We start from the raw sequence: 70,221 nt of genomic DNA, 5'->3' as shown, positions 1-70,221 counted from the left end.
CAACAGTTTGTATATGTGCCTCCCACTTTTTAAGGGACCAAAAGTAATGGGACAGATTAACAATCATAAATCAAACTTTCACTTTTTAATACTTGGTTGCAAATCCTTTGCATTTAATTACAGCCTGAAGTCTGGAACGCATAGACATCACCAGACGCTGGGTTTCATCCCTGGTGATGCTCTGCCAGGCCTCTACTGCAACCGTCTTCAGTTCCTGCTTGTTCTTGAGGCATTTTCCCTTCAGTTTTGTCTTCAGCAAGTGAAATGCATGCTCAATCAGATTCAGGTCAGGTGATTGACTTGGCCATTGCATAACATTCCACTTCTTTCCCTAAAAAACTCTTTGGTTGCTTTGCAGTATGCTTCGGGTCATTGTCCATCTGCACTGTGAGCGCCGTCAATGAGTTCTGAAGCATTTGGCTGAATATGAGCAGATAATATTGCCCAAAACACTTCAGAATTCATCCTGCTGCTTTTGTCAGCAGTCACATCATCAATAAATACAAGAGAACCAGTTCCATTGGCAGCCATACATGCTCACGCCATGACACTACCACCACCATACTTCACTGATGAGGTGGTATGCTTTGGATCATGAGCAGTTCCTTTCCTTTCTCCATACTCTTCTCTTCCCATCACTCTGGTACAAGTTGATCTTTGTCTCATCTGTCCATAGGATGTTGTTCCAGAAATGTGAAGGCTTTTTTAGATGTTGTTTGGCAAACTCTAATCTGGCCTTCCTGTTTTTGAGGCTCACCAATGGTTCACATCTTGTAGTGAACCCTCTGTATTCACTCTGGTGAAGTCTTCTCTTGATTGTTGACTTTGACACACATACACCTACCTCCTGGAGAGTGTTCTTGATCTGGCCAACTGTTGTGAAGGGTGTTTTTCTTCACCAGGGAAAAGTATTCTTCGGTCATCCACCACAGTTGTTTTCCGTGGTCTTCCGGGTCTTTTGGTGTTGCTGAGCTCACCGGTGCGTTCTTTCTTTTTAAGAATGTTCCAAACAGTTGATTTGGCCACAACTAATGTTTTTGCTATCTCTCTGATGGGTTTGTTTAGATTTTTCAGCCTAATGATGGCTTGCTTCACTGATAGTGACAGCTCTTTGGATCTCATATTGAGAGTTGACAGCAACATATTCCAAATGCAAATAGCACACTTGAAATGAACTTTGGACCTTTTATCTGCTCCTTGTAAATGGGATAATGACGGAATAACACACACCTGGCCATGGAACAGCTGAGCAGCCAATTGTCCCATTACTTTTGGTCCCTTAGAAAGTGGGAGGCACATATACAAACTGTTGTAATTCCTACACCGTTCACCTGATTTGGATGTAAATACCCTCAAATTAAAGCTGAAAGTCTGCAGTTAAAGCACATCTTGTTCATTTCATTTCAACTCCATTGTGGTGGTGTATAGAGCCAAAAAGATTAGAATTGTGTCGATGTCCCAATAGTTATGGACCTGACTGTAAAACTAGCGATTGAGACCATAAAATCAAAGGGATCCAGCAGTGGCTTCTTCAAATTGTATCAGGTTGCAAGTCCTTACCATAGACCCATCCAATACAGACAGACTCAAGAACAGCAAAGAGCAGGAGTGTCATCCCACTGCAGGCGTAGTAGTCAAACAGCTGGAAGATATAAAGGCCTCCCTGCAAAGGAGAAGAAACTGACTCCTTCAGTGAAAATGCATCATCCACACTCTTGTGGAAGGCCAGTATGTTATTGTACAAGTATTTACCATATTCAGCAGAAAATATATTCAGATTAAAATATACTGTATATGGAGGCTTAGTTGATTAAAGAAATCAATATCATTATTATTACTCACCTCCATAACCATCATAAGGCCAGCAAAGAAACTTCCAACAGAAATGGCAAGAAGAAGGAGTTTACGGCGACAATTGCTTTGAAAGAAGTCTGGATACATGTCCGAGATGGTTGTGACCAATGCCTCTTGTAATACAAACTATGGTGATAAAAGAAATTATTTTGTATTAAAGTGCTTATATTATGCTCATTTTCAGGTTCATAATTGTATTTAGAGGTTGTAGCAGAATAGGTTTACATGGTTTAATTTTCTAAATGCACCATATTTTTGTTGTACTGCACATTGCTGCAGCTCCTCTTTTCAGGAGTGTGTGTTGAGCTCTCCGTTTTAGCTACAGAGTGAGGCATCACACTTCTGTTCCATCTTTGTTCGGAGTTGCACATTCTCAGTACCTAGGTAAGAACTAGCTAATCAGAAGTATGAGGTCGTGCCACGCTAGCAGCTAGGCGAGCATTATAACGTGTGTTACAAAGTGACGCACGTTTGTCACAAAAGTAAAGGCTGGACTACATTAGAGCTGTTTGGAGCAGTTTGTGAACAGTTTTCTGTTGGAGATGGTAAGTCCTTTTGGGGTGGACTTTGGGCTTTTTCACTTTGTAAACCTATAACGTGCACAAAAAAAGATATACAGTATAACACAATGAAGGAAAGGGAAAAAGCCAAAAAGCATAATATGAGCACTTTAATGCATTTGTGTCTGAATCTAGTTATTACTTTCCAAACAGACTTGTAGTCCTACCTCACTATCTAATCCTAAGAAGAGGATCATAATGAAGAAGAAAATAGCCCAAAGCTGGGGAAGTGGCATCAGTGCCACAGCACGAGGATAAGCAATGAATGCCAAACCTGGACCTGAAAATGTACATGAAAGGAATTGTCATTTTTTCTTAAAACATTCAAACAGTATCACTCTGGGTCATACATTACAAACCTTCCATACCTGATTCAGCCACCATTGATATATCCACACCTTGCTCCTTTGCCATAAAACCGAGCACAGAAAAGATGGCGAAGCCAGCTACAAAGCTGGTTAAACTGTTTAACAGGCACAGGTAAACACAGTCTCTGTATGGGGATATATAGAAACATTTGTAAACTTGGGCTCTAATCCAAACTACAGTAAGAACTATTTTACATTATGAATTGAGTACAGTTAGTGTGGATGAAAGAAATACAAACCTGTAGCAGTTGTTGCTGTACTTGTTGTAACTTCCTAATGATGTCAGAACACCTGTGCAAACTCCATAGGAGTAGAAAATTTGGCTGCCAGCATCCATCCATACCTGAGGGATTTGAATAAGTTTATGTTCAGTTTGTAGAGATGCATGTGTTTGCCAAGTCGCAAAATGTTCATACTGAGAGTATTTGCATAATGTTTATTTGTAGTTTAGGTAGTAGTGTTTGTCTGTGTGTTACCCCTTTGTTTCAAAAATGGTCTTATCCACCTTTAGACTATGTTCCCCTTTGTGTTCAGTTTACATTAAATAGGCATAGCCTGATTTAAGTTCTGTACAGTTGACATCTTTTATGGGCCCAGAACTGTGTTTTGCATATTTTGAAAATTCATTTTTGGGTTAATAAAACAACAACATATTTTTGAAAATCCACCTGGGACTCCTCATCCCTGCCAGCATGCTAACATTCCAAACTAAGACACTGAACATGGAACACATACTTTCTAAACGTGAGCATGTAAGCATTGACACTATGAGCATGTTAGCATGCTGTTATTAGCGTTCAGCTTGAAGCACGCTGTGCTAATGTACAGCCTCACAGAGCTGCTAGCCTATAGCTGCAGACCCTTGTCTATGGTTATATTCAGGCACTCAAAGCACTTGGTTAGGGTTAGGGAAAAGTCATACCTCCGGATCAGTGAGACGGGATGGGTCTGGGTAGAGGTAGAACATGATTCCGTCTTTGGCCCCTGGTAATGTAAGACCACGAACAAGGAGCACCACCAGCATAACATACGGAAACGTGGCAGTGAAGTAGACCACCTAAGACAGAACCAACAGCTTTTGTGTTACTTTTTGAGCTCAACTATTTTAAGAACAGGCTTTACAGGAAATACAAATTAACATTAAGATTGCACTCTAGGCTACCTTTCCTGTGGACTTTACTCCATTCCAGACACAGAAGTAACACAACATCCAGGCAAGAAGAAGACAAAGGGCCAGGTCCCAACGCACACTGCCAATTTTCTCAATGCCACCTGACAGGCCCAAGATTCTCCTCCTGTAAACATGTTTAATGAGGAACATATAGAACCAAAAAACACTGCGGCTCTCATATGATGCTTTTATTAATGTTACTTACTCCCAAAATTCTACAACCGAAGACGTGCCATTTCCATACAGGTGCAGAGAAGATGTTTGATTGTGACCATGCTCAAAGCAGCCATCTTACATGAAAGAATAAAAAAGGTTGTGAAAACTGATTAACAAAGTGAACACATCACATAGTTGTAGCCTATGTGTCATAGTTGAAAAATAAAGTCTTGGAACCTGTGTTCCAGCTGTTGTTACAGCTGGCCCATGGAAGCTCAGACCTGAAGGATGAAAACAGGTAGAGAAACGTCCAAGCCAGTATAATGATGTAATACACCCCAGTGTACAAAACAACCACTTGGCTTCCATAACCTAAGCCTGTAGAGAGATAGAGATGTCAAATTGTAATACCATGAAAATCAATATTGTTGCTGTTGGCAAAGATTCCATAATAATCTTTTAGCATATTGTAATTCAAGTGGACTGAGAGAAAGGGTTGGGGTTAGGGTTAGATTTCTGCAAATCTAGCTCGTAACAGGAGACTTTGGCCAATCACAGGTCATTTCAGCGTTCCTTTTAGCTGTTCTGTGCAGATGCAATGCACCAAGCCAAAGGCTCAGGGCTGCAGCTAATTTAAGGCTAATCTATTAGATAAGAGACTTTATTGGGATCAATCTATATGCTGTACGATGAGTGAAATTGTGATAAAATGTAGTCCAGTTTATTGTCCAGGGAGCAGACATTTGTTGCGAAAACAGTCTGCTGTGGTTAGCCTTTAGCCTAGCACAAACTTTTGGCTCCTTTGCCTTGATTATTTTTCTCACACAGCCTCCAGCGTCTCTTTGTTTGGATGGCAGCAGCCTTCTACGAGGTCCAGCGGCTAAAAAAGCAGTGTAAGAGGTAACATAAACGTGGAAGACCAGCCAGTAGTTTGGCCTTTTGCTAAGCGTAGCTCACGGCTGCAGCTAATTCAAGTTTATGTAGCTAGCTAGAGCCTTGAATCACAGTATGTCATCTCACAGGGCTTTGCAAGGAAATCGGGACAGTAATTATCATAGAATCGTCACTATATAAAGGGATCTGGATAAAATGAATGACTAGTACTCGTAAAGGTAACTGCATGAAGTTGGTGTGTGCATATACCCGTGCTAGTGTGATACAATGTTGCCAACTCTTTTCCAATAAAAGTAGCTAGCACTAGCTCCAAAAGTTGCTAAAAGTCGCCAGATGCGTCAATATGCTCATTTGCATAAAGCTTAGCGGCTGTGTTGGCTGCCTGCTGCTCACGGCGCAAGAGGAAAAGGAGAGAGAGCCCCATGTGCTGTTGGCACAAGACTCTGAGCAACATGCATGGGAATGAATTACAATAGCCTATAATATATCTGATCCCCTGATGGTCTGTTCATTAATGCTTTTATTAGTGCATTACTGCGCTTATATGAAACAACATTTATTAGCGGTTACACAGAATTTTCTTATTTATAAAAAAACTGGCACTATGAAGACTCACCTTCAAAAAGAGGGCAGATTTTCTTCCAACATGTTATTCCACCCTGACTGGTGTACTGGCCCAAAGATGTCTCCAGGAAGAAGAGTGGGATACCACAGGTAAACAAAAACACAACATAAGGTATGAAGAAAACCCCTTTAAAATAAAAAAGAAATATCTTGTTAAAATATTGATAAAATGGCATAAATTTGTGAACACTCAATAATGACTTGTAAAAAACTATATAGGCGGCGAGAAGAAACAGGTGTATCATAGTACAATCATAGTCACTTTATAACAATACTGACAGAGTTTTAGGATGTCTTTCATCGCAGCATTTGCAAAATGTTGTCCTACCAGCTAATTATTAACTAAACACATTATTAATACCTGCCAAGGCAGGCTACCACACAATATTTTGTACATGATGTACACCTGGCCACAACAACAAAGATGTACCTCCTCCATTTTTGTAGCAAAGGAATGGAAACCTCCAGACATTTCCCAGACCAACAATGTGTCCGGCCACTGCCAGGATGAACTCAATCTTATTGCCCCACTGGTCCCTCTCCTGACGTTTGGGTTGAGTATGTGCTGGTCTGGTCCCAAGGGCCATCACATTCAGTTTCACCTGTGAGTTTTGTCTTTGGTCCATTTCAACCTTTAGTAAGAATTGAATTAGTGTATGTCAGTGTGCCATGCAGTAGATGACATGAAGCTGTTGTAAGGCCATTTCAAGTACTGTACACAGAGATACTTTTCAGTACTCTCTGGTGGCAGTAGAGGAAAAGCCAGGATATCACGAAAGTTAGTAGGATTGGCTATTTCGATTATAGAGCCACATAAAAAAAATTGTGATCTGGACATGTCAAAACCACGTTTCTAACAAGTGTTTATTACCCCACCAGGTTTAGATTTTAGATTTTTCAACTCTTTTATTTATATTTAGTTGTTTGTTTTTTTGGGGTTTTTTTTCCAGGGACAATGCACATTGATCAAATGTGCCATTGTTAGCCAAAAGTCTAATTTTCAACTGTTGTCCCTTGGCCGGATGTTAAATTAGTAATTAAAACAACAATAAAACGCATGTAAACTTGTAAAATTAGAAACGGAGAAAGCAAAATACGAATAGCTGAACAGGATAAAGAGCTTAGAGTAAGGCAAGCATTGTGCAAAGTAGGACATGTAAAATGCAGGCAATTAATACAAAAAAATGTCAATCAGACAATCAGGACTCACAGTTGGAACATAATATTCTATTAACAATGCTATCAAACTTATGTCTTGTCGGGAAATATCACATATATAAGACTAGAGTGCTTTAGATCACACCTAATTTCCGTATTTTCTATGTTAAACTACAATGTCGCTTTGACTCTAGATAGTAACCAACAAGACAGCCATTAAGACCAAGTTTTAAGATTATATACAAAGGAATGGTAAGAGTCGCTATGTGGTATTTTTAACTGATTCAAAGATTCCCATTAATACCTTAAATAACAGCAAAACATTAGCTAAACTTTAATATAATAAAATCAAATCTAATATAAAATGAGTCAAATAAATTTAAACCTGAGAGATGCACACTTTGCCTTGAGCAGTTGAAGTGTTTCCTCCTCTGACAGTACTGTTGTTTTCTGAAATACAACACCAGCCCGTCTTCATTCTTGAATGAAATGGGTTTCAGTGAGGAGTGGCCACTGAGACTAACTTAACCAGTCTTTTCTTTAGAAACCAATGGAGCAGGGCACACACACACACACATGCACACAAGCACGCACGTGCACATAATAGCTAACATCATAACTGTATCGCCAGCATCAGAGGAGCTACAGCAGGTGGCGTCCCCTTGTTGTTCTCTCTCTCTCTCCCTCTGTCTACCTCCACCTTCCCATGTTGATCTGTCTTTTCTGGTCTACTGATGAAAAAAAAACTTTAGCTTAAAAGCAAACTGAAAAGTTTACTTCAGTAAACTATTACATATGTGCAATTTAAACTCACACAGGTGATTTCGGAGCATAGACGATCATCACTATGGCTGTTTTTGCTGCACCTCTGTCTTTGCCTATTGTAACTTGTTACCTATTGTACCCTTTGTTTTGTTGGATGTTGCTGTCTTATATAACCTCTTTTGGCTGTTTATGTGTGCCTGTACTTGTTTTAATTTGTTCTGTTATCACTTCATTACACAATAAAATTAATAAATAAATAAAGTGTCCCACTTAATGGAACGAATCAATAGTAATATTTCTAATATTTGTTTTCTTTTTTGGCTCAGTTGCTACAACGCTGCATTGTGCAGCAGTGCCGCTTCATTTCACATAAATATATTTTCACAAAGTTCTATTTTAAGCTACACTTTCAACTGAGACATAGCAAGGTTTTTAAAGGCTTAGACGGGTTTTCCCTCTCTTCATTCGTGTCACTTTGCATAACAAGGGGAACAAAAGCAGCTAAGCAGAGGATCAGATTTCCCACCTTCTCAGTCTCTTTACTCTCCGAGAAAATAAACAAGTAATTTTTATTTGGTATCTGGTGGTCTTGTGGAGTCTAGTGGTAAAATAAAAGGCTATTTCAGATGGAGATATCTTCCTTCTTTTATAGTGATGCTGCTGGGTGCTTCATAATACTGTTTGAGTTTCATGAAGAAGTTACTGTAATGATGATGCTAATGTACTGGTTAGCACTAACCAGTCACAATCACAATAAGATGTTTTAGACCTTTAATGTGTATACAGGCTTTGCAAATGAGGTGGGTTTTCTCTCCAAATTGTCCATAGAGAATGTGTTCTGGGATATGCTCCAGGTTTGTTTGATCTTTGACTAAGCAGACAGAGACAAGTTGTATGGGGTGTTCTACTGTCACTGCTAAGAATAACAATAATATATATGTTATATATGCTATATATGTATATAGCACTTTTGTGAACAAGATTGTAAAACACAATTTAAAAAAAACATACATATATGTACACAAATATACTGTCTGATGGGTTCAATGAAGGAATTAATTACTCTTCCTTTGCATTATGCAATATTTTAAAAGAGATCAGAAACATATGGATCAGACTAAACTCCAGTCTAAGACCCAGAACTAAATCATTCAGGTTATACTGTATGTTCTGTGTCAGCAAGTTATCTTATTTTTACAGCCCAAATTGTTAATGTGTTTTTTCAAGTAATATTTAAACTGCCCATAGCACAATGGCCCTGATGTATAGTGGATGTTTGATGGAACTGTTGCAGGTGAGTCAATCATTATTTTAATAGAGAAACTGAAATTACCATGGGTGTGCCATGGCCTCTTAGTCAAGGAAGCTAAATCTGTGTTGTTGCAATTAAAGACTGGAAGGTGCTTGTGTGTGTCTGTGTTTATTTCTATACCATCTGGGGAAAAAACTTCCATTAAAATATACAAAAATGCTTCAGCAGATTCAGGTTAAGGCCCTATTAGGGAGAGTTCATGTTAAATACATTTTCTCTCTTTCTCCCAAAAAATATTTTTACGTTAAAGTAGTTTATTTATGTTCTTTTTCCGTTATAACTGACTGTCAAACTGTAGAATAAAAGAATGTTCTGTGGCATTCATGTTTCACAAAGAGTTTAACCTGAGCCAGACCGACAAAGATAGAAATAATATCACATCCATACAGGGATAGTAGTATACAGTTCTTAAAACATAATAAAATATATGACACACTGGTATCGGATCGGTACTCGGTATCGGCCGATACGCAAGTTCAGGTATCGGAATCGTTATCGGGAAGCAAAAAATGGACCATCTCTAATCTAAATATAATGATTATGACAAACACACACACACACACACACACACAGAATAGAACACACAAAAACAGCAGATAATGTGCCATGTTCTGGTTCTATGTGACATCACTAACTGTGACATTCCATAGAGCATGTTCATACACAAATGTAGAACCCGGCACCTGTCAGTCACACACATACTGAAAGAAAGTATTCACAGTTGTTTCTACTTGTGGAGAATTTAGTTGTGGTGTTTTTTGGAAGTGATGGAGAATCGAGAATCGTCAAAAATCTTCCGTCAATTTAGGAAGTGGACACAGAGGAACGGCAATGATGGTGATGTAAGCAACCAATTCTTCCATCTCTCTTCATACATTCTTACAAGTATTTTATAGATGCATACAGAGCAGTTGATTACTTCTTCTCTGGCATCTTAGAAAAGTATTCTCATCTTTTCAAGAACTGAATCAAACCAACTCAATTGTATTTTGTTGTACTTTATTTCCACAGCAAACTGGGAGCCAGTGTAGACAGGAGAACCGTGATGGCTTTACCAGTGAGTCCAGGATCCTGGACATACAGAGGGCTGAGAGGGCAGCGTTAACTCGAAGCGCAGAAAGGCTGTGCACTGCAGAGAAAGCCCGAAATGATGCTGTTCTGGAGAGACTGGGACTAATCGTTCATGACGTCACCCTGCCTTCACCTCGACCAGCTTTTCCCAGAGGAAGCACAAAATCTTCTCGCCAAGGAAGGAAAATCAGCTCCATTTTAGATGTACCCCGTTTCAACGTGGAGAACATCGACAGAAACCAGAAGAGTCCTGAAAGTTTGGATGAGGAGGACTCCTTCTCGGACAAGGTGCTTCTTGGCAGTCAGATGCCTGCACTTGCATGTAAGGCAGACAGAGACGGGAGCCCAACTGCTTCCAGCAGTTCTGTAAACAGCCTCAGCCCTGTAGATACTCACACACCCAGTGAGCTGAGCGTCATTTGTCTGATTGAGGATACATTCAGACCAACTCCTCCTCCTCAAACAGTTCCACTGTCCAGGAAAAGAGTGTCTCGTCTGCCTGTCTTTACTGCCAAACTCAGTGGAGCAGGTCAGTTCCTCTAAATACATACTGTTGAATGGGGACGTCTGTCTTTTGTGGGAACCCCTGCTGTTTCTTCTAGGTTTTTTAGATGTCTAAAGAAGTCACACAACATGGGAATTGTTTTGCTCGAACATTTGGATACAACACCTGCATTTAAATTTCACCTTGAGTAAAAGTACAGAAATTTAAGTGACGCCTATTTTGCCATTAATCTCAACAGACAAGGAAGTAGCCGATGGATGTCGGCTCCAATCGGTTAAAAATAAAGTCAAGGATTTTGTGGAAAAACTGGAGCGCTTCAAGCTCCACTCTGCCCCTTCACCTCGACCTCCAGCGGCTCCCATGAAGAGGACCCCTGCAGCGGTTTCCAAGAGGACCCCTGTGGTGACAACTTTGGCCCCAACCCCTCCAACAGTTCCCCACATCAAGAAAAGGGGAACTCGATCTGGGATGTTTCTGCACCCCGCCAAAGCTGTCAGTGGAGCAGGTAAGTTAATCTATACACATCCTGAATAATTGTAGTGAAAGTTGTCACCTTTATACATGGACTTGTTATAGTTCTTTGTAAAGAATTATAATGGCAATACAATGCTTTCAATGAGTATGTTGCTGTTTACCAGGCAAGACGGCAACCACTGACTGCAGGCTTCAGACTGCAAATGTTCAAATGGTTGAGCTGCAGCCATTGACCAACCCTGTGGAGAGCCTGTCTGTCTGCTTCAAGCTGCTCTCCTCAGACGACTGGTAAGACACTAGAGAGCGATTACTTGATCTTAAGTCCAGGGCCTTACGTTGCGACTAGTTAGTTTGATATTAAACCTGTCAATTTGACTTTAATACACTGCCAAAAGCTATTTTATTAAACTTTAGTTAGGAGCCAGTAAATGTTGTAAGCTGTAACTTTTATCAGTTGGTTCAACATCTTCATATAGCGTTAAATTGTACCTAATTATACTTTATAATTAAAGTTGCAGTGGAAGTTTGAACTGGAAGTGTGTTAGGGAAAGTTTATTTTGTTTCAAATAAACCAATGCAGAGGTGTGTGTGTGTGTGTGTGTGTGTGTGTGGGAATTTTCTTTGGAAATGGATCTTTGGGGGAATTAATTCCCTGCACCACAAAGGAGACAAAGCAAGTGGTGTGCGTGTTGCTTTCTACTCATCCAGTGCTGTTACCATAATTCTTGTTGTGTAAACTTACAGGATGAAGAAAATCGTTGGCTTGAAAACAATTCAAGCTCTGGCACAGCACCACTCAGAAACTCTGAAGACCAAACTCCATGAAGTGTGTCTGGTTGTTATTGAGGAGGTATTGAACACACTTTTCTCTTTGTATCTATCTTTGTGTCTCACACAGTTAATTTTTGCCAACATGTGCCTACAGTCTAGACTGATAATGTTAATTTTTACTATAAAGGTGAATAGCCGACGCTCAGCAGTGGCCTGTGCAGCTATTAAGACCTTAGCTGAGCTTTATGTTGACCTCCAAAAGGCCATGGACCCCGAGATAGAAAGAACAGGCCGAGCTGTGCTGCTGAAACTGGCATGGACTACAAATGCCTTTATTCAACAGGAGGCCAATCTTGCACTAGATGCCATGGTGGAAAACTGCAGCCATGGAAGGATCATGAACACTCTGTTGAACACAGGGCTGAGGTAAGAGGCAGCATACATTTTATCAGCAGAAGCATTGAAATGAAACAGTCACTTGATTTGTTTGTCTCGTATTCCCCTGTCTTTGTCCCTCCTCAGCCACCGTTGTGCTGCAGTAAGAGGGAGCATGGCACAACACCTGCACCAGCTGGCTGACAGCCTTGGAGCGGCTCGCATCTTGACAGCAGGAAGGAGCTTCACCAAGCGCTTCCTTACTGCTGTCTCTAAAATGTGTGTGGATGCTGCACCAGAAGTGAGGTAGGATAGTGTAAATGTTTTGCACATTTTATTCATCTGAACATTGTGCTAAATGAGAAACATATTCCTCCACAGGCACCATGGACATACAATCCTCCAGGAACTGGCTCTCAACAAGGACTTTCTGAACTCGTGGACAAAAATTGTTCCAGAAAAAGAAAGACAATTAATGGACAAGTTCTTAAAGGTGGCCACGCATTGACAGATCTGCAATCCTAAATATATATTGCTATTCAAATTGTTATTGTTGCTAATGTTTCATGAACAAATTCACTGTCTTTTCAAAAGGTCTTGGAAAAATGCTTTTTGAGTTGGCTTAAAAATAAAATGCAGTACTGAGAATACAATACACACACACACACACACACACACACACACACACACACACACACACACACACACACAAATGGACGATTACTAAATACTAAAAATAGTGATTGGCCTAAGTAAAGTGGGATATGATGCAAATATAACATGGATCCATGTGAACGTTGAAAATAAATGTGAAAGTTCCTGATGAACCTGCTATGGCTTCTTTGTGGTGCAGATATTATACACAAAGTAATGCAATGAAATGATGGTAGAAAAAGTCAGAATCAGGCAGATAATGACTTTTTTTCATTCAGAAGACAATCCTAAGGTCAAACTCATAGCATAAAGGCTAAGACACTGCTGCAAATGCTGCAAAATAATGACTGCCAAACATAATAATTCAACAGAATCATTGTTAACAGTTAAGGAAGTCAAGGAGAAAAACAAATTTTGGACAGCAAAAAACAGGAATTTAATGTAATTACATAAAAAGCATGTTATTCTGAAGGCATAAATACACCAAGTGTGAAGAACATCTGCTAATTACAGAAAATGCAGATGATACCAAAATTTTGGTGATTAAAGCTGGGGTAAGCAGTTTTCTGGACAAGGCATAAAAATGCCTGAATTTGAAAAGACAGCCCTCCTCCTACAACTCTCCCCTCTCTGCTCTCTGTCCTAAGAGAAAAAATAAGACATTTTATTTATTCGTCACATACAATCATACAGTACATGTGCTGCACTTAACCAATCCTAAGCATTAGGAGCAGTGGACATCCACATAGCGTCGAGGGAGCAACTTGAGGTTCAGTGTATTGCTGAAGGACACATGCGGACAGTAGGCCTCAGGGAGCAAGACTGAGCCACAGCCCCTCTCACCACACAAGCAAAGGCATATGTACACACTTCATAGAGTAACCTGTACGAGTCGAGTACAAGTCATTTGTTTCAATCATCCCAATTGTGATTGTGATCTCAATGCCATTATAAATGTCAAATTGACAATTACCGTCCTGTTTTACTTGCACATGTGTGGGTTTGTAAAGTCCTTTGAGATGATATATTGTAGCCCTTTCCAAATTCCGAGTTTGTGCATCCCCGATTCCTCTCCTCGTTTCCTCTCCTTGCGTCTTAGTCCCACCCACAGGCGATTCGAGCCGAGGAGTCAAGGAAGAGACTTGAGGAGAGAGGAGTAGGCATTTAACAAACGTGAGACATCTTTGCCTCAGAGCCGTCATTAAAAGAGATGTCAAGTAATTATGATGGACGTGCAGCAGCTGCATTAGCTGTTCATTGTTTGTCATACGCTACATTTTATGATCTCTGTCAGAGGAGCAGCAGTGCTCAAGGCAACTTTTATATTTACTTTGAATTCAATTCAAAACGTGGCAAAATGTGATAAGAATGTACATGGGTCATACATTTTTATTTGTTGTATTAAACTCACATAGGCCTATTTTTAATAGCCTATAGCCTACATAAAGTATGGCTATAGCCTTTATAGGCTATTTTAGTATAAAATACTACAAAAGTTTGTATGAAAAGAACTATACAAATATATAGGCTAGAGTATATTATATACACACAAAAACACTATTATTAAAGTCTCCTGTCACAGGCTAGATTTTCTAAAACCTGAAAACAGAGCCAAGAGGAAGTGCAGAAGTCTTCTATCACACCACTTGAATTACAATATGCTGAAAGATTATAGAATTTTTGCCCAATGACACCAAAAAAACTGCCTACCTAAAGAAAATGTGTCTGCACTGGAAAAAAACAAAAACATTATGTACTGCTAGCAAAACTTCCCTGTTAAATTTCACTCATTAATATTCATAAATATTGTAACAATGCTTTTGACTAAAATGGTAGGAGGCAATGTTAATTATTTCTAATACCAAATATTGATACTGTGAAGTATGATACGATGTAAATGTATAGACTGGAATACCAAAGAGGCAATTCCCTCCATTCCTATTCCAAAATCTAATGCCACGTCTGTAGGCCTAGACACTAGAGGGAGCCAATGGTCTTCGCTCTCTGAGACTCTTGTCCAATCACAAACATACATACACACACGATATTAGGTCATTTTCTAATTTGCATCTATCTCATTCTTTTAATTTCATCTTTTTAATCAACATTTATCAAAACCACACCCACATAAATGCTTTGATTTGACAGGTGATGTTTAATTGCCAAAATATTAAATAGTGCATTCTAGCTTCATAGTGCATAAAAAGCCTATTATACGGTTGTGCATTTCCCAAATATGTACCTCCTCGACTCCCCGATCTTCTGGCTTGTGAACCAGCCGGAAATCGTGTAGTTAGATTTTTCACTTTCAGCAAATTTTTTTGCACGTCAGGCTACGGCGTAGCTTCCAGAGTTGTAGGGTACATGCCTCCAAGTAGCAATGGCGTAGATATAAGCCAGAAGCATAAATCAATCTTAAGGCCCTGACACACCCACCCAATAATCGTCCGTCGGACAGTCTGGCGAGGTCAGTGACTCGAGTCTGTTCGGCCTGTTCCGTGCCGTCGTCCGTCGGAGGGTCTGCCTTCATTTTGGCTGATTTGACATGTTGAATCGAGGGCGGGCAGTCGGACTCAATGACCAATCTGATTGGTAGAGTGCTAACCCGGAAATGACGAGCGGATGAGCGGGACGAACGCCTCTCAAAATCTGACGAAAATCTTTTAAACTGACTTTGTCGATCTGAAATGGTCTATTTCTTAAAAGTGTTTGCTTAAAATGTTTTCAGAAACACGTTTCAGTGAACTATTTTAAGTAAAATACGAGATCGTATCGTACCATTATGGCGGCTGGAGAAGCCAGACCCACGTGACGCGTTTTCGGTCATTTCGGTTTTCATTTTAGCGCGCCTGCTGTTATGGAGACATATTACGTCTCGCGCAGCGCACAGAAACGTACGCTCAAGTCGGCGTCTCTTCGATGTGTTCGAGGCACTTTTTGGACCTCGGGAGCCGACTGATCAGTCGCTTTTCTGCCGACGGTCGGCCATCGGGTTGGTGTGTGAGAGCCTTTAAGTGCGTCTGAGAGACACTGGAGAAACAGCAGCTTAACTTCATTAGGATTATTCCAAAAGTAAAAAGGGTCTATTTCTGTTTCCTCTGTCAAGTTTATAACTACAGTTAGTTTTGCTGCTTTTTCCAAAGATATCAGCTGCAGTGACATTACAGAGCGCACTGGAAATGCTTACAAAGAGCCTCTCTAATTATTAAAGTAAATCATTCTAAAAAAAACACGCATACATCATCCTTTAAAAAAGCAACGGAGCCTGCAGAGACTGCCGAGGGCCAGTTAAATGTCCATGCGGGTCTATAAATCTGAGAAAATAATTAATTCAGGTGATTGCAGAGTGGATGATTTTTAGCTTAGGTCTACAGATTGATTTGGATGAAGAGCTGATCCACGCATTAATAATAGTGTGTTTACAAAACACATTCAGAGAACCTTTATAGATCCTTCAGGGAACGTTCCCTGAAGAGAGAGAGAGAGAGAGAGAGAGAGAGAGAGAGAGAATTCAAATCCAAAAAAGATCACATAGGCCAACTATGTGTACACATACAAGGAATTTGACTCTGTGGACAATGAAGCTGAACAAAAGTAAACATTTAGCTTTTATGTACATACAAGTAGATGAGGGAAGATAAATATATATAGAACAATGAACAAAATCATGTCTATGAGTCAGACTGTTTCTGTAATTTATAATCAGTAATACAGTAGTGCAAATATGCTGGGATAAATATTGAGTGAATAATACAACGGGTGACTTTTTATACATGAGTAGGTGGTGGTACAGTATATATACAGTATATACAGTGGCTAAGGTTTATATTTGACAGTGATATTGACAAAAACGTGTGTATTTACTTTAAACTGCCCCCTCCCCTCTCCCCTCCCCCCCCATAAAGTTTGTGATTGATTGGTAAAAAACCACAACTTTCTAATAAAAACAGTTATTAAAAGGTTAAAATACAAATAACACCGTAAAAGCCTCCATTTAAAGATTAAAAGAATGTGTAACACAGTTTGATGAAGAAGTAAGACGCGTTGTTACATTAGGTGGCAGCTGTGTTTCTTTAAACTGGAGTACCCCTGTTCCGTCCCACTTCAACAGAGGTTGCCAAAGATAATTCATTAACAACCAGTACAATGATTTGTCCAACATCTTGTACTTCATACGCCCTGCACACTTGTTGCAAGCTCCTCCAGTCAGAGATACAGAGACATTAGTACTAAACTGAAGACGAGTATTTTGAGATGGAAAAACCTGAAACAAAGTCAGGACACCCACAAGGATATCAATCTGCTTCAGATAACAAATGGTGAGTATACATACATCAGATTCCCCCTTTTATTGGTAAGTAATTTTACTGTTTTGGTTCAATGTCCCCTCTCTCTTCAGCCTCTAAATAACCCACTGTACCTGCATCGAACAGCAGACAGACAACACTAGCTGGTGACACAGTAGAGGATTTAGCAACTAACGAGTAAATACTTACACCAGGAGTTGGTGGAGACAAAAACAAAGCTAAAAGAGAGTAAATATTGGACTACTACTAAAAAACTACTCCAAGTGGTTGATGTAGCTCCGTAACTGTGGGATGTGTAAATGAGTGTTTGCTAAAACAAGGAAAGCAAATGTTCGTAAACAAATCATTATAACTATAGAAAGAAACAGATATTATCAACATATGAATAAATGCAAGACAAACAAATTATATTAACTAAATGCACTCAAAAGAGCATCACACACGTGAGTTTGTGTGTGCTTAACATACTGCACACATTTGTGGTATTTTACACAACGCGTGCTGAATGTATTATAACATTGATGTGGAGGGCTGGGGATGTCGGACCTCAGGGTGCCTGTGGGACAGAGACTGACACAGAGGGAGGGAGAGCAAGGATCATCTTGGGTCACCAGCTGCGCTATTGTGTCAGTAAAAACTATTTAGTAAAAAAGCAAAGTAAAGCATTATAAAGGAATATCTTGCTCTGTTCTCAGCTGGCTCTTTAACCGGGCCAAATCTTCACTTCCACAGCTGTCAACTGTGTGCAGTCAGTGCAGGCCTCTGGTTAAATAGCATCGCCGCTGGCATTCGTTTTAAATTAAAGCCGTTATTTGTAGGATTTGAACATTTGTCTTTGCTGACTCTCAGTCGTAGTAAAAAACAATGTTGCTCCAGGCAGATATTAGCAGCTATACCCTGCACGGCCACCACCTCCTCACCCACCATCAGAAAAAAGTAAAAAGCATGTTCCCTTAAGAAGTAATAATAGAGACAAACATGATGCAAACAAAAATGCTGACAGGACACTTCAAACTACAAACAGGGTCATTTATTAATCCTTGCACTATGACTTTTTGGCTGGAAGTTGGGCCAGCCCTATAAGCGCAAAAGTCTGTTACTGACTTACGGAGTGAGTGACAGTTATTAATTATGTCCTCAGGCAGCTTTAACAGCAATTCCACTCATTCCAAAGTATAGCATTCACAGTGCAGACATATACTGGGGCTGTGGTCAAAAAGTCAAAAAAGTTACCTCCTATGTCCTTTATTAACCACTTTTCCTTAACTCCGATGGTAAACGTCATGAGGTTAAACAAAGATATGAAGGAGAATACAAAAGGAATTAGGGAAAGACAAAAGCGGTGCAAGGAGAATCTGAGAGCCCTAACACTCTGCTACGTAATCATGCGACGGCGGATGTTATTGACGTGGGTCTGCCGTGATGAATCCACACTGTTCCCAAGGTGGACTACAGAAAGCACATCTGGATATTTCACTGTTGTTTCATGCTGCCTCTATAAACATGTACAGTACAACCTGGTGGAAATATTACTTCATCACCACTTTCTTTCTCATCTTATTTTGCATTAATTATGCCTATTCATATGAAGCATTCGCTGCATGTCAATTTGTTACTATAAAGCACTGAGCTTTAAGCTATTTCTTGTATGAAAGATGTTATGCAAACAAAGTGTATTATTATTGGTTGCTCACGCTCACCCTCCTGTCCACTCATATTTATCCACATGAAAACCAATTAGAATGATTTTATGAAAATAATTGTTAAATGTATGCGGGATAAACATTGTAGGCCTACGGATCTATAGTACAGATATGTTGTAAGGGTTAGATGGTTGCGGGTGGGTGACAGAAATACAATATTCTTTAAACTGTAAACATGGTAGAGCAGAGCTGTCAACAATATTAATTACAGTACATTATCATTAGACGTTTTTCAATGTCTCAGAAAATAAAATATATGCACGGTGCATAAAGGGTTACAGCCAGCACTTCTGCGCCCAATATTCTGATTATGAATGGCCAAATGGTGATGCGTCGCTTTAAATTATGCTGCTGCAAGTAATTGTGGGATGGCATTATCTCCTTCGTAAAGGATGGTCCAGTGTATCCTATGCTAAAGGAGATGATAAAGGATCATTGAAATACCTTTCCTTATCACTAAGACAAGTCGAGTGGCTCTTATCATGGCTGCCACTTAACTACTTTCGGGTCATTTCACTCCGTTAGGAACCTTCCTAAGCAAAATTGATTATTGGATCGCAGCCCCTGTTTCGATCTAGTCTTGTTAAACAATTGTAACGCTAGTTATGGTTCGCGTTAACTATTAACTCATTGTTATTACATACAAGTACTTTCGGGACGTGGATAGAGTAAGACCACGGAGACAGCTTAGACTGTGTAACTTGGTCCATTTTTAATGACACTCTTTAAGCGTAGGACAACTCAAGACTAATAACAAAACGTGCTTCATCATCTTATCAACATATCCCTCCACCAACCTAACTGTTAGTGAATTACAGCCAGGGTACAACCATAGACAGTATATAATGCACCAACAGATCCCGTTGCTCTGGACGGAGACCAGTGAAGGATATTAGAAGCACTTTTCCTGCGCAGCCTCCAACTGAGAGAAACGACGTAAATGTGACGTGAGCAACCTGTCTGAAAGTTGTAAGTCTAGCTGTGTCAGAGAAATCTCAATCATTCCCAATCTTGCAGAGACAGAGAGTGTAGGTATATGTAAGGAGATAACATGGACACAGGCTAATTATTGCTAACTAAAATGCTAGTTAAAATTAGTAATTTAACTTAAACAGCTAATGTAAGTCAAAACTGCCTGCGAGCTTCTCCTGTACTATACGGTAATTCCTCTACTATGCGACAGTAAGTCGCGTGGTTATGACACAATTGTTAGCCTGTTTTTATAAAAACGTCTGCTACGGAGCCATAACGTGAGGTACAAGGTAATGGAGCCTTTTATACACTGTCGTGTTGCTTTATAAATAAACAATGGACAAAAGAAGTCTTTAAACGCTTCAGATGTAAAGTTATTCGCTGTCAAAGTGACGTCAAAATGAATGGCAGTCAATGGAATGCTAACGGCGGGTGATCGTTTGGTAGCATCAAAATGGCGCCATAGGAGGTTCGAGTTCTGAAGTGAAGCTTACCCCCTTGGGTACAACATGTTAGATAGCTGGAAATATGTGACTTATTTCAGTAACCCTTAAAAGGTTATCTGTTAACTAAATATTTACAAAATAAATCTCATCTTACATTCTTCCCTTTCTTCAGATGAAATGTCCCCATTTCAACAAATCTCATCTTACACAATGAAGGTTACTTAGGGACCGTTTGGTATTCATGGAATGGACCACAGGAGGAAAATAGGAGAGGGTCATGTCTTTTTATTCTTTGTTGAGGGGAGGGTCACCCAACATTTTTTAGTCTGGGAGGGGCACCCAACTTTTGTATTCATGAAAACAGCAACATTGGCTTGTTTGGTGCATATTTTTCCATGTAGCTCTTAGTCTCGGCCCTCCTTCGCTACCAGATGGGTCTGACCCATGAGTTTGCTGGGGGGCAGGGGGAGCACTGCTCCCCTGGTGGCTGAAACAGGTAATTGCATTGTTTAAATAATTACATCTGGCATGACCAGATATTTTATAAATATCTTAAATAACACAAAACAACTAAATGGTGGTAGGTAATACATCAGATTTCATATACTGCTTTAGTAAAATAAATATTACCTGGCTGACAATGGGAGCAGCAGGACGCAAAAAACGAAAGTTACTGTTGCACTAGTCTGGACAGCTTGCCGTGCCAACCTTGCAATAAAGGTTTCCTAAATGCCAAGTATATAAATGTGATGTCAGATTACTAATTGATTGCGGGTTTTGTGTAGATTTTGACTTTATATATATATATATATATATATATATATACGTTTATTCCACTTTGTTTAAACGGGTAGTGGAGAGGCGTCGTTCACCTGTTTGGAGCTGGCTGGTGAATGTGACGCGCGTAGGCCTTGCTGGATACACCGTGACCCTTTTTGTGGATCTGCTGATCGCTGTGGATTACTTTTTTTCCGTGTCATTGGATTACGGCAAAATACAGATCTTTTTTCTCAGCGTGTCTTAACGTTTTATGGTGTGACTGCGCTTCGTTTCTGCGTTTGGAGAGGCATCTCAACAGACTGTAGGTCCAACACTGATTGTTCACTGTTACATTTTAGTTGAATTTAAGTGTCGGGGCATTCCGCCACCGTCTGTCTATTGCGTTCTAAGACAGCCGTGCCGCGATTGGAAAGGGCGAATTGTTAAATTGTTCCAATTTAATTTAAAATCTGCTTTAAAAATAAACATATATGTTTTGGAATATAATGTTCAGCTTCGGTAGCTTTACCTATGTGCTAAAATATACAATGACTGAGGAAGCCTAGTGACGGGTCCATAGCAACCAGTGTTGAATTGGTTATATCCCAGTGTCCTTTGCTGAATGGTCTCAATGTTTTATTGTTTTATTTCATGTGAATACTAAAGTTTACTAAAGGAGTAACTTAGTATTTGAAGTAATGCAGTAATGCAGGAAGTGTGCATTTAGTTTCCATGCTTATTGTGTTTCCACAACAATGTTAGTGAGTCTATAATCTACTGAAATGGCCACCACACCATAACAGAGGAGTATGATGTGTAAGATGAGAATGCAGAGGTTAAGTCATGTATGTCAAAATCAAATGGTATCTGTACATATTTGCTACTACTAGCACATAAGGGGAAGGACACGCCTCTTTTTCAAATCATTTTGGAGGGTGATAGAAAGATTATTACTGGCGAGGGGAGGATAAAGTCTTTTTAGCTTAAGGGTCCCAAAACTCCTCCGGTGGCCCTTAAATAAAAAACTAACAGTCCCTTAAAAAAAAAGAAAAAAAAAAAGAGGTTTGTGTCAGAAGTGCAAACGAGGGAGCTGGGAGCATAACCGCAAAGCTGACAGAGCATGTACAATAAAACCTGGATACAGCTTTAAAGGTTGTGCCCCGTTCATTCTTTTGAGAGCTGCTCAGTGGTAGCCTGGCTCTGCCTTCCTACGTACTTCTGCTCAGTTTTCATTTCCCTTCAGTACTCCGTCTGGGTTCGCAGTATATTCTTGGGTTTTCTCCAGCCAAATATTTGGCGGTCCAATCAGCGAACAGAGGGAGTGGCTGCGAACGATCAACAATGACGTTAGGACGTGCGCAAGAAAGATGCGAGCGAAGCCATTCGGTCCATTGTGGCAGCAACGCTGCCGAATATCCAGAAGTTAAAGCCTGATCAAGAATAATATTTGCTGAGTTGTGTTGGTGGCCATGATGTTGTGGCCCTCCTCCCCACGGGGTTCGGGAAAAGTTAGATTTTTTTTAAATCATTAATTATTATTTTCAGTTAGTGGTGAAGGAGTTGGCTAAGGCTAACACTAGCGATGCTAATTCTAAATATAAGCCGATAGTTGTCGGTCTCCCCTCTTGTTGCACATGCGCATGACATACGTCACGACCAAAAGTTAGCGATTGGTTATGGCAGATCCAGAGTGGCTCTGGGCAGATCCAATAGTTTTAAACTTCAACAGAGTACCCGCCTTCAAGGAAGTTAACACTTGTCAATGGAGAGAGGGCCAGACTCTCTGTACAAATGAAATGTATGAGAGTCTGGAAGGACCAGGCTAGCTCAGTGGCGCATGAAGCCAAAAAAGTTCAACTTCCTCATTTAAAATGACCTGGCTGATCAGCACTACGTGCACTGTGCGGCCCATACAGCAGGCACACTGGAGACCAAAATCCTCAACTTCTCCAATTTCAGTTTATTCAGAGCATAGACTGTAAAAATAGTGGACGTAGCAGCAGTGACGTCACCAATAGGTTTGTGGTGTGTTGTTTTGAAGCCTCGACTTTCGCAACCTCCATCTTGTTTTTTTAACAAGACTTGAAGTAGACTTGAAACTAGCGATTGAGGCCATGAACTCATTATGAAAATGTTATTGAGGTAATGAATCAAGTGAGAAGTAGGGTCATTTTCCCATAAACTCCTAAAGAAACGTAGCCTACTTCTTTTTGCAACCAGTGGAGTCGCCCCCTGCTGGAAATTGGATAGAATGCAAGTTTACTGCTACATTATTCCATTATTTTTAGTCTATGATTCAGAGTTAGCAACACAAAATGGTTAATAATTAACAATACTATGAGGGCCCACTGCATGTGAATCATGAAAAGAATGGGAGTGAACTTTGCATGCTGCTTGCTGATAGCAGTTATTACGTTGCATCTTCACCATTTTAGTGAAGATGGTAAATTTGTAGCATTAGCAATAAACACAAGATTGAGCTGAGGCTGATGGGAATGTCATTAGTTTTGCAAAGTATTGACAAATAAAAAAGAAAGACCTGATTTCCCTGAAATCGTTAAAACAAGTTATTAGGAATCAACCTCTGGGAATCATATCCATTCAAATCGTTGTTCAGACATTTTACTCAAATATCAACCTGCTGGTCAGTGGTGCAAAAAGTGGGTATGCGCTATATGCGGCGCAGCACCATGGGGGCCCCAAAGCGATGGTTTCTAAATCATTTCTGCATTTCCTCAATGTTATTACATAACATTTTAGAGGACTAACAGGCTAGAGTAGGCGTCCTGGGCGGTATTGGTCCCAATACCAAGAATGCAAAAAACAGACTTGTGTTCTTGGGGAGAACGTTCTTGCTAGTTGTACCTGGAAGAATGAACTCGCAAGTTCACAAGCACAGAAAACACTGTTAACAGTTTGAGACGATACGTTCTTCCTGTTATTGCTCAACATCCCCAGCACAGAGGCTACCTGCAGGGCTCCAAAATAACAGCTAGAAATAAAACCCACAACAATATAACCACTTTGTATTAAAACAATCTCCGGACAAGAAAACCTCATAATGCTACAACTATTGCAATAATATTGAAAAATAAAACTTATTGAGCTTTCATTTTATTGTTTATGGTTTAGCTCAAACACCCCTTACTTATTCAAAAGAGTGGAACGCGATCCCTACTATTATTAGTGTATAAGTCAGTTTAAATTAAGAAATAAATATGCCTATGCACTAGTGTGTCCTATGTGTTCATGATCACAATCGTGATCATTTCTATATTACTGTAGTGCACTGTATATGCCCAGGGAGATGGAAATAGCAATTCAAATTATAAAGCTTGGTGTCTCCCCTTTAGTCTACATAACATGTCATAGCATGTTACCACTTTATGTCCAACTGTTCATTTATCATACCCACTGAAACTCAACTTCTAATAAATCAGAAAACAAATACACCAAAAAAATATGAACCAAATACTAAATCGGGAAGAGAAAAGAAACGGGTATATCTCTCTCCCCCGCCTCTGCGCTGTGTGGCTGTGTGTGTGTGCTTGCTTGTGGAGTTTAACTCCGAAAAGACAGTTAACCACAGGTTCCCGTTAATCTTATGATGGACATGTGTTGTGATATTTAAACAAACGATCCGTCAACGGCGAAATAAAAACCTCTTATTTACGGGACCGGTCTAAAAGACCTCCGGCTTCCAGCAGGGTCTCTGAGCGTGACTATCCGAGCGACGAGCTAGCGGCCCCGGCAGGCGCAAGCTGGCGGCCGCCTCACTTCATGGAGCTCCGAAAACTCCGAAAACTTTGGAGCAAATTGTCAATTCGGCAAAGATTTGCGCAAGACTGCCTATATTCGAAATCTAAACCGTTCATTTCTCGCCTAAAATGTTCTCAGAAGTGAATTTAGTGATGAATAAGATGGCGAAAATTGTTAAAATTGTCCCGTTTTTGGGCTGTCTATGTACCGGAAACCCGACCATCATTGAATGCCGAAATGAATGTTGGGATACGGGTGCTGCGAAGTTCATACAAGTTACCAACCAATGCATCCTCTGTAAAATGGGCGTGTCAAGAACATTTCCGGGAATCTTAACTGTTGTTGGTGAAATGCGAACTTGTGTATTGGGACAGTACTTTGGCAACACGAGATGACGTTTCACAGGGACACAAGAACACAAGTCAATAGAAGAACACAGATTGAGAAACGCCCCCTGTCTCATAAGATTCCATCATAGAATGTTGACATAGAAGAGGGAGGAGGGGAGAGAGCGGGGAGCGCCAAGTGAGCAGGTACGAGCGTACGAGTAGTAAGTTGCCGTCTATGGAAAAAGAGCAAAGCAAAACAGCTAGCTGTCGGGGCTAAAAATAGAAAAAGAAAGAGGGAAAAGGAGATGACATGTTAAGGGATGCGACAGCAGTAAAATAAGTGGATGGTGAGAGGCAACAGGTAGGATTAAAGTGTGACGTCTGTGCTTAACAGAGAGATGAGACCAGTGATGACATCAGGTAGAGATGAGACCAGTGATGACATCAGGTAGGAGTTCTATTAGTTAGACCACACAAAACTAAATGTCGAGTATGGTTTGAAGTTCTGTTGACCAACCTATTCACTGTGTCCTTTTTGGGGGAAGAAATAGTGTAGACAGAGATGGAAAGCCACTCACCACTTAAATCACATCAACCAGGGGTGATGATTAGGTTGCCAATTGTCACAATTTGGTTGAGGCAATTGGAAACCTGATCATCTGTGTCACAACCATGCAACCGTTAACGTCGCTGATATACTTTAAAATATTAGGGATCGTCCACGATACGGTACCGTACGAAACGGCACCTCTGATTAATATTTAGATAATTTGATAACGGTTTAATTTAGCCACTTACCGATTTTTCCTGCTAAAAGCTAAGGAGTTAGCGGGGGTGTCGTTGGTGTCTTTGTAGCCTTTAAAGAAGGTTTTCTATCCAGCCTGGAAGTTGTGCCTCTTTTCGGAGTTGTTCAGCAATAAAGCCAAACGCTTATATCCAAGATTTATCCACTTGATGTCCATAATTTATAATTATATAAATTATGGACTCGATTATGGCTCGATGCTAGCTGCCATTTTGAATATCCCATGATGCTTTGCGAGATTGTGTTGACGTCTTTCAATCAATGGGAAGGCAGGTCCGTCATACAAAGAGTTTATGGAGTGGAAAGATGGATCACTCCAGCGAATCCGAGCGAGAACAAAGGCTATAGAGTGGCAAGATAGGTCACTCCAGTCTATTACCGTTCTACAGAGAAGAATGTTTTGAGATGTGGCACACATTTGGGCCTTTTTTGAAGAAATGTAAATAGTTTGTCCTTTTACATGAGTTATAATGTTCATTATGTTTATTTTTGCACTGCATGACTCCAAATATATAGGAGAACTGTTTTAGAACATTGCTGTGTGTGTCATTTCAATAAATATGACATTATTATTTGATTATTGGCATAAGTGAATGTCATGAGGGCAAAAGCATCTGGACTTTTTTTGAAAAAATTTATATATTTTGTCAACTCTATAAGATATAATGTGTATTTCTTCACAGCGTGACTCCTAATACATATGGGAATCAGATCAGAATCAGAAAGGGTTTTATTGCCAAGTATGTTTTTTAACACACACAAGGAATTTGTTTTGGTGTTGTTGGTGCACATCACACATTCTTTAGATTGAATATTAAACAATATAGGTATAGGTACAAACAATATAAGTATAAGTATATTTACACAGTATTTATTAAGTTAAAAATAAAGAATAAATAAAGATATAAATAAAAAATAAAGAGCAAAGAGCAAAGAGCATTACAGCAGAGAGAGAACAGTGGCATGAAGGTGGAGAGTCAGGGTAGTTTCCGGGCCTTGTTAATAAGGCTAGTGGTGGAGGGGAAAAAGCTGTTCATGTGACGTGAGGTTTTGGTCCTGATGGACCTCAGCCTCCTGCCAGAGGGGAGTGTCTCAAAGAGTTTGTGTCCGGGGTGGGAGGGATCGGCCACAATCTTTCCAGCACACTTCAGAGTCCTGGTGGCGTATAGGTCCTGGAGCGGAGGCAGATTGCAGCCAATCACCTTCTCTGGTGACCGAATGACACGCTGCAGTCTGCCCTTGTCCTTGGCAGTGCTAGCAGCGTACCAGATGGTGATGGAGGATGTGAGGATGGACTCAATGATGGCTGTGTAGAAGTGCACCATAATTGTCTTTGGCAGGTTGAATTTCTTCAGCTGTAGGAGGGGTAAGGGAGTGACGCAAGAACGGCAACGGTCTTTATAGCATCGTCACTAGACCTTAGCGCCACATACAACAACAACAAATGATGCTAATACTTGTGCACTTTTCCTATATTAAATGCACGTCCATTCTCGTAGTAATTCACGTAATGTTTTGCTCAACAAAGACGGGGCTTTATTATACTCGGAACAGACCCCCCTCTGCCTGCTGCGCTGTGGACGTGTGTGTGTGTGTGTGTGTGTGTGTGTGTGTGTGTGTGTGACGGCCGGCGAGCCGCAGGACACGTTTGTGGAGTTTAACTCCGAAAAGACAGTTAACTACAGGTTCCCGTTAATCTTATGATGGACATGTGTTGTGATATTTAAACAAACGAACCGTCAACGGCAAAATAAAAGCCTCTTATTTACGAGAGCGGTCCAGCTTACAGCGAGGTGTCTGAGCATGACTGGCCGAGCGACGAGCTAGAAGCCGGGGCAGGCGCCTGCTGGCTGTCGCCTCACTTCATGGAGCTTCTGAACTCCGAAAACTTTGAAGCAAATTGTCAATTCGGCATCAATTTTCGCAAGACTGCCTATATTCGAAATCTAAACAGTTAATTTCTCGCCTAAAACATTGTCAGAAGTGAATTTAATGATGAATAAGATGTGAAAGGTGAAAATTGTTAAAAATGTCCCGTTGTTGGTTGTTGCTCTGCCTGCAAGTTCCGAGTTGGCAGTGGGCGTGACTTATAAGTTCGACCAATCAAGTACACCTAGGAAAAGGGAAAAGGGAAGTAGGAGCTAAAAAAGTATGCTACAGCGGCCAGAGGAACTTAAAAATCCCCAAGTCGGAACACGATAAAAAAAGTGTTCTAGGAACGGCAAAAATCCCTCCGGTCGGAAAGCCCCTATTGAAGGAGTGGGGGGTTTTAGGCTTATAGGTGGTGATCTGCCTAAGTCCTTTCCAGACAGTCGCAGAGTCGTTCGCTGAAAACTGGCGTTGGAGCTTCTCAGAGTACCGTCGTTTAGCCTCCTTCACTGCCTTGCTAAACTTGTACTTTGACTCTTTAAATCTGTTTTTGTCCCCACTCCTGAACGCCTCTTCCTTAGTCAGCAGAACTGATTTAGACAGAAGATTGGCTTAGCTTTTATTGATATGTGTGTGATATCAATACATATCTGTGAGATTCATGTTCCATTTTATTTATTTATTTGTCTTTAAGGTCATAAAACCTTTTTTACATTCAAGTGACCTCACTGCAGCACACAAATATTCTAATAGCCCAGTTTTTCCTGAAAAAAATGATGTTCATAAATTGACTGTAGACAACAGGGTTGATGTTTTACAAGCTTTTTTAGAAAATAAAACCAGACGGACAATGAACTGTAAAAATGACCTTAGGTATCTGAGCGTTTGTTTTGTTTTGTTTTTTTGTTTTTTTTTGGGGGGGGGGGCGCCAAAATTGTCACTGCATACCCCTCTGACACTGGGTAGTTGCGCCACTGCTGCTGGTGTCCCTAAAAGAAAAGAAAAAAATGGTTATTCAGGTTTTCCTGTCTGGAACAGTGTTTTCTGAAAAAGTGTTGGAACACATGACAACCTACCACCCACAGAGCCATGCAGCTACTGTGCAAATCCCCTCCTCTTTGTGTCCTCCATGAACAGTCTCCGCCTTAAGTTCTTATTCAGAAATACATAATACCCCCGCCCCCTCCTCTCTCACTCTGTCCCTCTTGCCAGTTTTTTCCCTAATTGTCGTACAAAAACAGCTCTCATGGGCTCACGCATGGTCAGAGCTGGGAAGAGCACTTGTCCTGGAGAGACTTTTATTCTCCCCAAAAGGCACCAGATGAATCCCAACTAGGGCTAAATGGAAGCATAACTCAGAACCACAGACTACAGACGTGGAGCGACCTCTCTCAGGTACTCTTTACCAATCCCGTTTCCCTTAAAGTCGCAGTTTTTTCTGTCTTTATTATTTGTCCTTTGTATAAATTGTGAGTGTACACTTCAATGGTTTAGTTTCCTGAATAGGAAACAAATTGTATCCTTGCAGTTCAAAGACAGCTGGGGCTTTTATGGTTGCACTTCTGCTTAGCGCCTCTAGCCGTATTATGTAGGCCAAAGGTTACTGACTATGCTGCAGTGAGAGCAACTATTTTCCTTGTTTAGTGTGACTCTGTAGGCTCTGTGATCATTGCTGCTGAATTATGCTCATTATTTCAGACAAATGTACTTTAGCCATGATTGTTTTTAGATTCTTAGATTGAGTTTGAATTTTTCAGCATCATAAGTTCTATAAGAAAAACAGCTATTAAGTTGCAGAACAAAATAATGGAGGTTTTTCTGGGTTTTTTTTGTATGTGTTTTGATTATCTGACCATCCCAGAAAGATAATCAAAGCACAAATAGAAAATGATTCACCACTGAATCCACGCCTCCCTGTTGATGGTGGACTGGAATAGAAATTGACCAACACCTATTCCTTACTCCTTACACTGCCAAGCTTTGTTCACATTTAGAGCAAAAATGCAATCTGAGATTTGTTTTGGAAAACCACCATACGTTTTTGACAGCAGTTGTTTTTGGCACCTGGGTGGAGTTTTTGCCTCCTCCTCATGTATTTACACACTTGTCAGTATTGATCTTGCATGTTCAGCTTGTAACTTTCCACCAGGCTCCTGAAGGTTTTGTGATCTTTAGTCAGTCAGTTAAGGTGATAGCTGATAAGCAGTCTGGTGCAAAATATATTACTCCTTTGGTCACCCTGTCTCCCTGGAATTACATTCCTGTGCAACTAATTTGAGATAGTGTTCCAGCCTCAGCCAGACAAAATATCTTTCAAATGTTTTGTTTTTTAAAAGCTGTAACATAATAAATGGAAATGAACTGTATTTATATAAATACAAAGCCCTTTTACAGAGTACAGGAACCATTCACACATATTCATAAACTGGTGCCCGATGCTGCCTTACAAGGTGCCACCTGCTCATCAGATCAGATAAACATTCACACTGATGGCGCAGCATTGGGAGCAATTTGGGGTTCAGTATCTTGGGTTCAGTGTCTTGCAGGGCCAGGGATCAAACCACCAACCTTCCGATTGGTAGGTGACCACTCTAGCACCTGAACCACAGCCGCCCATTAATACTGGGGTGTTGTGCCTGGTGATCATCATGGTACACTACTTTTTAGCCACGTTAGCAGAGTGGCTTTAGGGATGGCAGTGTACCACTTTGTTCCAGACTGAAATGTCTCTGAGAACTGTTGAATTGCCTTGAAATGCTGTACAAAACTCCATGTCTACCAGTAGATAGATCCTACTGACTTTGGTGATCCCCAGACTTCGTCTTGTGCCACAAGCAGGTCAACATTTTAATTTGTCTAATACTATGGTTGTATGGGTAAAAACCTTTTAAGACTAATGTCGTTTTTATTAGCCTTTGTGTTTAATGCTTATTAGCAAATGTTAGTATGCTAAAATGCTAAACTAAGATGTTAAACATTATAGCCTACATGCTAATCATTAGAATGTTAGCATGCAGATGTTAGCATTCAGCTCAAAGGACCATTATGCCAAAGAACAGCCTCATAGAGCCACTAGCATGGCTGCTTCATTCTTCTTAACATACAGCGAGAGAGCAAGCGTACTGTAGCAGATGAAACACAAATAATTTTCCAGATATATTACGAGCAATTGCGAACTGCGAGGAGGGGATGATATTGTTTTTTCGTTGTGACATTTATAGCCAATTCTGCTCTATTTTAGTCAACTACAGTCCGTAACAACGTTACGTTATATCTACCTTCACTCCTTTTAATGAGGCCAGGCACATATACCCTGCACCTTGATTAGGGTGACCAGACGCCCCGAAAGACTAATAAAGCGTCCAGCGTATGATTTTAACTGTGTGTGTGTGTGTGTGTGTGTGTGTGTGTGTGTGTCAGTCAATAGTAGCAGTCTGTGTCTGCATAATCTGTGCAGCCAGCGTTACAATGTATATTTGTAAACATTATCGCAATGCCTCTTCTTATCTGTCTCGTTTGAACCAGTCCAGTCAGCGGAAGAGCGCTGGGTGGAAGTGTTCAAAAGCAAGGAGGTTCCGTTCAAAAATGTAGGTCTCCTTTGTCAGTTCGCCATGTGTCTACTGGGCACAAATGCTAAAGCTATACGGTCACACGCAAAGTGTCCCGGTTTTAGTTCTGGGAAATCTGGTCACCCTAACCTTGATGTGCTGAGTACAAGATACAAAGGAGTCACTCTAGTTAATGACAGCTCTTTTCTAATGCAACTCTTGTTGTGGTGCTGGAAAATATTTAGGATGCAATTATACATTTGCTTAGGGCCTATTGAGCAAACAAACAGAACAAAATATACTGACGTAAGACACACAGCATCTGAATTTTTGTTATAGCTGGTAGGGTTAAATGAATAAGGACCATTGTGAGTGAACATGCTCTTCTTGTGTTTGTGTGGAACTGTTCTGTTCCAGTAGAGTGTTGTCTTCCAGGACAACAATGACACCATTTATAGGACATGAACTGAATAGATGATAAACATGACAGTTATGCCAAATGCTGTATTTGTCTTGGTTTCAACCTTACACTAAGGGGAGGAATTTCTCTAGAAAAGAAACAGGAGGGTGTAATGTGTAGGGACACCACCCTTGTACCCTTGCACCCCTTATTAAATGTAGGCCTACATAAAATGTGCGGAATGTCTTTAAACACTGGATATGGCCTTTTCTGTTTACGTCCCAATCATTTTAGCTTTTCTTGGTCAGAACACTTCTCTAGCCTACTTCAGTCACACACAACAAATGTGTCCATTCTCTCCCATAACACATCAGTTGTAGTGGATGACTGGGTTGGACTCAGGGCTTACAGGCGGAGAAGCAGGGTACGATTCTGAGCAAGAGGCAACTGCCATGGTCGTCAGAGAGGCGTCGATCAGTAGTCAGCGCATTGAGGAGTCTGTGGCAGTCGCCAAGCGCTGGCAGGCGATCTGTGGCACTTGTCGAAATCTGCCAGCAAACTTGCCGATCTGAGCAGCACCACAGTGTGACTACCTGTTGGCAGTTTATAAATTTGTATTACATATCTGCCTCGGTTGTCTGTCAACTGGGGGTGTGCATGGTTTGTTTTTACAATGGGCAAAGCTGCTTACAAATAAAAAATGTTCAGCAAGAGGCACTCCTTTCACTAGGCTGTTTTTCGAAAATCACAGTTTAAGATTCACAGCACTGAACTGTCAGTGTTAGCTTGGTCACTCTGCTTGAGTTTCACGAAAAAGTGGGGAAAATCTGCACACAGCAATCGGCAGCTGGCCCGATGTAAAAACAAGCCATGCACCCCCCCGGTTGACGGACATGTAGCAGCGTGGCACTGGTTATCCAGCCTCAGCCTGCAGCAGCCTTCTGTCTCTCTTCTCAATCCATCTGAATGAAACCCAGTATGACAATAGGTGCTTTCCGAGCAGATAGTACTTGTACTTTTTAGAGGAAAAGTACACTTCTAAGCAGTTCTAAGAACTACTCTCCCCCAAAATCTTTTTTTCCGTTTGCATTCCCACTGGCCAAGTGGCCATAGGGACTGATAGGAGGGGTAAGGGAGTGATGTAAGCACGGCAACGGTCTTTATAGCATCGTCACTAGACCTTAGCGCCACATACAACAACAACAAATGATGCTAATACTTGTGCACTTTTCCTATATTAAATGCACGTCCATTCTCGTAGTAATTCACGTAATGTTTTGCTCAACAAAGACGGGGCTTTATTATACTCGGAACAGACCCCCCTCTGCCTGCTGCGCTGTGGACGTGTGTGTGTGTGTGTGTGTGTGTGTGTGTGTGTGTGTGTGTGTGTGTGTGTGTGTGTGTGTGTGTGTGTGTGTGTGTGTGTGTGTGTGTGTGTGTGTGTGTGTGACGGCCGGCGAGCCGCAGGACACGCTTGTGGAATTTAAGTTCCGAGTTGGCAGTAGGCGTGACTTATAAGTTCGACCAATCAAGTACACCTAGGAAAAGGGAAAAGACCCTGCTCTGAAGTAGGAGCTAAAAAAGTACGCTACAGCGGCCAGAGGAACTTAAAAATCCCCAAGTCGGAACACGACAAAAAAAGTGTTCTAGGAACGTTTAGTTCTAAGAACTGCAAAAATCCCTCCGGTCGGAAAGCCCCTATTGCAGCTTGCTGGCCTGATGCATCCCAAAACACCTGTGTCTTGTTGGGCTTAATTGATTCACATCAATTAAGCCCAACAAGATTGATTGTGTGTGTGTGTGTGTGTGTGTGTGTGTGTGTGTGTGTGTGTGTGTGTGTGTGTGTGTGTGTGTGTGTTTTATGTGCATATCTCTAGAACTGTTAGTCCGATGGATTTCAAACTTGACAGGTGTCTTGCTACGGGCAAGAGTAAGTGCGGGGACGTCTGTCTGTCTCTCTCTCTCTCTCTCTCTCTCTCTCTCTCTCTCTCTCTCTCTCTCTCTCTCTCTCTTGTGTGTCTGCCTATCTTCCTCACCAGTGTCATTTTGAAGTCTGTCCATGTGGCTTTATTTCACTGGCACGTTCATCGCCACTACAGAGGAAAGGAATAAAGGGAAAACAGGACAAAAACAACTCGACATAATAACCACATGGCCAGAACATTTAGTACCCTGGGTATGAGATGAGAAGGGCGGGCTGAAATTAGGAGGAATAGACGCGGTTAAAAAAAAATAGGCATCTGACCGAAATTTCAGCGGGTCATCGGCCGTTTCGGGAAAGGAACAACAAAAAAGGAGCGCAAGGAAATGTAAGTCATTTACTCTATTCCATCTATTCTGCCGTAAAATGTTTCATTAACGAGTTAATTATTGCATACGGTTTACCGGCTTTCTAGTGCTTTCTGTTCACGCCTGGCTGAGTTAAATTGACACTTGTTATACATCATAAACATAAAAACGAGTCTAAAAAACCGTTAATGACGAAAACAACAACGTGTGTGTGTGTGCGTGCGTAATTTTGTCACTGTACACCTCTGACATTTTTTATTTTTGGACACACAGGACTGCAGTATCTGCCTCTGAGAGAATCTGCTCTGATCAGAAATCCTATGGATCTTTTATCTAAACACATTGTGTCAACTGTTCTCTCGTTACAGTGTGATGGACAAGCCTTATGGTCCAGAGGTCAAGTTCAAGCTGGATATGGACACAGCCCATCCTGCACCCAGCACCTTGGCCAGAGGAGAGTGGTCAAGCAAAATTGAGTTCCTCTTGGCTGTTGCTGGACAAATCATAGGCTTAGGAAATGTGTGGAGGTTTCCCTACCTGTGCTACAAAAATGGAGGAGGTAAGTTTCATTATAGTCAAATAGTCATATATAGACATTTGGAACAACACTGCTACTGATTGAAAGCTACGAAAGCAAAATCTTTTGTTATCATAATAATGTTTGTCTATGTATTATCAGCCAGAATCTAAATTCAGAATGTAAATATTCCCCACCAAAAACTATAAAGCCACTCCTAAAGAGTAAACGCACACACAGAGACTATAAACCCCTGCTTGTGCTGGCCTCTGACAGGAGCTGCTTTCTCTGTCCACATTCATTGATATGCATAATGCAGTCACCAAAGAAAACTAAATTGAGGCTATATTTCGTAATTATGATTTCTGTATCTCATAATTACAAGAAAAGATCTTTTTTTTTCATTTTCCTGTGTTAAATGCAATGCACTCCAATACATTCACATCATTAGTGTGGTAGGGTTAAACAAATCACAGCTGGCCACTGTACAACAACTTTCCACCCAACTGTGATGTTGATGTACAGTAGCCAAGAGATCACAGCCCACTGCAACTTAAGAAACCACAAGCAAATAGACAAAGCACCAGTAAATTAAGAAAACATATCTTCTGCTTTGATAACATATGCATAACACAAATTAAGAAACTTTTACCAATTTGACCAATAAAAAAACACACTGCAAATACAAAAATACAGACAAACAGTTGAAGACAGCACCACGGAAGTTAAAGGAAACTTAAAATTGCTGAACATGCCCAGACTGCTGAACTGATGCTGGAAAAGGAGCTCACAATATTTATTTTAAATATTCATTTTACCAACATTTGAGCTTTCTCATGCTCAACACATCTCAATGTGATTCTTGTGAATTGCGATAGGTGTTCAATCTCCCAACAACTTATGTGGTGTAACTTTGTTTTCCCAAGGGGTGTTCTTCATCCCTTATGTCCTCTTCCTCTTTACCTGCGGCATCCCCCTGTTTCTCCTGGAGACATCTCTCGGCCAGTACACGAAACAGGGAAGTATTACCTGCTGGAGGAAAATTTGTCCACTTTTTGAAGGTAAAGATGTATAATTGCTGTCAAAGTATCCATGTGAAATCAAATACATACATGTATTTAAATATAAATATATGTGTATGGCATAGTCAAAACATGTCTGGATGGGCCTTTAAGTCCTGAAGAAAACTATATGAAGTGCTTCTATTTTTTTTTTTTAAATGTAACCTCCCAAATCTAATCCTTTACATCACAAATTACAAAATTCATGCACTCACAAAACATTCACACACATCAAGAAATTTGAAAATACAGACAACATTTGTAAATGTGCTTATCGATTATTATGAAGTATGTAATGAGAATAGCAATACTAGATTGTATTTTCTCAATTTCTTATAAATATATGTTTTATCGTAAGAAGGTCAGTAATTACCAGTGGTGGGATCTTACAACCTATCTATCACATTCTGTTTTTCTGCAGATGTTGTTTTGTGTGCTCACACTTGTGCTACAAATCTTGCAGGCATATGTGATAAAGGTGATTTCACCTCCGGTAGAACAGAAAAGCATTGATGTTGATCCAAAAAAAAATCCACACCTTCAAGATACCGTATGAGTCTAGACAAATCTTGATGTGACAAATCTTTGTCTCTGATGTAAAAAAGAAACTTGTCCACCAAGTTTCTAAGAAACCCAACACACTGTGTCAGATTTGGTGAATCATAATTAACAGGGATTTAGTCTTTGAACAGTCTTTGACATTGGTTTAATATTGCCTCCTGTAAGCTATTACATGAGGTGTAATGAGTTACAAAAATGTGTGTCTGTCTTTGGACCATGTGCGCATGCAGTCAAGCGCACATATCTTTGGTAAATCATATTAGAACAATTGTTCACTACACTGCATTTACTCTGCAATAACAGCCTGTTCTTGGGCAATGTCATCATTGAAAATATATTATGTGACATTGATTGTATTTAAATGTGAGTAACAGCAAATAAGCACCCTAAAATGTGTCAATGTTTATTTAATCAATGTAATTACTGCAATATTTTCCTTTTCATTCAAGTTTTAAGATTTTCCATACCAATTATAATCAAACTAGTCTTTGATATTTTGGCACAAAAAGGCTCAATAACAGCTAACATGCTTTATTCTAAAACTATAGTATAACTATGCTTACTTTCAAGCGTTAAGCTTGTGATTTAAAGACTTTGTGTTTGTTTGTTTTTGTCAGGGATGGGTTATGGCAGTCAGGTGGTTGTTTTATACTCCAGCATCTATTACATAATCATATTGGCCTGGGCTTTCCTGTATCTCTTCTGCTCTTTCAACACTGAACTTCCCTGGGCGAGTTGCAGAAACAGCTGGAACACAGGTATGTCCCATTATGTGATCTGACTGAAATAGAAACGCAAGCAAACAAACAAATAACTAGATTATTATGAATCTTCAGTTAAAAAATTAGTTTAGGGAAAGTTTTGAGAAACCATCATGTTATTGCCTGATTATTTGTGTTGTGTTGTATTAGGTATCATGTTATTGTTTGCTTTACATATTAATCAGGTTTTTGCCTAATTTTAGCATCTGGTTTGGGATCTGGAGTGCAAAGTCCACATGCTGAAAACATTTTAAGTCTTGAGGTGCCAGGTTTGCTCTGCCTGGCTTAGTCTTCACTTAACATTTTCATTAAAATAAATGTCAATGTTAAGTAACTATCGCTGAATGAGGTAACATAATGGTGATTAAGCTTATGGCCCACTTATGAAAGTATTGCAATATTTATATATTTGCAGCATTATGCACTGGGTGTCTGGTGTGATATTTCCTGGAAATGTCTCTATTGTATACACACAAATGTATGTGGGAACTATGCAACACACAATTCTGGCAACTTGAACCTATCAACAACATGACTCCAGACCATAGAAATAGAATAAGATTTATTTCGCTAAACTCTAAGCACAATTTTTCACCAGAGGTGTCAAAAGTATTCACATTCATTACTCAAGTACAAGTATAGATACTAGGGTTTGAAAAGACTTCTGTAGAAGTTGAAGCTTTTTACTCAAGTAAAAGTATAAAAGTACTGGTTTCAAAACTACTTAAAGTATAAAAGTAAAAGTAATGTAAGGGGGAAAAAATGCCATTAAGGACAAAAGCTTAGCCCGCCCCACAGGGGCCTATAGTGCACTACCCCACCTCCACAAAAAAAATAATTTTTCTAAAGGCCACAATGACTATAATGTTATATTAAAATCATACGTGCAAACTCAGAAGGGCTGAAAAAGGTGACACATCTCTTCTGTGTTTTTCAGACAACGGCAGCTACAGTCTGGTGTTACAATCCTCTACAGTGAAATACAGACACACTTTTACACCGTTTAGCTGTCAGCATTTTAACTGTGTTTACTCCAGCTGCTAGCTAACGGTAGGCTAACGTTACCTGCTGTCGAGTGTTTTGCGTCCAGTGCAGCGATGTTTCAGTTCCCTCTAACGTCCGTTTTCGGAGCATCAGAGAGAAGCGCAGTCATTTAAGTGGCACCTAAATAAGGCACCAAAATCCGCGTTGCTATTCGGTCCGGTAGATAACGGTCGGATGTTTATACTTCTCATCCAACCACAATCAAATTCACTCTCTCCGGATGGCGCGATTTATCTGGATAGGTTTTTTTTTTTTTGTGTGTGTGTTTTTTTGAACGATGACAAGCCGGAATGAAAACAAACCAAACTGAAATAGGAGTAACGAGGCTATTTTTAAAATGTAACGAGTAGAAAGTACAGATAATTGCGTGAAAATGTAAGGAGTAGAAGTCAAAAGTCTGGTGTAAAATAATTACTCCAGTAAAGTATAGATACCCAAAATTTCTACTTAAGTAAGGTAACAAAGTATTTGTACTTCGTTACTTGACACCTCTGGTTTTCACTTTAATGTTTTTTGTCATTAATATACAAGGCCATATGGAAATGTACCCCATTCCATTTCTGTAGTAAAATAAGTAAAATGAAGGCTTTGACAAAAGAACAATTTGATAATGTGCGTATATGTCCTTGAATGCCTTAAAACATTGTGTATGCCTTTGCAACAGAGACCTGTGTTGAGTTTGATCGAAGGCCTGCTGATTTGAACTGGACTGTAGCTGAAAATGCAACATCACCAGTGAGAGAGTTTTGGGAGTGAGTATGAAAACTAAATCCAAATGTGACAATAAGCTCTGTAAGTGACTTGACTTTTATGAACTATAACTGAAAATGTGATTTGCAGGAGAAGAGTTTTGAATGTCACAGGAAGTATCCATGAGTTAGGCGGCATACGATGGGAGCTGGCTCTGTGTCTTCTGTTGTCCTGGATCATCTGTTACTTTTGTGTCTGGAAAGGAGTAAAGTCCACTGGGAAGGTAGGACAAAGATTATCATTTCTGATGTTGTATGTTAAAGTACTAAGCAAACGCTTAAGGGCGCTGACACACAGAACGATTATTGGCCGTCGGACCGTCTGGCGAGGTCGGTGACTCGAGTCTGTTCGGTGTGTCCCGTGCCGTCGCCTGTCGGAGGAGCCATCGGCCTTCATTTGGGCCGACCCGACATGTTCAGTCGGAGACAGGGCAGTCGGGGATCACCCAGAAATGGCGAGTGGATGAGCCGCTCAAAATCTGACAAATCTTTTTATTGGACCTTTGTTGATCTGAAATAAAGACAGATTCAGCAACTACATGGCCTATTTCTCGCTTAAAATGTTTTCAGAAACACGTTTCGGTGAACTATTTTAGTACAATATGAGATCGTATTCTGAACAAGCCGCCATGACAGTCTGGCTGTGAATTTCCCGAGAAAAAAGACCCACGTGACACGTTTGTCCAATCAGCTGCCAGTTTTCATTTTCTGGGAAACAATCATAGACTGTTAATAGAAACAATACAGAGAAGCGCCGCCTGCTGCTATGGAGACATATTATGTTTCGCGCACGCGCAGAGCGTACGCTCAAGTCGGCGTCGCCTCAGTGTGTTTTCAGGCATTTTTTGGACCTAGGGGACCCGACTGATCAGTCCGACTGCCTTTTCTGCCGACGGTCGGCCATCTGGTTGGTGTGTAAGCACCTTTTAAGGACAATGCATTAGGACAACATTCTCCTCTACTCTTCAAAAACACTGCAATCACTTTGCCAGATACGCTTCCTTTATCACTTTAGTTTAATTATGGATGTGCTTACACCAAGTTCATGGTTGATCACACTAGAGTGAGGAGGCCACTACCAGTGTTGGGAACGTTACTTTAAAAAAGTAACTAGTTATAGTTACTCACTACTTGTTCCAAAAAGTAACTGAGTTAGTAACTGAATTACTCTATAATAAAAGTAACTCGTTACCAGGGAAAGTAACTATTTGCGTTACTGTTAAAAAAAAAAAAGGTTGCTATATGTCAAAGAATTTGGATTTTTTTTAGCAGTTTTTTTGTTGTGAGGCAGAAAGATATAGCTTTTGCTGCTTGGAGGACTTTGCTCCGAGTCCTTCTTTGCTAGTGGATGGTGAGCTATCATCTTTTGGTGGAGGTATCGGTGTTTTTGGCCACTAGCTTTGTAGATGCGTGTGTCATTGTGAGATGCTTCATTAAATTAGAGTTGCTTACAACGGATGTCGACAAAGTCTTCGCTGCTGGACATAATGTACACATTACATGCACGTTCTTGCCTTTGACCACAATGAATTTGAAGTAGTGCTTATATCTCCACCTTGAAAATGCTAACTTTTCATCGGATTGCTCCTGACTCGCCATCTCTGCTGCTTCATCGAATCTCTGTTTAGCTTGTGTGTGTGTGTGTGTGTGTGTGTGTGTGTGTGTGTGTGTGTGTGTGTGTGTGTGTGTGTGTGTGTGTGTGTGTGTGTGTGTGTGTGTGCTGGCATGTGTGTAAAAACACTGGCTCTGATTGGCTACCATGAAACATGACTCTGCCTTAGCCAATCATAATCGCTTACCTCGTTATTAACCCACCTCCTCACTAGCTGTGAGCCAGGGGTGCGTTCGGATTACACAGTTTATTCAATTAATGTATAGTAACGCACCGCATTTAACGTCCAGTAATGTTAACGGCGTTGTAACGACGGGAAAAGTAATTAGTTAGATTACCCCGTTACTGAAAAAATAACGTTGTTACCTAACGCCATTCTTTTAAACGGTGTTATTCCAAACACTGGCCACTACACAGGACTTTAGCTAATTGTTACACTACCTCAAAAAATAAAATTTCACAATTGAAACTGCTGTCTGCCATGCTAAAGGCGTTGCTCTAGAGATGGCAGTGTCGGTCTGACAGCAGGTCCACCACTTTGGTCCAGGCTGAAAGATCTCAACAACTACTGTATTCGTTTCCATTAAATGTAGGCAGATATTGATTGCCATGACTTTGATGATCCTCTGACTTTTCTTCTAGCGCCACCATGAGGTTCACATTAGTGCTTTGAGCGAAATATCTCAAAAGCTATTGGATGGATTACTGTGAAATCTAGTGCACACTTTCATGTTCCCCTAAAGATGATAATCACTTTGGTGATCCCTTAACTTCATCATCACGTCAAACTTTTACTTTTCACTGCTTTATGTGTATTTGTAAAAACTATCCACATTCCCATCAGCCTCAGCTATGCTACATGTTTTGCGCTAATTAGCAAATGTTAGCATGCTAACATTCGCTAAGTTAAGATGGTGAAAATGGTAAACATTAAGTTTTGAACACCTGCATTTTAGCATTGCCATTGTTACCATGTCAGTGTGCTGATAATAGCACATCTCAAAAGACGTCTGTGCCTAACTGCAGCCTTACAGAGCTGATAGTGTGGCTGTAGATTTTCCATTAAGAGAGAAATCTCTTAATCGAAAGAAATAATATGTTTTCTTAATAATTAAAGAGCCGGCAACTTTAGGTTTTGGGGTGGTGAACTGTTTCCTATACTTTCTCAGACTTCTACAGAATTCACTGTAAATAAGGATTATTACGTGTTTCTATAGTAGCTTAAACCAAGTGAAATAAAGCAATGGTGACTATCATGTCCCTCTGTGACCACACAACTCCTCTAAGGACGCTGATTGGTTCGGTATGCTAATTTGAACACAAAGGCTTTTACTTGAAGCCTGACAAGATGGATTTTTGTGTGATACAGCAATACTTGCGTGGTCTTGTGATATTGCGGGAATCCAGCTGCCATGCAAGGTAAATCAAAGTTTGAGTTTGTTGAACAGTATAAGTATTTGGGAAATGTCATCGATAAAAACCTGAAGTTTGATGTCAATTGTGATGCAGTCTGTAAGAAGGGACAGCAACATTTGTACTTCCTAAGGAAGTTAAACACTTTTTATGTAGATAGGAAAATTATGTCCTTATTTTAAAAATCCTTTATTGAATCTGTTCTTACTTTTGCCATGATTGCTTGGTATGGTAACCTGAATATCAGGGACAAAAAACACTTAAGCCATATTGTAAAGGTATCTGGCAAGGTGATAGGTTTCCCACAGGCCCCTTGATGGCTGTCTTTGACCAGCAAGTACTCTGCAAGGCCCGGTCTATATTAGACTGCACAAACCACCCCCTTCGTAACACTCCCCTCAGGTTGCCTCAGTACCCTGGTTCAAGAGCACTAGGAGTAAAAACTCCTTTGTTACATGTGCAATAACTCGGCTTAATTTGCACATGTAGTAGAATTTTTTTAGAGATAGCTCCAATAGTGAAAAATTGTGTTGTATGTATTACATCCAGGAAACATTTTTTGTACTCATGTCTTTGCATTGTTTTCTTGTTTATTTGTATGATGTTTGAATGTGTTTCTTTTTATCTTGCACTCCTGACTGCATATCAAGTTTCCCATTTGGGATAATAAAGTGACTGAACTAAACTGAACTGACTGAACTGAACTGAAATGAACTGAAAGTCCACAATTTTGCCACAAATTAACCCTCACTCTTCCACAGGTAGTTTACTTTACTGCCACATTTCCATACCTGATGCTGGCAGTGTTGCTTGTTCGTGGACTCACATTGCCGGGGGCCATAGACGGGATTAAGTTCTACCTCTACCCAGATCCATCCCGCCTGACTGATCCACAGGTATAAGCACATTTCACTACTTCTCTCTTTAAATGATATGTCGCTCTCCTGAATTGTTGGGTTTCATCATATTATGACATTACATTTGAAAAGCAAACAAAATGTAGCTTAAATGAAGTGTGGTAACAAATTTATACATAACATTTTGTATATATGACAAGTTTAAAATACAATTCAAAGGGGAAGTCAGAGTTTAGGTGATCGAAAGGATCATTTACCTTTACACAGTTTGAAATGGCTACACAATTTCCACTAACTGTATTTGCAGATGATTGCTTTGCTGATGTGGAATAAGTTGACAGCAGCGTAAAACATTAGCAAATGTGCAGGTTTTTTCTACAGTAGATAACTGCAGAGTTGCAACACAGTAAATGCTTTTCATATGTAATTTATTATTGTCCTTTAAACATCTTGCAGGTGTGGATGGATGCTGGCACACAAATATTTTATTCCTATGCTATTTGCATTGGGTGTTTAACTGCACTTGGCAGTTATAACAAGTACAACAACAACTGTTACAAGTAAGTTTGATATGTTTATGAATTTTTCAGTTTGGATACTGTAGATTCACACAAAACACACAAAAAGAATACATTTAACAGTGAGTTGCCCAGGTGGTAGCTTCAACAGTCGCTGAAGATTTAAGAGACTATTTGAGCCATTTGCCAGAACATCTTTAATGCCCATTTTAGGCAATACATGTTGGAGTAGTTTATACAAAGGAAAACCCATCGTTTTGAAGTATAGTTTCCTCCAAAAAGATTTCTAGTGATTCAAGAGTCGTGCCATCAATATAACCTTTTTAGGGCAGTTTAGGATGTGAGTCACTACAGAAAGTACAGTAACTACAGAAAGAGAATGTGATCGTTTTGTACATTTAATACAAAATAATGGAGTATAAAATGTGTATTTGTGTCTTTTTTGTTTTTAGGGACTGTGTATATTTGTGCCTTCTGAACAGTGGGACCAGTTTTGTAGCTGGCTTTGCCATTTTCTCTGCACTTGGATTTATGGCATATGAACAGAACACAGACATATCAAAAGTGGCAGAGTCGGGTGAGAATATAGAAAATGTTATTAATAAGAGAATAAATCAACAAATTAATTAGCATTGTACTTGCAATAGCACGAAATGCACTTAAATCCATAAAAGTGAAATAACACCAGATTTTTTTAAATTATGTATTTAGGTCCTGGCTTGGCGTTTATTGCCTATCCTCGAGCAGTTGCCATGATGCCTTTTCCTCAGGTCTGGGCGATATTCTTTTTCATTATGATCATCCTACTGGGACTGGACAGTGAGGTAAGCTGAATCTTCTTTAGCACTGAGAGAATTAGAAACAGCAGTTTTGTTTATCTCTGGAATAACATTTTTCATATATTTAATCATAAAATAATCTTATGAAATGCTGATCTTTTGTTCACAAGGATAAAAGATTTTCTTCCATTTTGTATGCATACATTACATAACAGTCTTTATGAACTTGTGGGAGGTTGGCTTTTTGATCTTTGGCCCTTGGTTCGAGGTCTGTGGGTGTCTCACAGTTAAAAAGAGATCAGTTTATTTATTGTTATGTTTTTGGTCCTGTTTGTCTGTTTGCATGTCTATGTGTTAGTGAGGATACCTCAAAAACTATCAGATTTTAATGAGTTTTGAAGTTCAGATGCAGGACATGTTTTAAAGGATTTCTTAACATTGTGAGAACATTTGTATCGTTATCATAAACTACTGCACTTGATAATATGAGAAAAAATCTTGCTAATGTATCCCATGATTTTTTTTTTTGTGTCACTTTGTGTGTTTTGATGCAGATCCGGATCCGGATGCATAATAGAAATGTCTAATCTTAATCATTATGATAAAATAACTAGAATAGAGGATTGTGCAGCCTTGGCAGAGGTATGCACTATCTGAGTACTTACTAAATTATTATAACATTATCTCTACAAAGTTGTGTAACCGGAGCTCTGTTTCAGTTTGTAGGTCTGGAAGCCATGGTAACAGCGATTGCTGACACAAATCCTTCCTTCTTCCACGTTGGCCATCGACGTAAACTTCTTCTACTTGCTATCAGTGTTGTTAGCTTCTTCATTGGCCTTATGATGGTTACAGAAGTAAGATTATATTAAAATGTCACGCCACTTCTTTTACAATATCCTTGTTTTTCTAAGGTTAAAAGACCATAACAGAACAGCTAACTGATGTCTCACACACAGGGTGGACTGTACATCTTCCAGCTGTTTGACTACTATGCCTGCAGTGGGATGACTCTACTTCTCTTTGCAACACTGCAGTCTGGTTGTATTGGATGGATATACGGTGAGTGAATAAACAAGAGAAATGTGCTGAATTTCTTCACTGTGATGTTAAAGTCCCTCACCACAGCGTTTCCATCTATTTACAGGTGCAGACCGCTTTTATGATAACATAGAGGACATGATTGGATACAAGCCGTTATCCCTGATTAAGTATTGTTTGAAATATGTCACTCCAGTGATATGCATGGTGAGTTGCAGTAGAAGTTAACTTAGTCAGTTTGTATGCCAATTAGCGATTTAGCTGTCACAAGCTAGCCAATTAGCATTACAGGTAACATTAGCTCCATAAGCAATTTGAAAACGCCATGTCCGGTTTTCGATTTATGCCGCCTTGTCAAAAAATGCTACCTTATGTGTTTTCATTTCCAGTTGTGTATTTCCATCAGTATTATGACATATTTATTTATGTTTATTGATACCAGGTGTAAGTGTACTGTAAGAATACAGGGAGCATATTTTGATCCTTTTATTATAATATCTTTATTTAAGATTTTCAGGGGTAGCGTATTTCAAGACCAATATCAAGTAATGCTCCCACACATGTGGCACATCTAAGTAGCACATCCTGATAGGGAGCACATATCAGCAGAACACCTGTGGACTTACTAATGTTTCCATCTGACTTGTTTTACAAGCAAAATCTTGTAAAAGAGGACTTACCCTTGAAGGCAAATAAACACAGTGTTTAATATATTCCTGGCAGTTTTTCTCTTGTGTTTTTGGTTTTGGAAGATACTTGCTTTCAAAATAAATGTAGGCATATACCACTTCAATATGTGGAGAAAGCCAAAGCTTGACATCTTGGATAATGGCTGTTAAAGCGTAGGGTATAGTGGCCAATTGAAGATCACTTATTCACAGGCAAAACTTGAATGAATCAACTTTTTTTAGGTTTTGTTTAACAAGTTACTCACATGACATGTTGATTTATCCTTAATTTTTAGCTTGCCGTGATTTGGGGTACATTTTGTAAATTGTCTAACCAAAACTACGGTAACTGCTTTCTCCGTAACTATTTTCAGGGTACGTTTGTTTTTTCCTTGATCAAATACACCCCTCTGAAGTTCAATAACACAATTGAGTATCCATGGTGGGGTTATGCTCTTGGCTGGTGGTTCACTCTCTCCTCTACACTCATGGTGCCTTTATTTATGATGTACAAAGTGAGCACCACCCCAGGTACACTGCAACAGGTAAGCTGTTTCTCTCTGTGTGTGTGTGTGTGTGTGTGTGTGTGTGTGTGTGTGTCCTGGAAACACTTACTGTAGCAGGAACTACCACAGAAGATGATGATGATGAGAGGCCCTACAGAGAACGTGGGGGGGGTCAATAAAAAATGCACATGCTTAAGTACACAACTTGCAGTTTAAGCTACTTCTTTCTTTAAGAGATAACAGATCTGGATTATATATTTTTAAATATGTATTTCAATAATAAACTGTGTGTGGGTGGGTGGGTGGGTGGGTGTGTGTGTGTGTGGGTGGGCTTGTTTAACTATATTTGTGGGGTCCAAAAACCGGGAGTTATACTTGTGGGGTCCCCACAGCTTTGTGGGGTCAAAATGCTGGACCCCACAAGTTTAAAGGGCTGTTTGAGGGTTAAGACTTGGTTTTAGGATTAGGGTTAGAATTAAGTTATGGTTAGGGTGAGGGTAAGGGTTAAGGTTAGGCATTTAGTTGTGATGGTTAAGGTTAGGGTAAGGGGCTAGGGAATGCATTATGTCAAAGACGGGTCCCCACAAAGATAGTACCACAAACCTGTGTGTGTTTTAATTAAAACCTATATTCTTCTTTGTTAGAGGATCTCCATCTTATGTACTCCAGCTGAAGACCTGTCTTTGAACAAATCAGAGAAAACAGGACTTGAACTGCTCAACTTGACCTCATCTCCTGACAGCATGGTGTCTGAGTGACCACAAGCAAACTGCTGCATCTTCGGAGTTACTGAACACCGTGAGGCATAAGGAAAAGCCTGCTGTCAATCCAGTACTCCTACTCCTTTTAAAGCAGTGGTTCCCAATCTTTTGGATGTTTGACCTCTTGGGGAAAAAAAGCAATGTCTACTTGTTACTCCACATCACTGGTTGCAGTAATACCAGTTGCGACTAGTTCAACCAAAGACAAATTCTTGTTTGAATACTTTGGCCTGAAATACATAAACCTCTCAAATGATCAAATAACTCACAAAAAAGCAAATACTAAAGTAATGTCTAAGAAAAACTTTTGTGCAACAGAAATATTTTTTCTGCTTTCCTCGCCTGTTAATAATAATCTAGTGACCCCTCAGATCTGGGTTGGGAATCACTGCACTAAAAGAATGGCTTCAAAATTATTATGATTTCACTCCATTAAGCACTTCCTAGTTTGAATGTTGACTCAACAGACATATTTTCAGGAATATGGTAAGGAGAATCTAAGCTTAAAGGTCCACTTATTACAGGAAACAGTTGTTTTCTCCTTGGTTTCTGAGCTGTCAGCCACATTTTATTGTCTTCATTTAGCAAATGCAGCTGTCTCAGCACTGACAGCTAGCGAGTAAGGCTGCAACTAATGATTCCTTTCATTATCTATTGATTTTTACTTGATTTGTTTTGTAAACTTTAAGAAAATAGTGACAAATGCATATTACAATTTCCCTAAGCCATGAGTTGATCTCTTCAAATGTTCTAAAGACATTCAATTTACAATAATATAAACAGTGAAACCTCACATTTCACCAGTTGTTGATTAGTAATCTGTTGATCAGTTGATTAAATTGTTTCAGCTCTATCAGCAAGTGCCCCTTACATTTTGTCGGCCATGAATGAACGGCCATGCTCGAATTCAAACTGATATTTTAAATTGTTACTTATGTGAAGAAAAAGTGGTGAGGATATGAGTGTTTTTTTAATTTGTTTGTTTTAACCAGGTTGTATAACTATTTAGAGTAAAAATGATAAACACTTGCCAAATAAGCCATACAGATTGAACACTTGAGTCACTTTTAAGTCACTGTGAATGACATGTACATTTAATTTCAAATTATCAATATAACTAAATTAAGCAGCTCAACACTGAATTGTTTTCTGACCTGTACAAAGTACTGCTACTATCAATTCAGCATTTACAAGTTTGTGTTTGGGGTTAGATAAAACGAAACGCCAGTGGGTGGGATTGTATTGATGGACGCACCAAATGCAATAGAGAAACACTGAGCAAACCTGTTGGCTGTAACATTCAGAATCACAAAGAGTATATTTTTAACAAAGTTATCTAGATTATATTTTTACTGTAGTCTCAACTCTAAGCTTGTTTAATTATATAGTTTTTATACAGACGGTGCAGATTAATTTTCATATCATTTTGTATTGTTTTTTTTTTTGTGTGTCATATATCATTGAAATTTCACCCATGGCAACAGTCCTTTGTGCAATATGTAAATGCTGTAATGTGAAATTTTTCACATTTAAGCATCAATCAATAATTTGTTTTTAAAAGAAAATGTCTGTTTCAAAAGATATCTGTCACACATTGTGTGAATTCAGCCCTAAATCTATTGTTAACAGTAAATGCATCATGAAGAAACAGTTAGCTAATGTTTTATTAATGACAATGTTTGTGTGACTGAATTAATCCTAAAACTGGTAAATAATATGTTAAAGCTTTAGTGCGTAACTTTTTGATATTAATGAACATCCGTTACATTCAAGCCATTGCCAAATGAGTTGCTACAAAGCTAATTAAGACTATCAGCTCCACACAACTCTCTCTGTATTTCTCAGTATGGCTATGTTCAGAAGATTGTGTCGTCCGGTGACTTTTTCACACAGAAGCTAAGATAATAGATAATAACCTCTTCTGAAGAGTCCATGTTTTTTTAATTCTCTGTGTCCTCCTTGGCCACAAGCAACTGTGTGGAGGAGGGGTGGAGGGGTAGGGGCGGTGCGCGTTCACGGAAGGCTTGTGTCATGTGGAAGCGTCGACAGTGTTGTTGTCATTATTTAAAATTTCTCATGGGGGCGGCAGAAACTACGCACTATAGCTTTAATTTCATGATTTAGGCTGAATTTTGTTTAACAATGTGACATTTCTTAAATAGTATCCATTAAAGCAACACCAAAGACTCTTTTGTACCTTAAAATAATGTTTCCAAAATCGTTTCAGTGGTTCATCAACTCGTAACAGGGTGAACGGCACTTCTGCATTCGCTTTGCGGCCCTCTATCAGCTATAACCGCACTATGCAAGTTTGCCAGATCGGGTAGTGGATCTGTAGTTCGAATGAGAAAGCGGTAATGAACAATTCCGCTTCCAGCCTGTAGGGGGACTGAAGAGGAAAAGTGCTTTGGTGTTGTTTTAATAAGGCCATCTGGTATTTATTAAGTATTCATAGGCTTAGGTTATAGTTATTTTAAGTAAAATCATTTACCTAACATTCAGTAATAATCAGTAACCAGTTTGTTGTTTAATAATAATTTGTTGACCTTTTTTAGAACATAAAAACGTTAATAAAATGTTAATAATTCCAATTGTTTGTTTTGTGAAGGCTACATAGTTGCTGATCCTCTTCTGGGTGGTGCAGTGTTTATAGCCCACTAAAGGAGTCATAATTCATAACTGTTGTGTCCTTGAATGCACCAACACAAGGACATGTTTAAATGTCCTACTAAGCTGCAATACTACACATCTATAACTTTCATAAGTTATGTGGCTCAGATCACATGATTTTCTTAAACAGATGGAATTGCACAGTCAGTCCTTAAAGTGCTAAGAAATGTTGACATTTGGACATCTATGACAACTGAGCAAACTCTGTCTGTTGATGAAGATCATGTAATACAACCGAAAGCTCCAGACCAAACAGATCTTGTGGTGAGATTGTTTTAGGTCAACTGCTGTTTCCAAGGTCAATGTCTACAAAGAATCACCAAAATCTGCAGCTCCCCTTGGTTCTTTATAGAAGGTTTCAGCTCATTGTTTAGCTGTCTAGTTCACAACTTTACTGTTCTAGTTTACTCTTGCTTCTCTTATAAAGCGAAACAGCTCTAAAAACCCTCACTGTACACTACCTGTTGTTAGCGACTAGCTAACTACATAGTGGAACATTTAGCAAATATTCTCCTCAGGATTTGGTGGGAATCCAAAACAAAATAAAAAGAGAGTGAATGTTAGACTTACATTCACTAGATGGCCAGAAACACGACTCTAAAAGAATGACAATATTGCCCTGTAACAACTGGATGTGTAAATAAGCAACTTGTTTTATAACAAGTTTACCATATCAACTTAAAACGTGATGTCAATATTGTGCTCCTAACTTGATCCTGCTGCCCCCAAAAAGCCAAAACTTATTGCAGGCTTAAGAATGAGTATAAACGGCTTGTATGTATGATGGGCTAAATCTGAGTGTGAACATCAACTGTCAGTTTAAATAGCTCTGATTCACATTTATGATCTGCAAAGCCAAAAATGGTTTAACTATTCCTATATCTGGATATGTAGGCTATCTCTTAAAATACCAATGACTACAAAGCTGAAATTCACAAAATCTGTTCAGGTTCAGAGAATTAAATCAATCAATTCTATTTATCACGTGAAATCGTGCAAGGTACAACTCCAGTGAAATGTAATCCCATCGGTTCCTTCAACTTGTGCATGATTCATCATGAAGTAGAATGTGTCCGTCAGATCGGCACACAGAAAAGACTCACCTGGTTAAATGGCACCGGCACTCTAGTGTCGGTGAAAGGACACCACAGCTCCCACCAGCACACTGGCCAGCAGAGAAATCACAGTCAGTGTTTAATTCCTTAAGGCTTGCCTCTATTGAGTTTATTTGTCAAACAGACAAGAAAGTAAATTAAAATAGCATTGAAAGATGTTGGTAATGAGGGTGCTAAAGGGTGGAACTATGTTACTGTATTACACAAAATCCAAGAAGTTGAACCAGCTACAGTTACTTTTTTATGATAATTTTCCCATTTAACCATTTTCATTACAATACCACTAGCATCAAAAGCAAACTTTAAAGATTTTATTACACTGTAAAAAAAATTATAACTTGAAGAATGACGTATTTCTTTAAATGCAACTCTCGGATTTATTTAATGCTTTTAAAGTGCAAAAAAATAAAAATATATAAAGAAGACAACAAAAGTACCTTACGTAGTTTTTTGTCTGAAAATATTTCTTTTGCATAAATGCCGGTTTAAACATTGATCACATTTTGCTTTACAGGTTGAAGATCTATTAAATACATTTTGTATGATATAACAGTTTTTAATAAAACCAATTTCATATTGTCAGTGTCGCAGTTCAACAGGCTGTATTTTATACTGCTTGTTTATGTCAAACATTTCCAAATTATTCCTGTCATTTGCATTGTCAAGTTATCAAACATGATGAATGTAGCAGTAAGAGTCCCGGGAATCTTTTTGTAGTTGACATTGAGCCAGCAGTACTTGAACACATGTAGCAATATGCTATTTAAAAACTTTGCTAAGTTACAAGTTACATACAATATATAACACACACACACACACACACACACACACACACACACACACAGTTGATTTGTTTACACAAAATATTTAAGACAGCTAAGGTTTTCATTCTGAACCAACCAATGTTTATAAAACATCTCAAGACTTATTTCCTGAAAAGATAACAGTGTTGGTTTGACAGTCACTAGCCTGGCATTGCCAGACCTTTCTCCATAACACCGTGGAGTACACAGTCACCAAAGTGCATCATTGTCCACGATCCACTTACATTCACACATTTAAAAAATGAAGAAATAGATGCAGTCAAATAAAGAGACACTATTTCCAGGACTGAGGCAAAAAAAACAACAGATGTCAAATGATGTAGTTGATTACATAACCAAAGTTCATGGAATTTGTGAAACATTAAAAGAAAACTGTGGTTCTGTTTAAAGCTCCATTGCAGTTTCGGTGTCCCTCTTCCACTTGTACTCAAGGGGTCAATACTAGTGCATCTGCCCTGTCAAATACAAAGGTGGAAATGGGGATGATGTTATGATCAAATGCCTCCTTTTGTAAGAAGTTTGCATCACAATTATGAGGATGTATGTGTGTTGGAGATTGTGCCATGCTTGTTTATGCAATTACCTGATAGATAAACATACAGCAAAAGAAGAAGAAAGTCATCAATCACTAAAATCCACCAAAGCTCAGGAGTGTAAACCTTTAATTTTATATATATACATATATATAAAATGTTGAACTGTTTATTTCATGAAGATTTTTGCAGCTGCCACCGTCTTAAAATATCAAGTCAAAAATGATGTTATCATCTGATATTACTCCCATCGATCATCACTGTTTTACTATTAATACCAGACTGGCCTCTCATAAAAAATGGTTTGTACTGTGTGATGTGTTTGATGGATAAAACACAAGATTTCAACAAATTACAAATTACAAAATATACAAATTATCATGCATGTATTCATGAATAAATTATTTTATTTTAGTGCATGACGGTGGTCTTATCCATTGTAAAACACTGCCTCGTCTTTATCTAAAACAAGGGGCTAAATTTAAATTGTATGTCTGAAAATAATCTCTCTACACCACAGTTTAGGTTCAGTATAGGCTTAAAAAAAGATGTACTGATTTGGCTTTAGGTAGTAGCTTAATGTCACAAAATAATATTATTTCAGTTGTTTCTAGCAATAACAAAATATAGTGAATTTGCCAGAATGCCAGAATTACAGTTATTAGTATTATTTGTTTTATGTTTTGGTATAATTTAGTATCTGGAGTTTGTGCTTATTTCAGATTCTACTCTCTGCCTCTGTTCATTGGAAACTTCTATCAGTGATTTAGGCAATAATGCAGATTCATGTTTGCAGGAGAATTTTATTTTTTGTAGTATTTCTTTCTTGTTGCTTTTTTCGTATTTTAGTTTTTCCCAACATTCCATAAATGCAGGCTTTTTTACACTACGATTGTTTTTATGAACCAAGGAACAGAAAGGTTTCAAATGCCACTGAGCTAACGGGACTTGTTACACCTTTTATTCAAAATACATATTGCACATTTAGAAAATAGCAAAATTTCAAGTCTGAATCCTGAACACCTTGTGATACATACATGCAGCTGCCCAAGAAAAGGCTTAATACCAAATACAAGCCAGAGGTCTGAAAACCAGCACGTACAGTTTGGGAAACACACTGCGGAGGCACATCTGAACTCTACACAGTAGCCTAATGACAAATACAATGGAATTTTGAAGAACTTTTTTTTAAATAAAAGGTGGGGGCCAGAAGTGTTTAACAATCTTAACTCACTAATTCTGCAGGACTAATTCCACAGGGAGGTACGTCCTGGCATTTGCACATCGTCAGAATGGGAAGGGAAATGCTGTTTGGCTTGCAAACGTCTGTTTTCACTCTGCTTTATATGCAGGAATGGTAATGTTGGATTTTGGGATAAAGAGGTTTGGATTAGAAGCTTTTATACGACTTCGTTCATGCCTCTGCACCCTTGGCTTGGAAAGCAAATGAAGACATGTCTTTCTTTTTCGCCCTTTCAAATGTCACTTTTACGATGGACAGTCCTGACTCCTTCGCCGTCGCTTGATGCCCAATTCACCATTCATGCCGCTCTTCACACTCTCATCCCGCCTCCTTTTAGTCTTCCCAACCTGTTGAGATGAATTATACATGACTACCGGAGTCTAAAATAAACCACTGTTGATAAGGCAAGTCTTTAAACTGATAAAAATTATTATTAATTATTTCTTCAATCATACACTATGAATGTGCATTTCGTGAGAATGTGCCACCTTATGTAACAAACTGGAAATCAGTTATATATGTACAGTACATGTATGTACAGTAAAATATAAATTTGTCAAAATTAAGAATTTCTCTCTTTTTTTTACATTTTGTGTAATACTTTTTAACTTGAGATAATTTCTCCTTTTTAACAGAGAAGAGCATCTGCATCAATAGGTAAGAAAATAAACAAATTCATGAATGAACACTAGAGGTCAGCATAATAGTGATGAAAGCACAATAATACACAGGACGAGGATACAGCAGGGTGTTTTACTATCAAAATGTAATTGAAACCTTTGAGAAAAAAGAATCAGTTATAGTATTGTTATATATTTGAATTGTAGTACATTGTAGTACATTTGGTTGGTATAGTGGTGGGATGGATCTCCATCCATTGTATCAATAATTCTAACCATGATATCCAAAATGGCTGACCATTAGTTGAAAAATAATTCCCCCCTAAGTAGATTACCTAATTTATAGGAGTCAGATGTGCCCGATGTAATTTCCAGAGCTGAAATACAAATCAAATGTTCCTTTTTAACGCAAGAAGTGTTTTGGTAGGTCATAAAACTCTGAAAAGCTCTGAAAAACTGTGTGTGTGTGTGTGTGTGTGTGTGTGTGTGTGTGTGTGTGTGTGTGTGTGTGTGTGTGTGTGTGTGTGTATTTTATTTTTAGAGTTGTACTGGTTTCTTCTAATTTAAGATTATTGTTAGAAAAGAAAACACTTGTCTATATTTAGCCAAGAGCAGTGAGTTTACTGACCTTGGCATCCCGTTCTGCAAATTTCTGGAACATGTTGGCGTAGGTCTTCTTGTCCTGTTCATGATGTTCCTTAATCTTGCTCTGGCAGATGGAAATATGAGCACGGGCCGCTCGATTTGAGGGGTTGACTTGCAGCACGAGCTGAAAGTCTTCCATGGCAAGGCTGAACTCGTTACGAAGGAGACGGGCTTCCCCACGACGATACAAAGCCTTCTCATTGTGCTCATCGAGCTCAATCGCCTTAAACACACACACACACACACACACACACACACACACACACACACACACACACACACACACACACACACACAGTAATTAGTTAAGATACAGAGAGACAATGTAGTAAAAGTAAAATGTTAAATATAGATAAATACCATCAGGGCCTTGCAGCTCACCTTGTTGCAGTGGTCCACAGCTTGTGGGAACTCTTTTATCCGCAGGAAACACAACGCTAAGTTGAGGTGTGATGTCAATATAAAAGTCTGTATCTTCTTATGCTGATCCAGCCCAGTACCACACTCCATCTCTAGCCAGGAAATGATACGCTGGTACTGGATGACTGCCTGGTAGTATAGCCCTGCCTAATACAGAAAGATAATACCATTTTATGAACATGGTAACAATTAAGAAAAAAAATGTAAGACAAAAGATCAGCATGGGGACTGTACCTTAAAATACTGATTCCCTTTATGCTTAACTCCAACAGCCAAATTTAGCTTTTCAGGCAACTCCATTTCCCATGATTCTTTGGCCTTGTGGAAAAACAATTAACGTCATTTGTTTTAGGCAGTCAGCTGAAATTATCTACATAACTATGTAGGACTTTTTGAACTTTGCTCAAAGTGTGCTTGAATGAGTTTGTCTTAAAAAGAAAAATGAACCAAAGCCACACTACCGTATTAACAAAATCTAGTCTAATGTAGAGTTTGACTGTTTATTTCTTTACACATATAAAATAGTAAGCAGAGCTCACCCTTTTAAAGTCTTTGAGGGTAACTTCGTATATGATGTCTTTGTCTGGTCCAATTTTGTATTCCGGTTTACCTTTGTTTCCAAAGCCATACCTGTGAAAAAAGAAAAGATATTATGTCTGGTCATAATACAAAACATAACACCCCACGTCTACATATCAAACAGCCAAACTGAGTACAAAGATTGTATCAATTGTCAACAGTCAACTCAAGTCACTTGCCATTTAAACTATGGTGTGGGAAAGCACACCAGTGCATTTATTTAATACATGCCACTGGGGAAAATCCCCTTACCGGTTAAAATGTATACTATTCACAGTAATATTCCAGACACTTGCTCAAACTGCAATAATGTAAAAGAACACAATTTAATGGCTGATGTGAAGTTGGTCTATACCTTGATTATGTTAATGCAAAAGACAGTATTACAGCCAGTGTGTGCAATTTAATATGTGTATTTTGCAAGCGAAGAGGCTGATAGCTCTTACTTGCAAAAACACATCTGTAGGTAAGTGGATTAAGAAGATGGTGTCATGTATGGCATTAGAAGAAATGTCATACATATTGCAAAATAAACAAGATGCATTTTAAATAATATTGTACAGTTTCTTGAAAGGGAAGATATAGGAGTTACATTAGTGGAAATGAATAGTTCTGATTCTTATGAAGAGTAATTCATGTGGATTTGTGTGAATTAAGTTGGAGAAGCATTATGTATTAAGTATTTTCTGCTTTTCTTTCTGCTTTTTCTTTCTTTCTGTCTTTATTTCAGATTTGTTTCTGTGTGAGTTTACTACTTGTTAGCATTAACTCTCAGTATAAATTGTTCGTGTTGTATGAATTCCTAGGACTTTTTATTGCCTTTGCTTGAGGAGATAATGGGTGAGGTTGGTGTGGGCGGGGTTAAGGGAATGATATTATGTGGATTGGGCAGTACAATGCATTCTATTTACTTTACATACTTTTACTTAATTACGCCTTATTTCTGTCTAATATGAATTTTCTTCATATTTTGGATGACTGACTTCTCATTCAGATGTTCTTTCAGACCCAAATCACGCATTTCACTCTTCAAGAGTGATAGATATTACGCTTTTTAAAACTGACCCTGACAATTAAGAGATCAAAGGTACTGTACATGTAGGTTTTGGACCAATACAGAATATTGCTAAACCAATATCAGTACCATCCCACACTATATCAGGCAAATGTTAGCCTTTCATTAGTATTTGAGATTACTGTGAGAAGACAGACACAATACTGTTCAATCATATTTAATATATGTGAGTATGTTCTGACTCCACACACAAATGTACAAAATATATATTAATAGAATCAGTAACAGCATTGCTAAAATACTGGACCTTTGTAAATTTAGGCAAGCAGCATTGTGGGTGATCAGGGTCTGGACTACATTTTAAAATAGCAGAATTAATGTAATCATCATCCGACAGAAATCCTACATCAAGTACAATGAAATAAATGGTTCTTGGGGACATAATTGTATTTTGGCTTAACAGGTGTAATGGAGGACCACAGCATGAAAATCTGGCAGAGATTATTACCGAAAGCAATCCCACATAAAGACTGTCTCACTGCAACTGCATTGAGAGAGCAAAAGCAGTTTTTTAAGGTTTTTCAGTAACTTACCTTGGTTTTAAGTAAAGTAAACAGCACTCTCCTCTTTGCATCTTGTCCATGGCTCGGTCCACTCCGAAAGGAACGCCTTTATCTTCAGCCTCACCAACCACAAAGCTGACATCCCTGCAGTCAAACAGTCGACCACCACACTTTCCCTCTAGGTGCACTGTGGGTCATTCGACACAAATCATGACACAAGTTAACCTCTTATGTAGCCGTTTAATGTAGTGGTTATTTGGCACAGAATATCAGGAATTATCCAAGAAGAAAAAAATTGCCTTACCTTCAACACTTGCTCCATCGTTGGGATTAGTGTAACCGTCACCTTTGACCTTTATTCTTCTTATGATGCCGGAATCGTCTGTGAGAACCTCTCCTTCAAACTTTAGTAGCTCCATCTGTTTTGTTGTAAACTTGTATTCAATCATTGTTCTACACAAATATGGCTATGAAGCAAATGCTAAATCACAGCCCTGCAGAACCTGGTGTATGGTGTTACAGAGATGTGGGAGGAGAAAAACAAATATATAACAAAAAAGAAGTAGGAGTCGTCACATCATGTCATGGAAATAAAAAAAGGAGAAATAATGACTATTGGAGAAAACTAAAATAAATACATCTCTCTCAGCTAACTAAAGCCCTTTAACATCCAGTCCCCTCTTTTATATTCCCCCTAGCTTTAGGTTTGAAAAATCATCTTATTCCACTCTGTCTAACAGTATGCAGTATGTCTGTAAATATTGTTGCAACTATTCATTGCACCACTCCATTAAAAAATATTTGTTGTAATGACGAGACAGCACCTCCGTCATTAAACACTGACTGTCGCGATATCAACATGCAATATCATTGATGAGAATAAAATGTAGTATATAATAAAATAAAAACTCTTAATTTTTGTTGCCTTCCACCTTTTCTTCCCCTCGCTCTCTCTCTCTCTACTCTTGATCGCCGACGGTTCATTTACCGGATAGTTCCTGCACCGCCGGAAGTTCCGCCGGATTTGTCCCTCACTATCCGCTTTCTTTGTGTTTACTTTAAACTCAGGTTGCATCAAGGAACATTAACCGGAACCTCTGAACACATTACACGCTGAAAATGGCAAGTTTTGAAGAACATTCGGGTCGTGCAACAAGCCAGACCTACTTGGTTCGTTAAGTGGATGATATTATCTAACTGGGATGTTTTGGGACCTATTGGCAGGGATTTGCTATGGACAAAATACACACGGTGATACACTGGTAAAAGCAAATTATGTTTAAGCATGTATCCAGCTAATTTCAATAGCTCAGTTTAACTGAAATCTGCAGGGACTGACACATACTTCTAAATTATCAGGGTCCCTCAGTGTGATGTAATTCATGGCACAAATGGCCGCACTAATGTGGCATACCTACCTCAAACACTACTGAAGAGTTGGGAGGAATTTTTTTAGGATTTCCAGCAGATCCATAAGCGTACTCTGGCTTACACAGGAACGTGCACACCTCACCTCTCTGCATGGACAACACAGCAATATCCCAGGCCTTGAGGACTTGTCCTGTGAGTGGATGAAGCAAATAAAAAAAAACTGTAAGAGATGTTACTGAGAATAAAATGTAGTTTAAAAAAATAACAACTCATCATTTTCGTTGCCTACCACCTTTTCTTCCCCTCTCTATCAAACACAGACACACACTCACACCGCTGGCGCAAGCTGAGTCCGTCTCTATACTTGGTCCTGTTCGAGTGGTTGATTAATGCATATTTTTGCGGATTGGCTTTCATAACGAGCCGGGTGAGTGCGTCTGAACTAGGGATGTAACGATTACCGGTGTAACAGTAAACCACGATAAAAATGTTGCCGATAACAATTACCGTTTTCATTTAAAATATCATAATAATCAAGGTGGATTACCACAGTGTGGAAACCGTGTGTTTAATCTTTCCCAGCTTCATCCGAGTCTTACGTAGCCTACAACGTGCGTTTCTTGAAGTTGGAATCATGGCGGAAGGTGGAGATGACATCGCTCAGGACATTCATCAGCCTATTGCCTATATATTTGTAATATAATAAACACTGTTTTACTTTTTGAAACTATTTCAGCTTGTGTAGGCCTATCAGTGCTTTCTGAACATATTGAACACACTTTTAAAAATACCGCGATAATACCGAAAACCGTGATAATTTTGGTCATTATAACCGTGAGGTTACATTTTCAAACTGTTACATCCCTAGTCTGAATCGAGCATTTCATTCTTATTCATTAAACCAGAGGTTAAAGTGGGCCAGAATGATCGGTCACTTTCGATTAATAAGTAAATTATAAATTGCCAGTTTCACTGGCACACGTCTATGGTTAGTTGACATGTCTGTAAAGCTGGATGTTTTGAGTTGTTGTCGACTAAAACTATGAAAGATAAAAATGACTTAAATGTGACTAAAACTAATAAACATTTCCTTTTAAAGACTAAGACTACACTACACTGCTCCGCTAAGTGTATTCCACTGAGTGTTTCTGAGCACAAGTAGCCACGATTTGAGCGTGTTTTCAGGGGCAGATTTATTCAATTGGTTTTGCTGTATTTGTTTTACTTTTCAAAATGTCTCTAACTGGGAATGGTGATATTGGCAGTGGTAGAAGATGTACCAAAAACTTTTTTAAACTAAAAGTTTAAAGTTTTTAAAAGTTAAACTATTAACTATTAATAGTAAAACTATTCATACAGCACAGTACAAGTACTGCATTCAAATGTTTACTTAAAGTAAAGATGCAGTCACACAATTTTACAGGTGTGTAGTTGACATCAAAATGAAGGCCGGGTTTCAAGATGGGTGTGGTCCGTATTAATTGAGGTGCTGGTGAGTGGAGGGGTCAATCATCTCATCTAACTCTCAGCAAGTAAGCATATTTTCCAAAATATCAAACTATTAATGTAAGAGACAACACAAAGGCACCTTCAGGTACGACAGTAGTGCATAAAGTCACCTACCTTTGCCCACATTGAAGCAAAAAGGTTCTCTGCGATCTCGACTGCTGTCAAATTTCTTCCCAGTGAGCAGCTTTCCAGTGTAGTGGACGACCACTCTGTCTCCAATCATTGGCCGCTCTCCATCGAGCCCCTGACGCTTCACAACCTGCAGACAGAACAGTTCAACGGAGAAACATTTTAAACAGAAAATATAGAAGAGATAAGAGATCATGAGAAATCATGACCATGCCATATGGTGGAACAATGAGTCCTACTTGTGACTACAATAAAACATTAACGTTAAAGCAATGACAATAAATACCTTGATGACTCCTTGGTCTTTACTAGGTGTTACATCGATGCCCTTTGCAGCAAACACGGCTGTGGCTAGCTGGCCATCGATAGTCAGATCCTGATCAGTGGTCATTTCTGCGGGTGGGCATCACACGTCAACACTGTTATGAACACACAAGCCTATGTGTTAGCAATCTGAGCACCATAAATAACATGTCTTCATGTCTCATGTTTTCACTTTAGGACAAACTCGCAACAAGGAAAATGGCACATGAAATAAATCTAATTTGTGGAGCTGGACTGGAAAATCACAGTTTCTGTTTCACAAAAATACCAATCCAAGATCTCCATAATCCATCCAGTAAATATGACTTTCTCCTCCACATTATATAACTTGTAGCTATTTAAGGACACATGTTCTAAAGCAATGTACTGTACTGGAGATATATTTACAGTTTTATTACAAAAGCCACAGTAGCATTGATCCCAGCTGTATGAGGAACATTACTTTGCACTGCAGTTCTGAAATCACTTAACTGTACCGCACCTTGTCTGATCCCCCACAGATGAAGTAAATACATAAATATAATGTCAAAGGCAGCAGCGTGTTGCTTACTTCAGTCAGTTATTTTGTAACACGAGCTGCACTTAACAAAGTACAGTATGTTCAAGAGTATTATTTTATGGCCCTTTGTTCTCTTTGTCAATCAATAAATGACATCCGCATATTTTATGCGCAGCAAAATTAAATCTGCAGCACGGCAGAACCTCATTTCGATATCTTCACTGTTTTTTGTAATGAGTATTTCAACATTAGTCTTTTCTTCTGAAAGCCTTGTATGCGCAGGGGAAGTGTGGGCTCAACTATGCTCACACACTGTACTGATAAAGCTGCGCCATCACAAATACAGTCTTGTAATTTCTCTTTGTGTTGAGGCAGGTTAACATCTTGAGTTTGATCATGACTCCAATTCAGAGGTGATACACTAATATACTTATCAGAATATGAGGCTATATGCTGTCTGGTTTTGTCTGGTGATGTTGATGTGATATAGCTCAAATTTTGTCTCCTCTAGGTCTTCCAGGCTGGGTTACTGTTACAGTAGCATATGTGACCTCTCCCAGCATGACCATCATGTCTACATAACTAGTGGTCCCTTTTAAAGATTTTTATAGCACCAATTCTCATTCCAAATACTGCACAGTATACTGTCACCTTCTTTGTCAAATTCTTTCTCACAGAAATAGTATCAAACAAATCAGACAAAGAATTCAATTTGCCAAAATAAAAACAAGATAGATAGATCGAAAGATAGATAGATAGTGTTACAGCTGCTAAACGTTGCCTCCCTCATCACAGGAGCAATCATCAACATCGCAGTTACTCGATGCCTCAATACACATGGCTGCAGGCATTTTCAGTCTGCCCTGGCAGGATAATATTGACATTGTTTGAAGACAATGAAAAAGCTAGTTAGCTAAGACGTTAACACTTGCTCGAATAGCATCAGCTCACAGTTGCTCTGGGACTGGACTGGAATGTCACTGTTAGGCCGGAGTTATGAAGTAACGATTACAAATGAAAATTTAACATCTACTACAATAAAAATGGACGTTAGCCTGACCAACAAGTGTTTTCTGATTCTGAAAGACTCCCAACACTGCTGCTTGTCCCCTTTATATTTAAAAGTGCAACGCTTCAAGCCTAAATTGGCTCTTCATCAGGTACAGAGGTATAAAGCCAATATAGGCCTGAAATGTTTCTAAATGTAATAAAGTTAAAACAAGTGTTTAAAGGAGCGCTCTGCTGTGTTTTTAATCACCACTTAACAGAGATGGTTTAAGGTTAAAGAGGTAGCTCTTATTCCCTGCAATAGTTTTCTAGATTTTTCCACCAGTTGTCCTGTCTTTACTTTACTCAGAACATTCCAAATGCTGTTGATGACCATGTGCAAATATTAGGATATTCTGCCGTGGTGACTAAGTTCTTAAAAAGCCTGTAGTAGGAAAATGAAGAAGCAGAGCTTGACCTGAGATGCATCAACTTGGCAATACACTCATTGCGTTGAATATTGATTAAGAAATCAATTTGAACTCATTTTCCTAGCGTGAGAACAATCTTAGTAACAGTAACAGCCCAAGCCATAGTGCACCCATGTTCCTCGAGCCACATGGTAAAACCTAAAAACATCGGTCTTACTGATATCTGCTCAATTTATTCTGCTTCTTCAATTGTGTGTGTCACTTTCAAAGATCAAGAGTCATTTACTAAACTCTTTAGCACAAGCACAGCACATTTCTGTCTCTTCTGTTCCAACAACTCGTCCTGTGTCTTTTAAATTTCATGGATTTCATCTTAGATGTAACTCGTTGTGCGTGCGTGTGTGTGTGTGTGTGTGTGTGTGTGTGTGTCTGAACACAATGTTCCTTCTATTCACAGTTCCCCGCTGGCAAAGCCTGATGGTGTTTACCAATCTGAGACCCCCTCACGTACAACCCAGCTTCAATTTCTGAATGAAAGTAAGCTGATTTGAATTATTCTAATTGACCATTTACATTAATACACAATTTAAATGTAAAGAAAGCAAGTGGAGTTATAGCATTATGAGTTACCATTAAAAACAAATTACTATCATGAAAACTTACTCATTCCATCAATTTTATCATTTCACTTTTTGCTTCTTCTAAATGAAAGAATTCATTATTAAACGCTGAACAGGTAACCCACTGCAAATAGTTACAACACAGATAAAATGGCATGTAGGCTACATGTATCTAAACTCAGATACCCTGCGGAGGAATGCAGGAACAGAACATAATGAGGCAAAGACCACATCCACAGACGCACACGGTGTATCTGTACATTCTGTCTCATATCCGTACTCTGCTGCTGATTCATACAGTATGAGAACATATGAGAACACCCTGAGCATGACAGACTCATAGCCTGACATCCTGAGGCTGAGCATTGTCTGGCATTGGAGATTATTGTTTAACCTGACAAAGACATCAGGCAGTTCACAAAATTATGCAAGAAAAGCTGCTTTTATGGACATCGCTTTTTGGAAATGCTGCTACAGTGGTGTATTTTAATCTTTACATGTCAGTGTATTTGGACAAGAAGTTGTGTAAATTAATTAAATATCTCCCTCAGGCAGTGTGATTCATCTATGAGACTTTGTTTCAACCCGTGTCTATGTCGGCAGGCCAACTCTGCTCAATCTAACCACCTCATCTAAATCTAAATACACATAAGACACATACAATTCTATTCTATTCTCTATAAAGACTGTGATAATACCATAGCCTATATTTAAAGTTATTCAGAGGTTACCATTATGTCCTGTAATGTACAACGTGGTTCACAATTAATAGGAATTCGCACAGAATGAACTAGAGTTACTGTTACCAATTCTCAGAAACAGTAAATACCACCTGTACTTTATGAAGAACACCTAAAGCCTAAAGGGATCCTACATGTAAACTGTTGTCCTCATCCACCTCCATTGGAAACCACACACACACACACAGTCTTATCAGCCTTTATTTTCCAGAGCAAAGTGGGAGCTGTAACCTTAAATGCCCCCACACGTGTGACAAATTCAACATCCACCCTAAAACATCTTATTATCAGACAACCTTAACTGGACATGTTGTTGTTTTCGTCATTAACGGTTTTTTAGACTCGTTTTTATGTTTATGATGTATAACAAGTGTCCATTTAACTCAGCCAGGCGTGAACAGAAAGCACTAGAAAGCCGGTAAACCGTATGCAATAATTAACTCGTTAATGAAATATTTTACGGCAGAATAGATGGAATAGAGTAAATGACTTACATTTCCTTGCGCTCCTTTTTTGTTGTTCCTTTCCCGAAACGGCCGATGACCCGCTGAAATTTCGGTCAGTTGCCTATTTTTTTTTAACCGCGTCTATTCCTCCTAATTTCAGCCCGCCCTTCTCATCTCATACCCAGGGTACTAAATGTTCTGGCCATGTGGTTATTATGTCGAGTTGTTTTTGTCCTGTTTTCCCTTTATTCCTTTCCTCTGTAGTGGCGATGAACGTGCCAGTGAAATAAAGCCACATGGACAGACTTCAAAATGACACTGGTGAGGAAGATAGGCAGACACACAAGAGATAGAGAGAGAGAGAGAGAGAGAGAGAGAGAGAGAGAGAGAGAGCGTAGAAGAGTTGTGGGAGGGCGTTTAGTGTAAAATTAAGGGGCAGGTCTTGGAAAGCAGCCACAAAGTAACACAATGTTCCGGCTGTACTGTAGCCGTACCGCTGCTGATGAGAACACTGTGTTCCAATAGACACCCTGACCTGTAACCCGTTCCGTGCCGAGCCAGGCCGGGAACAGTACAGTCTGTACCGCAGCAGGCTGTCCTCTCCACTCAGTTTACAACACGTATCAACACTGCCGTGTAATAACCGAGCCCTAACCACACAGACGGAATGTGTAAGCACCTAAATAAAAGCACACACTACTGCCCGATAAGTCGTGAGCTGAGACGACTTACTGTTTCTGTAAACCGCGCTTTTTTTATTTATTTTTATTTTTGTTTACCGGGGATTTTGACGCTAAAGTAAAGTTGCTGTAACGTTTCGTGAAGGTAGGGATTTCGACAAATGCGCTTAAGTGTAGGTCTTTTGTTGTTTTTTGCCTCCTGTCTGTTGGAGTTTTTTCTTTATTGTGATTTTTACTGTGTGGCGATGATTTGTCAACAACATGCGTTTATTACTGCGGTAGTGAAACAAGTATTCAAATATTTTAACTAAAAGTAGCAACACTGATGAAAAACTATCACAATTACAGGTCATCATTTTGTACTAAATTAAATGTGAACAAATTGAGTAGGCTAGCCTAGTACAACATATTTAAGGATTAAAAGTAAAAAAATAAAAATAAAATAGGCTACGCACCCAGACGTATGGTTCTTGATAGGCTAATGGTCTAAGTGGTTTTATGTGTAATTATTTTCATTTTGGGATGTATGTTTTCTTTTTAAATTACATTCCTATTAGAGTGACTAAATGTGATTGTAGCCTACAGCTAATGTTCATCTTTATTATAGGCGACTAAAATCATCTGTATTCCTTTCTGCATGACAAGCTATATAATTTTGTAGCAGTGTTCATACACTGTTAATTTATTTTAATTTAGCAGTTGTCCATCTCTCACACATGTGGATGTAAACACACACACACACACACACACACACACATTACGGTTTCTTATTTTCTTTAGATATTCTATTTCTTTGGAAGATTGAGGCTCTCTGATAATGTATTAATGAGCAAAGGTCTGGTTGTTACTTCTTGTGAAGTATAATGCATCATACTTTATGAGCTGTTGTTTAGCAAGTCGAAAGGAGCCAGTTGAGGTGGTTTGGGCATTTGGTAAGGATGCCCGCTGGACGCCTCCCTAGGGAGGTGTTCCATGCACATCCAGCTGGGAGCAGGGGGAAGACCCAGGACTAGGTGGAGAGATTACTGTATATCTCCACCCTGGCCTGGGAACACCTTGCCTCAGTAAATACTAAAGGTAAAAGTACATACTGTCAAAGTGGAGAGGTAGAGTATCATATGCATCATCATTTGCATCATATTTTATGAGCTCTTGTTTTGCAAGTCAAATCTTAATCTGCAAATAAAATAGTGCAGCTATTTCAAAGTTAAAGATATAATTATTTTCTATGAAAGGTATTGTTAATGTAAATGTGAATGACCAGTATGTTAGAACTGTAACTTCAGTAAAAATGTTTAGTTACCTCCCCCCCTAAGGTTCCCTATGTGATCCATGAAACAAGTAGCCTATTACTTAGAAGTATTAGACCATAGCATTAACATACAAGTAAATATCCAATGGTAATTATTGTGAAGGATAGTAAGGATAGCCAGTCAGTGTCAAATGACAATTTAAAGTTAAACGTGGTCCAGGTGTTGATTTTACTTCATGTAATGTTAGGAATATGGCATCATATTTTATGAGCTCTTGTTTTGAAAGAAACCGTAATCTGCAAAGAAAAGAGTGGTTATCAGGGAAATGCAATTAAGCATATCTGAAATGTAAAGGAAATGTTCAAGGTCTACTATCTCAAAATTGTACCTATATTCAATACTTGAGTAAATATGTTTAATTACTTCTAACTGACATGTTCTCCTATGTCACATATAGTACATGAGCAAGTCTGACACAGAACAGAGTAGTTGTAGGAGTTTCATTTATTTATTTAACAGGGACACTGCTCATTAATCAACAGCAAAGCAACTGTAAATGAGCCAGATTTAGCTCAGCAGGCCAATTTGTTTTTAGGAGTTATTGTCTCAACAGTTTGGGAGAAAAAAAAACCTGTATAGATGCGTATTGATGAAATCCTGTTTTCAATTGGTCCTGTCAGTACAAGTATGAGATATACAGTATTACATACAAAAATGTAAATTTAAGATAAGATAGATAAGAGAGACTGTATTGTCATCCATATATGACAATGTGCAGTACAGTTCATAGAGGAACAAAATTGTGTTTCCCTGCTCGCGGTGCAAAAACAAAAACATGAACAAATGGATCTAAGGTGCAAACAACAAGATACAAAAACAGATACAACTAGTGCAATAATAGAAAATATAAATGCAAGTAGCGTAAATAAATGTAAACAAATTTAAAGTGAATGAACAACAGTAAAAGCAGTTCCCTGTGGATAAGATCATTATTCATCTGCTTTTGTGTTTAAATAAAGAGCATGAGATGTTAGAATGTCTTTGATGAAGTCAGGCTTTCACTGAAGCAAGACATATACATCAGTGTTTGCAACTTCCAATTAAAGTCATAAAAGATGTTTATGGCTTTGCCTTTTCTACCTTTGTGGTCTGAGGATACTGGTATGTTATTATGCCCAGAATGTTTGCAATACAGCATACTTTATGGCTACGCTTTCCATTTATGTTCAGCAACAATATGCTGCATTCAAATGGTTGAAAAAAACTTGAAAATGTGGCATAGATTCTTGGTGTGAGTATATTGTCTTAACTACTTGAACTGAGGTGCTCAGATAGTTAAAACTTCATTGCAGGTTTCTGGTGGGTGAATCCTGCAGTCAGAGGTGGTAAGGACACTGTCTGACCAAGGGAACATGAGGATCCCGTTAATTATAAAGGTGACGGAACACAAGGGAACCTGATTGTGCAAACCTACAGGGATGTTATCAACCGGCTAAGTAATCTTCTGAGTTATCCGAAGAAAGATTTCACACACTCTCGCATTAGAACATTAAAAGAGAAAATGGTAGAGAAACAGAATGACGGTCTTGTGAACTAACAACACAACCAGCCCTCACCATGCACCACCAACCACCTGAAGCCATTAACAATAAATACATAAATACTTTTTAAAAACTGATCATGGCTCCAGCTCCGGCAGAGATTTGTTTGTTTTCCTAAACACTCGTCTGTATCGCAGTGTCCTAGTAGTTTTGTTGGCACTTCCTCCCATCTTGTATGCGTAAGTGGAGGTCAAAAATTAACTCAGCTGACCTGAGCTGAACTGCAATGCATGAATAGATTTCTATATTGACACACAGCCTGACATGTCTTCCTTTCTGAAACATCATGAAAGCTTTCTGTTGTGGTGAAAGCAGCAACTCGGTAGGACACAGGGAAATTAGACGCTTTAAGGTTAAATCAAGAGTTTGTAGCGGTCTCATATAAATATAATAAACATATTTATATGGACCTATTACTCATGTTTTGAGCTTTAGAGCCTCTTACCGCTCTAAAAAAAAGAGCTCAATACTCACTAAAAAGTTGAAAATTGTTCTGTTAAAATAAACGAATAAACAGTAGGTCTTCTTGATGATTGGTTTATACATTTACTAAATACTGCATGCACTAAGTACTAAAATCTGACAAGCAGTTGCGAGAATACATCTGTCTGAATGAGTGTCTTGGTGTAACCAGAAGCACACGGGTAAGTTCATTCAGGGATACAGGCTGTACAGTCATCAGGAAGTGAAACAGAACAGAATGTGCTGTACTAATCTGATTGAAAAACACCGCCCTGAGTGAAGGCATGAAAAAAAAAAAAAGAGGTTTCATTTAAACAGCTAAAAGGAGAATCCTTTGGCATCAGGAGCTTAACTCTTCATTTGGTGATACAAAAGACAAGTGGTGAGGATAAGGTTAGAAAAGCAGTCACTCTCACACAAACATGCACGCTGCGGCTAAAATAAAGCTGGGCAGCATAATGCTCTTTGTTTGTGTTCTAGGCATCCGTGTTACGTACATGGGAGTAATCTCCTGAGTGATCCCTTTTATCCCTGAACTTTTGCCCCCTGAAGCAGGAGTTCTTTACTGCTGTCTGCCATGGACCCCAAATAAATGATTCCTCTCTTCTGCTGATGAAGAAAATACAGTGACTAACAGGACAGACCTTTTTTTCTGTTCATTTCAACTTAAACCTTAAAGGACTACAGTATATTTTGTTATTTTCAAAATTCTGTGCTCATTTTCTTTCCTTAGATAATCAGTCATGATGAGTTTACTAAACAGATAAAGTTGTCAGTTGTGAAAGAAGTATTCATCTGTATATGTTTTGTTTCCCTCTGAAATGTAGCAAAGTAGACGTACTCTATGAAGTGGCAGAAAATTAGAGTATCCATTTGGAGAGGTCAAAAGCTTAGCAGAGGAGGTTATTTTAGACATTAAAATGACCTGTATTCATTTATGAATATAATTAGCCTTTATATCTAATTGTAGGTGCTTTTCTGTGATTTTTCCTCTGCACCATTGTGGAAGTTTGGTTATTTAGTAGCCTGTGCACTAGATTACTCTCATGCCTGTTCTAGTCCTGGAACAATCTTCAGGCCAAGCTAAAACGTGAGACCCTTATCTTTTTAAATTATTTTACACTTAGAATAAGAGAAGTGGTCACTGCTAGCAATTGCTTCATTTAACTAACAAACACTTGATTACATATTGCTGCCTTGTTAATGCACTGTATTATGTAATGTATTTTGTTTATTGTTGCTGTTGTGATCTGTTGTTGTGTTGGATGCTGCTATGTGACCTTGTCCTGGCTATAGTCTCACTTACAAAATTTGTTTTAATCTCAATGTGACTTCCAAGTTAAATAAAGGTTAAGAAGAACACCGTAAGATTAAAAGAGTGTCAAGACTTTCGGATGTTTGGTTTCTTTTGTTTTGTCATTTTGTCAGTTTATACTCTGGTCCTAAATAAACATTATTATTAAGAAACGTAACCCTTCTGTTGTTTAGAGATCCCCTTTAACAACTCAGAAAACATTCTATTACTTTGATACTTTAGGAAAGGCATGAATAATAATTTTATCTAAACAACATATTTAGATGCGTATTGATGAAATCCTGTTTTCAATGAGTCCTGTCAGTACAAGTATGAGATATACAGTATTACATACAAAAATGTAAATTTAAGATAAGATAGATAAGAGAGACTGTATTGTCATCCATATATGACAATGTGCAGTACAGTTCATAGAGGAACAAAATTGTGTTTCCCTGCTCGCGGTGCAAAAACAAAAACATGAACAAATGGATCTAAGGTGCAAACAACAAGATACAAAAACAGATACAACTAGTGCAATAATAGAAAATATAAATGCAAGTAGCGTAAATTAATGTAAACAAATTTAAAGTGAATGAACAACAGTAAAAGCAATTCCCTGTGGATAAGATCATTATTCATCTGCTTTTGTGTTTAAATAAAGAGCATGAGATGTTAGAATGTCTTTGATGAAGTCAGGCTTTCACTGAAGCAAGACGTATACATCAGTGTTTGCAACTTCCAATTAAAGTCATAAAAGATGTTTATGGCTTTGCCTTTTCTACCTTTGTGGTCTGAGGATACTGGTATGTTATTATGCCCAGAATGTTTGCAATACAGCATACTTTATGGCTTCACTGATAACCTATTTCAGAAGTCTGCTACAGAAAACGACACACTGT

General features: G+C 39.0%; 4 protein-coding genes across 9 annotated transcripts in view; 2 read left to right on the top strand and 2 right to left on the bottom strand.

Annotated features, from left to right (window-relative positions):
• LOC144516939 (sodium- and chloride-dependent GABA transporter 2-like) overlaps positions 1 to 7,240 on the bottom strand; it is a 10,219-nt gene extending 2,979 nt beyond the window's left edge. The window contains exons 1-12 of the mRNA XM_078248662.1: positions 7,171 to 7,240; positions 6,058 to 6,259; positions 5,620 to 5,754; positions 4,347 to 4,487; positions 4,159 to 4,243; positions 3,945 to 4,077; positions 3,705 to 3,839; positions 3,022 to 3,125; positions 2,783 to 2,907; positions 2,582 to 2,694; positions 1,843 to 1,980; positions 1,561 to 1,663 (exon numbers count right to left, since the gene is read on the bottom strand). Of these exons, the coding sequence (XP_078104788.1) occupies positions 1,561 to 1,663; positions 1,843 to 1,980; positions 2,582 to 2,694; positions 2,783 to 2,907; positions 3,022 to 3,125; positions 3,705 to 3,839; positions 3,945 to 4,077; positions 4,159 to 4,243; positions 4,347 to 4,487; positions 5,620 to 5,754; positions 6,058 to 6,253 (1,408 nt within the window). The 5' untranslated portion in view covers positions 6,254 to 6,259; positions 7,171 to 7,240. The remainder of the gene's footprint in view (positions 1 to 1,560; positions 1,664 to 1,842; positions 1,981 to 2,581; positions 2,695 to 2,782; positions 2,908 to 3,021; positions 3,126 to 3,704; positions 3,840 to 3,944; positions 4,078 to 4,158; positions 4,244 to 4,346; positions 4,488 to 5,619; positions 5,755 to 6,057; positions 6,260 to 7,170) is intronic.
• A 2,389-nt stretch (positions 7,241 to 9,629) lies between these two features.
• On the top strand, positions 9,630 to 12,566 carry LOC144516092 (uncharacterized). The gene is made up of 8 exons (XM_078247298.1): positions 9,630 to 9,704; positions 9,874 to 10,462; positions 10,677 to 10,943; positions 11,077 to 11,200; positions 11,657 to 11,762; positions 11,871 to 12,109; positions 12,206 to 12,364; positions 12,440 to 12,566. The coding sequence occupies exons 1-8, from the start codon at positions 9,630 to 9,632 to the stop codon at positions 12,564 to 12,566; spliced, it is 1,686 nt and encodes a 561-aa protein (XP_078103424.1).
• A 12,425-nt stretch (positions 12,567 to 24,991) lies between these two features.
• Positions 24,992 to 49,333, top strand: LOC144516938 (sodium- and chloride-dependent GABA transporter 2-like). 4 transcript variants are annotated; one of them, XM_078248661.1, is made up of 15 exons: positions 25,198 to 25,435; positions 34,267 to 34,457; positions 35,342 to 35,476; positions 36,655 to 36,795; positions 38,507 to 38,594; positions 38,683 to 38,815; positions 42,378 to 42,512; positions 42,930 to 43,033; positions 43,444 to 43,568; positions 43,703 to 43,815; positions 44,490 to 44,627; positions 44,730 to 44,832; positions 44,918 to 45,018; positions 45,854 to 46,024; positions 46,630 to 49,333. In XM_078248661.1, exons 1-15 carry the CDS (start codon positions 25,386 to 25,388, stop codon positions 46,741 to 46,743), a joined length of 1,842 nt encoding a protein of 613 aa, XP_078104787.1. In that variant the 5' UTR covers positions 25,198 to 25,385; the 3' UTR covers positions 46,744 to 49,333. The 4 variants fall into 4 exon arrangements, with proteins under 4 accessions (XP_078104785.1, XP_078104787.1, XP_078104783.1 ...); XM_078248659.1 differs by lacking the exons at positions 25,198 to 25,435; positions 46,630 to 49,333 and adding an exon at positions 24,992 to 25,191 and having other exon boundaries at positions 45,854 to 46,114; XM_078248657.1 differs by lacking the exons at positions 25,198 to 25,435; positions 46,630 to 49,333 and adding an exon at positions 28,668 to 29,056 and having other exon boundaries at positions 45,854 to 46,114.
• A 4,043-nt stretch (positions 49,334 to 53,376) lies between these two features.
• fkbp5 (FKBP prolyl isomerase 5) lies at positions 53,377 to 64,388 on the bottom strand. 3 transcript variants are annotated; one of them, XM_078248654.1, is made up of 11 exons: positions 64,078 to 64,388; positions 60,269 to 60,375; positions 59,968 to 60,112; positions 58,392 to 58,534; positions 57,278 to 57,392; positions 57,004 to 57,160; positions 55,356 to 55,446; positions 55,051 to 55,134; positions 54,778 to 54,963; positions 54,380 to 54,619; positions 53,377 to 53,478 (listed from the first exon to the last, which is right to left on the bottom strand). In XM_078248654.1, exons 2-11 carry the CDS (start codon positions 60,371 to 60,373, stop codon positions 53,377 to 53,379), a joined length of 1,368 nt encoding a protein of 455 aa, XP_078104780.1. In that variant the 5' UTR covers positions 60,374 to 60,375; positions 64,078 to 64,388. The 3 variants fall into 3 exon arrangements, with proteins under 3 accessions (XP_078104780.1, XP_078104779.1, XP_078104781.1); XM_078248653.1 differs by having other exon boundaries at positions 60,269 to 60,401; positions 64,078 to 64,387; XM_078248655.1 differs by lacking the exon at positions 53,377 to 53,478 and adding an exon at positions 54,072 to 54,128 and having other exon boundaries at positions 60,269 to 60,401.
• Positions 64,389 to 70,221: the final 5,833 nt, after the last annotated feature.

This window comes from Sander vitreus, chromosome 4, assembly GCF_031162955.1.
Source record: "Sander vitreus isolate 19-12246 chromosome 4, sanVit1, whole genome shotgun sequence".
Classification (NCBI taxonomy): Eukaryota; Metazoa; Chordata; class Actinopteri; order Perciformes; family Percidae; genus Sander; species Sander vitreus.
The sequence above is the reverse complement of the archived record's forward strand: the minus strand, read 5'-3'. Positions and strand labels throughout refer to the sequence as shown.

Coding starts and splice junctions, on each gene's coding strand:
- LOC144516938 (XM_078248661.1), top strand. CDS start 25,386: ATGAGACCAGTGATGACATCAGGTAGAGATGAGACCAGTGATGACATC. Junction 43,034..43,443: donor TACAACAACAACTGTTACAA/GTAAGTTTGATA, acceptor TTTTGTTTTTAG/GGACTGTGTATATTTGTGCC. Junction 45,019..45,853: donor TCACTCCAGTGATATGCATG/GTGAGTTGCAGT, acceptor AACTATTTTCAG/GGTACGTTTGTTTTTTCCTT.
- LOC144516092 (XM_078247298.1), top strand. CDS start 9,630: ATGGAGAATCGAGAATCGTCAAAAATCTTCCGTCAATTTAGGAAGTGG. Junction 10,463..10,676: donor TGCCAAACTCAGTGGAGCAG/GTCAGTTCCTCT, acceptor TAATCTCAACAG/ACAAGGAAGTAGCCGATGGA. Junction 12,365..12,439: donor GATGCTGCACCAGAAGTGAG/GTAGGATAGTGT, acceptor ATTCCTCCACAG/GCACCATGGACATACAATCC.
- fkbp5 (XM_078248654.1), bottom strand. CDS start 60,373: ATGACCACTGATCAGGATCTGACTATCGATGGCCAGCTAGCCACAGCC. Junction 60,113..60,268: donor AAGACCAAGGAGTCATCAAG/GTATTTATTGTC, acceptor TTCTGTCTGCAG/GTTGTGAAGCGTCAGGGGCT. Junction 58,535..59,967: donor TTGCTTCAATGTGGGCAAAG/GTAGGTGACTTT, acceptor ATCCACTCACAG/GACAAGTCCTCAAGGCCTGG.